Below are 72,089 nucleotides of genomic sequence, written 5' to 3'. Positions count from 1 at the left end.
TTAAAATAAAACTATTGGCCACATAAACAGACATTCAGATACAACAGACAAAATGAACTGATAAAGAAAACAAAAATTACCTCGAAACTTGAAAAAAAATCAGAAAACCTTGTCTTGGATTTGAATAGATCTTTCGTGGGGTTGAACGGACTTTAATCGAAGTGTTCTCAACTGAGAACACTTCGATTAAGGTCCATTAGACCCTAATCAACTCGGCTCAAACGGACACAGACCGGTCATGAGGATTCCTAGGGTTCCTAGAGGCAGATTTGGTTTTTGGGTTTCCTTGGTCAGATTCGGACCAAACCAAGCATGGTTTGGTCACGAGGGAGGTCCGGGGACTGTCTGGTATAAATCTAGGGCAGATAGGTATAGATCGAGTTCTGCTCGAATCTTCAAATGAAGATTCGAGCAACTAGGATCTGATTCGAGGGAAAAGGATAACAGATCTATGCTTAGGGTAATGAGGCGGTCCTATGGTGTCAAGGAGGGGGTCACCGGCGTCCATGCCGCCGGGATTAATGGTGAAGGGAAAGGGGGCAGCTAGGGTTTCGTGGGGAAAGGGGATGAGGACGAAGGCGGGGGTCTTGGATAGGGGGCAGGGTATGATATGAGGCTTCTTATACGGGGTGGATGATTGTGTCTTGGCCGTTGGATTGAACGCGATCAACGGCCTGTATCTGAAGGTCTAACTGAAACGATGTCGTTTAGCTTACTAGGGGTCATGGTTGGTTCGGGTAAGACAGGTCGGATCTGTTCGCGGGTACAGGGTGTGTGATCTTGGCCGTTGATCATTCTGAGATCAATGGCCCAGATCAAGCACGACCCAAACGATGTCATTTGAGATATTCCTGGGGCTGAACTAGACTGGACCGGATAATTTTAGTTTGGTCTTGTCTTATTGGACTGGCCCAATCCGAAATCGCTTTTTCTCTTTAATCCCCTAATTAAATTAAACAACCCTAATAAAACCTTAAACAAACAATTAATCACACAATTAAAAAAAACATCACTTTATATTTTTACACACGACACATATATTTTGCTTTTGATGAAAAATACAAAAAGAAAAGGGAAGATCACAAATAAATACCGAAAATGCCACATAAAAATCCGAAAAATTGTGCAGAAAGACCAAACTACTATTATTTTGTTTCTTTTGGAGTGATTGTCGCGAAAAACAAAAATCACGTGCTCATAGCTGCCCCTCTTTGTTCGGAAACACGAAGAGTTTTCGTGCAAAGATAAAGTGAGCGGATATGAGCGATTTTTGCCTATGGACTACTCCGTGTGAAGCACATTTTTTTTTTTGAAAAATCTGACCGAATCTTTGCTTCAAAGATTTCCTACATATCCTGGGCCAAACAGGAATCAGGTCAATGTAGTTCGGGAAATTTTGGCAGCTGGGACTACCATGGGATTGCAATGCTTGCTGTTACTGCTGTTGCTGTTGTCACCGTTGCTTTACTGACCGCCTTATTACAACCAAAGAAAAATTGAAACTGAACTGAATACTTATATGCATGTCAACTGCTAGTTACAAGATTCCTATCTATGATTCTTTTGTGACTTGATCTTGGGTCTTAGCTGATTTTGCTTGGAGACTTCGATCCGAATCTTGATGCTTGCGAGTTGGAGTTGCTTGTTTATCTCTAGGATACTGAGTGAGACGTGATTGGCAGAATTCGGAACCTTGATCAAGTCCTGGAGCGATCCGCCTTCCATTTTCTCCGGTATCTCGGGACATCTTCTTCTTTTTCCCCCTTTTTATTCTGAGTTGAGACTCATCTCGTGGGTCGTCTCGATCCATGCGCCTCGAGGTTAGACCTGCAAGGAAAAACAAACGAACGAAATTTCTGCCCCAGTTTCACTAGGAAAAATTTCGTGAGTTAGTTGCCAGGAAGTTCATAGAATTGATGAAGGAATTGGAAAATTTCAGTTTCCAAAATGCCAATTCCGGGATTGGATCCACGGTACGACCACAAGATATGAATGCTCAGCTTAGGGTTGGAGGGATGGAAATAGTTCAGTTAGGGTTGGAGCCCTAATGCCGACTAGCTGGGGAGAAGTTCAGTTTAGGGTTTAAAATCCTAATCCTGATTAAAAGGGGAAAGTTCAGTTTAGGGTTTAAAACCCTAATCCTGATTAAAAGGGAAAAGTTCAGTTTAGGGTTTAAAACCCTAATGCTGACTAAAGGGAAAAAGTTCAGTTTAGGGTTTAAAACCCTAATGCTGACTAAAGGGAAAAGTTCAGTTTAGGGTTTAAAACCCTAATACTGACTAAAGGAAAAAGTTCAGTTTAGGGTTTAAAACCCTAATGCTGACTAAACGGAAAAAGTTCAGTTTAGGGTTTAAAACCCTAATGCTGACTAAAGGAAAGAGTTTAGTTTAGGGTTTAAAACCCTAATGCTGACTAAAGGAAAAAGTTCAGTTTAGGGTTTAAAACCCTAATGCTGACTAAAGGAAAAGAGTTCAGTTTAGGGTTTAAAACCCTAATGCTGACTAAAAGAAAAAGTTCACTTTAGGGTTTAAAACCCTAATACTAACTGAATGGGAAAAAGTTCAGTTTAGGGTTTAAAACCCTAATGCTGACCGAATGGGAAAAGTTCAGTTTAGGGTTTAAAACCCTAATGATGACTTAAGGAAAAGAGTTCAGTTTAGGGTTTAAAACCCTAATACTGACTGGCTGGAAAAGTTCAGTTTAGGGTGTAAAACCCTAATGCTGACTAAATGAAAAAGTTCAGTTTAGGGTTGGGGCCCCAATGCTGACTTAAGGAAAAAAGTTCAGTTTAGGGTTTAAACCCCTAATGCTGACTAAAGGAAAATTCAGTTTAGGGTTTAAAACCCTAATGCCTACTGAATGAAAAAGTTTAGTTTAGGGTTTAAAACCCTAATGCTGACTAAAGGAAAAGTTCAGTTTAGGGTTTAAAACCCTAATGCTGACTGAATGGGAAAAGTTCAGTTTAAGGTTTAAAACCCTAATGCTGACTTAAGGAAAAGAGTTCAGTTTAGGGTTTAAAACCCTGATACTGACTGGCTGGAAAAGTTCAGTTTAGGGTTTAAAACCCTAAGGCTGACCAAATGGGAAAAATTCAGTTTAGGGTTTAAAACCCTAATGCTGACTAAAGGAAAAAGTTCAGTTTAGGGTTTAAAACCCTAATGCTGACTAAAGGAAAAGAGTTCAGTTTAGGGTTTAAAACCCTAATGCTGACTAAAGGAAAAAGTTCAGTTTAGGGTTTAAAACCCTAATACTAACTGAATGGGAAAAAGTTCAGTTTAGGGTTTAAAACCCTAATGCTGACCGAATGGGAAAAGTTCAGTTTAGGGTTTAAAACCCTAATGCTGACTTAAGGAAAAGAGTTCAGTTTAGGGTTTAAAACCCTAATACTGACTGGCTGGAAAAGTTCAGTTTAGGGTTTAAAACCCTAATGCTGACTAAAGAAAAAGAGTTCAGTTTAGGGTTTAAAACCCTAATGCTGACTTAATAGAAAAGTTCAGTTTAGGGTTTAAAACCCTAATGCTGACTAAAGAAAAAGAGTTCAGTTTAGGGTTTAAAACCCTAATGCTGACTTAAGGAAAAGAGTTCAATTTAGGGTTTAAAACCCTAATACTGACTGGCTGGAAAAGTTCAGTTTAGGGTTTAAAACCCTAATACTGACTGGCTGGAAAAAAACCCTAATGCTGACTTAAGGAAAAGAGTTCAGTTTAGGGTTTAAAACCCTAATACTGACTGGCTGGAAAAGTTCAGTTTAGGGTTTAAAACCCTAATGCTGACTTAAGGAAAAGAGTTCAGTTTAGGGTTTAAAACCCTGATACTGACTTAAGGAAAAGAGTTCAGTTTAGGGTTTAAAACCCTAATACTGACTGGCTGGAAAAGTTCAGTTTAGGGTTTAAAACCCTAATGCTGACTGAATGGAAAAAGTTCAGTTTAGGGTTTAAAACCTTAATGCTGACTAAAGGAAAAAGTTCAGTTTAGGGTTTAAAACCCTAATGCTGACTGAATGAAAAAGTTCAGTTTAGAGTTTAAAACCCTAATACTGACTAAATGAGAAAAAGTTCAGTTTAGGGTTTAAAACCCTAATGCTGACTGAATGGAAAAAGTTCAGTTTAAGGTTTAAAACCCTAATGCTGACTGAATGGAAAAAAGTTCAGTTTAGGGTTTAAAACCCTCATGCTGACTTAAGGAAAAAGTTCAGTTTAGGGTTTAAAACCCTAATACTGACTAAATGAGAAAAAGTTCAGTTTAGGGTTTAAAATCCCTAATTTGACTTACTGGGGACAAAGTTCGAGGATACTAACTGACCTCTTTTTTTTTTGAATTTTCTTGTTTTAGTAGAAGATAAAAGGGAGTCTCGTGGAAACTTACCTTTCGAGTGAATTCCTTATTGCCAAAATATTTATTGTACCCATGTACCTTCTTCTTTGGGTGACACCTGCTTCTTGCCCGGTTGTCTTGGATTATACTTGTTTCAACTTTTCAGACAAAAACAATTGTTAGTTCGGAAATGGCGGTTGGTTCGGTGACCTTGATCGTTCTAGTTGCTTTGTTGCGTCCTTATTTCTGTTGCGAAGTCCTGCCATTGATTGGATTCAAATGGCGAAACCCTTTAGACTGCTCAGGCTTGTATTTCCAGATTCTGTGATGATTTGCCTCGTGAGGCTCTTTTTTTTTGCGTCCCGTTTTGCTTGGAGATTCTCAACGGGGATTTTATTGGAGGTATTCTGGGGGGATTTGTACAAAGGGAAGCTCTGTGGGGGAATATTTACAAAGTGGATTCTTTGTGTGGATTTTGTACAACGGGGACATGCTGGGGATTTGTTTCAGAGCGGACTTTCCAGGATTTGTTAGGGTAAGCTCGCTGGGGAATTTTTACAAAGGGACTCGCTGGGGATTTGCTGGGGAAATCCTTTTTTTTATTAGTATTAACAAAGGGAAGACCTTGTGGGGATCTGTACAGGAGAGAAAATCTGTGTGGATTTCGCTGGGGCAGACTCTTTGGGGAATATTTACGCAGTGGATTCTTTGTGCGGATTTATACAAAAGGGAAGCCTTGTGGGGATTTGTACGAGGCAGACTTGCTGGGGAAATTTCTCTCTTTCCTCTTTACTTCGAATGCAGTCAAACATCATGATTCATCAGGTTTGGACAAACGTACCAACGAAACGAGGTGTTTTCCTTCATGAAACGGAATTCCGTGAAACCAAACCTGCCACCTGTCCTTTCCGGTATATCTGGAACTTGGGGTTAAACATGAAAGGGATTCGAAGAAAAACAAAGAAAGGAGAAAGCAAATTTCAGAAAAGGAGTGTCCCTTTCGGGACGAGAAAGACTTATCTGAGGAAGACAATGCTGGCTTTAAATGGACATGACATGCTCTTTGGACTGGACGCCTGACCTTCAATGAACTTGCGTTTCCCTGAACCAAAACGGATCTGTGATTCCAAACCGGCGGAACTTTGCCGAGACCTCCTTGGGTGGAGTCATTCTTTCGGCCAACAGCGCCCTTTGCGGGTTTTCGCTGGCTGACCTCTCTCATTTCTCTTCCTGTCATCGCTTGATAGCACTTTTTGCGAGTTTTTACTAAACAAACTCTCTCATTTTGGTTTCTCTACTCCCGTCGCCTCGCGGTGCCCGAAGGTTTTCACCGACGAGACTCTCTCATTTTATTTCTCTCAATTCAGGGTGTGTCGGTCTCCATTCGTGACGCTTTTGGCTTCCTGTTACCTTTGGTAATTGATCTGAAAGGCTTGTGCTTGGCAAAGTAGATGATACTACGACTTCTAAGCCGCTTGACGTGCCCCGGTTTCAATTTTAGGGTAAATGGGATTTTATTGTTGGTGTGACTGAACCTCAGGGAGAGGCTGCCTACGTATCCTTTCGGAATCAAGTCAAACGTAGTTCAGGCCTCAATCAATGTTTTGTTTTGTTTGTTTTTGTTTATTTTTTTTTAATGTAACTGGCTCAAGGCTTGTAGAGAGAGTTGATAGTGGGAATAAAACCTTTAGCATTTCAAATGTGTCAAGACCGCCGGGGTGTCATTCAGACGTAGTATCTCTTGACTGCATCTGCATTTACTGCTGTTTCGGGGTCATTTCCTTCGATATCACCTAGATACAATGCTCCTCTCGGCAATATCTTCCTTATGATGTATGGGCCTTTCCAATTTGGAGCGAATTTCCCTTTTGCTTCCTGGTGATGTGGCAGAATACGCATCAGTACCAACTGACCTACTTCAAAATTCCTGGGTCGGACTTTCTTGTTGTAAGCACGGGCCATTCTTCGTTGGTACAACTGTCCATGACAAACCGCGGCCATTCGCTTTTCATCGATCAAAGTCAATTGCTCTAATCGAGTCTTGACCCACTCGCTGTCTTCGATTTCTGCTTCGACAATGGTTCGAAGCGAAGGAATTTCTACTTCCGCTGGTATCACAGCCTCGGTCCCATAAACCAAAAGATAAGGAGTTGCTCCTACTGACGTGCGTACCGTAGTGCGATACCCCAACAATGCAAATGGTAACTGCTCATGCCACTGTCGGGAACTCTGGATCATTTTCCTCAAAATCTTCTTGATGTTTTTGTTTGCCGCTTCTACAGCGCCATTGGCCTTTGGCCGATAAGGAGTAGAATTCCTATGCGTTATTTTGAATTGCTCGCATACATCTCCCATAAAGTGACTGTTCAGGTTTGCTGCATTATCTGTGATGATAGTCGCAGGAATACCGAAACGACAGATAAGATTTGAGTGTACAAAATCCACTACAGCTTTTTTAGTGACCGACTTGAGAGTGACAGCCTCTACCCATTTCGTGAAGTAGTCGATGGCAACTAGTATAAATGTGTGTCCATTTGAAGCCTTTGGCTCGATTGGTCCAATGACGTCCATGCCCCAGGCGACAAATGGCCAAGGTGCAGACATAGGATGTAATTCCGTAGGAGGTGCATGAATCAAATCACCGTGCACCTGACACTAGTGACACTTCCGAACAAAACTAAAGCAGTCCTTTTCCATGGTTATCCAATAATAACCTGCTCGAAGGATTTTCTTTGCCAAGATGTACCCGTTCATGTGGAGTCCGCACACTCCTGCGTGTACTTCGTGCATGATCTTTCTTTCCTCCTCGGCATCGACACATCTTAGTAGGTTGAGGTTCGGGGTCCTTTTGTACAACAATTCACCGCTTAGAAAGAAACCACTTGCATGCCGCCTAATGGTTCTCTTTTGATCTCCAGTAGCATGCTCGGGGTATTCTTGCGTCTTCAGGAACCTCTTGATGTCATGGTACCCAGGCTGCGTATTTGATCCCGCCTCGATTACGTTGCAGTAACCGTGTCTTTCCCTAATTTGGATTTCCAAAGGATCGACGTGGGCGTTGCCCGGGTAGGGTAGCATTGAAGCCAGAGTAGCAAGTGCATCCGCCAGTTCATTGTGACACCTCGGGATATACTTGAACTCTATTGATTTAAAACGCTTGCCGAGGTCCTCCACGTGCTGTCGGTAAGGGATAAGTTTGACATCCCGAGTTTCCCATTCACCTTGGGCTTGCCGGATAATCAGGTCAGAATCTCCCATAATCAGTAAGTCTTCGACATCCTGATCGATCGCCATATGCATGCCCATAATGCAGGCTTCATACTCAGCTGTATTGTTTGTGCAAAAGAAACGCAGCCTAGCTGTGGCAGGATAATGCTGACCAGAAGGCGAAATCAGAATTGCCCCGATCCCTACACCTTTGGCATTCACGGCTCCATCAAAGAACATCTTCCAAACATGAGCGTCCTCCGAGACCACTTCTACGGTGTTTACTTCTTCATCTGGAAAGTAGGTACTCAATGGCTGGTATTCCTCATCGACCGGATTTTCGGCCAAGTGATCTGCTAGCGCCTGGGCTTTCATTGCCGTGCGAGTAACATAGACTATGTCGAATTCAGTAAGCAAGATTTGCCACTTAGCCAGTCTTCCAGTAGGCATTGGTTTCTGAAATATATACTTCAAAGGATCCAACCTGCTTATGAGGAAGGTAGTGTGAGTTTGAAGATAATGTCTCAGCTTTTGAGCAACCCATGTCAGAGCGCAACATGTTCTTTCCAGCAGAGTGTACTTGGCCTCATAGCCGGTGAATTTCTTACTCAAGTAGTAGATCGCTAGTTCTTTCTTTCCGGTTATGTCATGTTGCCCGAGGACGCAACCGAAAGAGTTTTCCAAGACTGTCAGATACAAGAACAGCGGTCTCCCTGGCTCTGGAGGGACCAAAACTGGGGGATTCGAAAGGTATTCTTTGACTTTATCAAAGGCTTCTTGACACTCAGTTGTCCATTTGATCGCTGCATCTTTCCTTAACAGCTTGAATATGGGATCACACGTGCTTGTCAGCTAGGCAATAAATCGACTGATGTAGTTCAACCTCTCCTGCTTACGATGAAGCCCAAAAGTTTGCCCGACGGAACTCCGAAAGCACATTTGGCTGGGTTCAGCTTCAAGTCATACTTCCTTAGTCTCTCGAAGAACTTCCTCAAGTCTTGGATGTGATTATCCTGCGTCCTGGACTTGACTATCACGTCGTCCACATACACCTCTATTTCCTGATGCATCATGTCATGAAAAATGGCAGTCATGGCCCTCATGTAAGTAGCCCCAGCATTCTTCAGACCAAATGGCATGACCCGATAACAGTAGGTGCCCCAAGGCGTGGTGAAGGCAGTTTTCTCGGCGTCTTCTTCATCCATCAATACCTGATGATACCCAGCGTAACAATCTACGAAAGACTGTATCTCGTGTTTGGCGCAATTATCAATGAGGATGTGGATGTTGGGCAGTGGGAAATTATCTTTGGGACTTGCTCTATTCAAATCTCGGTAATCTACACATACCCGAGTTTTCCCGTCCTTTTTCGGTACTGGAACCACATTTTCCAACCATGTTGTATACTGGACTACCTGAATCACTCCCGTTTTCAGTTGTTTGGTGATCTCCTCTTTAATCTTGTCACTGACCTCAGTTTTGAACTTTCGTTGCTTTTGTTGAACTGGAGGACAATCAGGATGAATGGGCAATTTATGAACCACTAGATCAACACCTAGTCCCGGCATGTCATCATATGACCAAGCAAACACGTCTTTAAATTCAAAAAGAAGTTGAATTATCGCATCTCGCATTTTCTTGTCCGTGTGAATGCTTATTTTGGTCTCCCGGATTTCTTCAGGAGTTCCTAAATTAACCAGTTCTGTGTCATTCAGATTTGGCTTAGGTTTATTCTCAAAATGTTCCAACTCTCGGTTTATTTCCCTAAAAGCTTCTTCTTCATCATATTTTGGTTCTGGGGTTCATTAATTCACAGTTAAATAGCTCGTTGTGATCTGGGCGTGAAGTCCGCAAGCATGTCATATTTAAAGCCGCATTATTATAACTGAAAGGAAAGATAAAAGGAAAAATAACAAAAATTAGAACAAAAGAAAAAATGGGAAATCAATGACGATTTTTTTTCATTTTCTTTGGGAAGTTGGAAGACAACAATGTTTACAACTTAGGAATTCAAAACAACAAATGAAAGGAAGAAAACGTTCAAGTTATGTCCTGGAGATAACTTGTGACACAGGAAAGGTGGCAGGACAGGTCTACCCGGACTTCCGTCTAGTCGGGAATGGTGTGGCCTCCCAGTTTCGAAGTTTGGCGTTCGGCCCCACATACAATATCTCAGCAGTGCTCGTGCCTTCACCTGGTTGAACCATGTGAGTCTCGTAGAGCATTTCTCTTATTGCCCCACATATCTCCTCGATTTCCTCAGCCGTGAAGACCTCATCGTCTTCTTCTTCTGTGTACCTTGGCCTGATGAAGGTTTCATATAAATCCGGCAATGGTCGAGGTAACTTCCAACCCTCATTTTTCCTTTTCTTTGCCCACTCTTCATCTCCTGGAGTGGGTTTGAAGCCTAGTCCAAAAGGTTTCTTGGTGGTTGGCAAGGTAATGGGTTGTGTTATTCCCTGCAGGGTTCGTCCAAGCCCTTTCCCTGACCTAAATCCGTGTCGGATCATCTCTTTGGCCACCATAACCGAGGCGTTAGACAAGAAAGGCTGGGGGCAAGGTATTCCCTCTTCATGCTGTTCTGCTAGTACAATCTCGAAAGCTTGATAGACCGTATGTTCGCTCCCTTCTCTTGGTTCAAGATATGGGATGGATGGGTCCCGATAAATAGCATGCTCGTCTTCTCCATGGACCACGATCTCTCAGTCTTCGTACTCAAACTTCACCATCTGGTGAAGAGTGGAAGGCACAACTCCTGCCGCATGGATCCAAGGTCTGCCGAGGAGAAAATTGTAGGATGTATCCATGTCGAGCACCTGGAAGGTTACTTCAAACTCGACTGGTCCTATGACCAACAACAGGTCTATTTCCCCCATGGTATCTCTCTTGATGCCGTCGAAAGCCCTTACGCAGACATTATTGGGTCGGATTCTTCCGGTCCCAATTTCCATTCTTTGTAGCGTGGAGAGCGGGCAAATGTCGACACCTGAACCTCCGTCCAACATCACCCTCTTGACATAGTAGTCTTCGCATTTAACTATTAGATGCAGGGCTTTGTTGTGAGCTGCTCCTTCTGGAGGTAAGTCATTCTTGCTGAAAGAGATTTGGTTAACGGCGAAGAACCTTTCTGTCATCCGTTCCAGTTGTTCAACTGAGGTTTCAACTGGTACGTATGATTCATTCAGGGTTTTCAGTAAGATCTTTTGATGCTCGGCCGACCTCATCAATAGCGATAGCATGGACATTTGCTCGGGGCATTGGCGTAGTTGGTCTACCACTTCGTAGTCTGTCATTTTCATTTGTTGGAAGAAAACTTCTGCTTCTTCAACGCTTACAGGCTTCTTTGGTGGGAAGCGTCTCCGTGTGGCGTTGTTCAGCTCTTGGGTGTTTGAATACCTTCCAATGAGAGTACCTTCTAGAATTTCCCCCGTGACTTCTTTACCTTTGTACGTTACCAACGTCCTCTGATAGTTCCACGGTACTGTGGACGGGTTTGTCATCGGCTTTTGTGGCACACGTCCGATAACCACTGACTCATTCAGCCGAGGTGGTTGAATCATCCCCCGGACCACATAGGCCCCTTTTTGTACGTACATAGGTTTTGCCTTTTTGACCTCGAAGTTCTGCGGCTCCTCTGCTCGACCTCGTGGGATGTAAAGAACTCCACCCTTTACCGGTACCGCTTTCTTCTCCACCTTCTTTTCGGGCTCGCACTTTACAGCTTTGGCCTTTTCCCCTTTTTCTGGTTTCTGGGCTGTTTCAGGCCTTTTTCCTGCGTCGACAATGGCGATTATAGCTTTCAAAGCAGGGTCAAATTCTTTGTCTTCGCAAATCATCCCGATCAACGGCCCGTTATTATGAGCAGGTAATGGATTGTTAGTCACATTTGGGACCTCCTCGTCCCTTAGCACTATTTTCCCTTGCTCTATTAAATTCTTGACCACTCTTTTCAACGACCAACAGTCATTTATATCGTGCCCCTCGGCCCCTGAATGATAGGCGCATCTGACTCCAGCTTTGTAAGAAGGTGACGTCGGGTTTTGCCTTGTTTGAGGGACTGGTTGCAGGAAGCCCAGCTGGACTAGCTTCGGGAACAAAGTAGAGTATGGTTCACCGATGGGCGTGAAAGTCCGCCTTCTAGGTGGCTCATGAGGGCAGAAGTTATTCTTCGGAGGTTGTGGGTTATAGTGGTTGCGGTAAGGGGGCTGATTTCTGGGAGGTGGAGCTTGGCCTCGGTTGGCTTGTTGCGGCGGATGGACATAAGGCTGGGCATTCATGACCATATAGGGTTGATGAGCACATGCCAAATTTGAGTGGGGGTAGTAGTGTTGTGGGGTTCTTTCCGGGAAACGGGGTCGGGGATTACAATATTCCCTTGTTCCTGAAGCTGCCATGGCCGTTTCTTCCTTTTTCTTCCCTCTTGCCATTCCTCCGGACCCGCTTTGGACGGCTTGGGAAGTCGCCCTTATGGCTGCTTGACTCAAAATCCTACCCGTTTTCAGACCATTCTCCACCATCTCTCCAATCTTAATCGCTTCTGCGAACGGCTTTCCCATGGCTGACATCATGTTTTGGAAATAGTCAGACTCTTGAGCCTGGAGAAAGGTAGTGACCATTTCCACTTCATCCATGGGAGGCTTCACCCTTGACGCCTGCTCGCGCCACTTAATAGCATACTCTCTGAAGCTTTCTGAAGGTTTCTTCTTCAAGTTCGATAGAGAATTTCGGTCTGGTGCGATGTCGATGTTATACTGGAATTGTCTCACAAAATCTCTAGCGAGATCATCCCAAACATGCCATCGGGACATGTCCTGGTCCATGTACCATTCCGAGGCTATTCCTACCAGACTTTCCCCGAAATATGCCATTAGCAATTACTCTTTTCCACCGGCTCCCCTTAATTGGTTGCAATATTTCTTGAGGTGAGCAATGGGGTCACCGTGACCATCGTACTTCTCAAACTTTGGGGTCTTGAAGCCCACTGGTAGGTTCACGTGAGGGAACATGCATATGTTGGTGTAAGAGATGCTTTTCTGTCCGCTCAAACCTTGCATGTTCTTCAAACTTTGTTCAAGGCTTCTCATTCTTCTGGTCATCTCATTTTGTTCCGCAATTCTGGGGTTCTAATCCTGCCCAGGTGCAAGCTCGCACTGAGGCTGCGGAGGATTAGTGCTGGTGGCGAACCTAGTTGGTTCCATTGAGAAAGATGGGGCTTGGAATGTAAACGAGGACGAGTCAAAAGTCGGCTTGTATGCAGCAGGTTGTGCCGTGATCGGGCAAGGTGGTGCCGTAAAGATATTGGTGTTTACATCCGTTGTTGACACTCGAGGATGAGACTCAGAGGGCGATCTAGCAGAGAAGGCTGAAATGGCTGGGTATCCGAATGGAGTAGCAGGATAACTTATGGGGACATTAGAAGTCCCGCTTGTCCTGGAGAATAACTCAGGGAATCCAGGGACGATGCTTGGTGGCTCTTTTCCATTATTCCAGTCATCAAGCATTTCCATCATGCGAAGCCGCAAGATTCTATTTTCTTCCGCAGTTGCGGATTCGGGCGTGAGGATAGCCGAGATAGAACTTTCCTCGGAAACAGGGATTGTTGGCAACGAAATCTCTGAAGACATTTCTACACTTCCTTTTGACCTTGTGAAGTAAGTGTGAGCACTGCTTCCGGACTTAACAACAGGTAGTTGAACACTCCTCTTTGACCTCGTGAAGTATGAGTGCGAGGCCAGACTTTCACCAAACCAACCGTCTTTCCCAAAAACCTGGAGGAACTCAACGACAAACGAGCGGTTAATTCGAAACAAATAACAGATAGGCAATCTCACGTTGGGCATGATGCACCTATACAGTTAAGTGGATTCCTATATGTTTGCGACAAAAGCATGCGTCATTCCAGCATTCTTTTTAGGCTTTTTATTATTTTCCCTTTTTTCAGTTTTTCTCTTTGGTTAAGCCGTGACCGGATCCGATGAGGATTGCCTACGTATCACGATGTCACGTGAATCAGCTCATTACGTAGTTCAAAAACACAAATGAGCGTAAAAGAAACAACCTTTTATTGTTGAAACGGTCTATTACAAACTACATTTTGCATAAGAAAGAGCAAACTTTGAAAATAAACCTAGACTCAAATAGACTAAAACAAACTGATGGGAAAAACAGGTAGAATATGCTTGACTTATGAGTACATTATGGTTTTGAACATTGGTGCCCGCGGGGAATCATTCGGCCTCGCCGCAGTCCTAGGTGTGAGATCCCTCTCAAGCTGCTCCAGCTCATGCATGGTCTGCTTGACATAACTCATCACTGCCGAGAGGACGATAACGCTGGTCATGTTCTCACATCGTAGACATCGTCTGGTGATGGCATGGGCAATGGCCTTGATCCTATCTCTAGTTTCCTTCTTCTCTATGAGTAGGCGTTTTATCTGATCGCTACACATCTTGAATACCTGAGCATCCTGTATATGCTGATTCTTCAGTCGCCGTACTTCTAACTTCATCTAGGCCAACAAGTCGTACCAGTATCTGCTCTTAATTTGGAAATCCTTGGCCTGATTAGCTGCTTTGATCTCAAGTGTAGCCATCTCTCTCTTCATTTTAACAACAGTTTTCTCGTGGTCGCCTTTCAATTGATTCAAGTATCGGCGATGCTTATCTGCTCTTGCATCCCACTATGCCCTGAGCTCTGCTATGACGTTTTTAGATTTCTCTAAACCCTCTTGCCATTCCCTGACTTCACTTTTTAGCCTTTTTATCAACTGCTCGTCTGATCGACGCCTTGGCTGTTTATCCGCATCCATCCTTATCTGTTTGATCTGGGCTCTGAGCATTTCGTTTTCCTGAATTAACCTGTTCCGCTTTCCCAGATCGGTAGCAACTTGCACGTTGTGCTCATATTTCAAGCTTTCCACTTGTTGCTTTAACCTGCTGATTTCGACACAATAGCCTCTTTTTTTTGCTAACCAATCCCACTGCATTTGCGACGATTCGGCGAAATTCAGGATGTGGGGTCTCTTAGCCGGCCTTTCATGCTCAAGTTCCCTTCTATACCAGGCAAGGTAACCTGGTGCCGTCTCACCTTTGGCTCGATCCCGCACGCAAGTATCTGATTTCAAATATTGACACTCACTCCAGATTTGGCGAATTTTCGCTTCTGGAAACTGTCCGTCAGGACTTATCTCAATTGTTTGAGCGCTAAGATCTTCCTCATGCGGTACTGTCTGGCATCTTCCGAGCTGTCTCAAAACTCGGCAGGGCGCATAAGGTTGAATGCTCTTAAGCCCCATTAGTAAGAAATGAGTTCTAGTTGTTGGCATATATATGACTTCGTCAACAGGCAACCATCCCAGTGTCTACTGTATTTGGCTGGCAGTAAGAGCTTGAAAGAATGAGGTCCATGCCATAACTCCTTTGGGCAGACTGATCTCCTTGGTTCTCATGTAAAATTCTTCTACGCAATTTTTCTCTGAGGAACCATGGCTCAAGAGCTCGGAACGATGGCAAAGGTGTTCAGTCATCCACATTTGTAGCAGCAAATTACAACCTTCGAAGAAATTCCCCCCGGCTTTGCAGGTTGTGAGAGCTCGAAAGATATCAGATACTATCATAGGCGCGAGAGCGCTATTGTTTTGAGTGAGCAAAGTACTGACTACCCCAGATATTTTCAGATCAATATTCCCGTCTTTCCTCGGAAATATCAGAAGGCCCAAAAACATCATCATGAAAGCTACCCGTCTGTGCTTGTCCCACTTCTGACGAATACCTTTGCTACACAGTTTGTTGATCGGATTGTTGAATCCTCCTTCGTGACCGTACCTGTCATATATGAAGCATGGAGTACAAAAACCGGCAGCCAGATCTGGTTGTGGACCGTCCTGGGTATCTTTAGTGAATCTAAGAACCGATGCACTGTGACGACCCTTGGGGCGACTAGGTATCTATGCTTTAATGGTAGTTCAGCATTTCCGATGTACCCAGCCATTTCTTCTAGAGTCGGGGTGAGTTCAAAATCGGAGAAATGAAAAACATTATGCGCCGGGTCCCAGTAGGTGACCAAAGCTCTTATGATATTCCCTCGAGGCAGGATATCCATTAGACCCGTGAGACCCTTCAGATATTCCTTGACCTCGGCTTGCCCCTCAGCACCTAAATCATTCCACCATAGCCGTAACTTGACAGGGATTTTGGTCATTATTGAAAAATGTTCATTTTGCATTGTGCTCATCCTGCACATTTATTAAGGTGATTTTAACAAAAATAAATTGACTCAAAATATTTTACAAGGAGGATCAAGTTTTCGAACACGGCCTTTCAGCACTTCGGGGATGAAGATTTTAAGGCTGTGTGGGTCAATTGGACGAAAATCCTAAACATGACCCAAAAGGTGGCTGTTTATGCAAAATCAGCCTTCCGGCGTCCCTTTGGGAACATTCGGCTATTTATGATAAAACAGTACCACCTGACTTATTTTGACACATTATATTTTTTTTTTTAGTTTTGGCTATCTTAGTAAAAGCGGGGTTGAACCCGATGGGGGTTGCCTATGTATCTCACATCCGGTGAGAATCAAACCGGCGTAGTTCGGTATATCGTGAATAGAGAAAATCAATTAAACCCAGAAAAGCAAGAATATGTTTTTTTTTTCTTATTTTCTTTTGAAAAGAGATAAAGACTAAAGCAAATATTTTTTTTAAGGAAATATTTGGACTATTAGTCTGAATTTATAAAAGAGGTACCACGAAAGAAACAACATTTTTTTTCTGAATTATGAATTTTCCATTTTTTTTTAATTTTAAATAAATATCTTTTTTGATTTTGAAAGTGATTAAAAAGAAAAATTTTATATGTTTTTTTTTTAATAAATCAAACTAGAAGACAAATTTTGTTTTTATTCTTTTTTTTAGAAAAATTCCGGCGAGGTTTTGACACTACTTGGACATTGGTTTTATTTTTCCAAAATAAGTAATTATCTCCCTACGCTGCTATTTTTCCCCTTTTTAGAAACCGGTCAGCATGCGGAACTGAAGCAAATAAATGCGCAAAACAAATAGGATGCAGTAGGATGGTCTTTTCATTTCAGGTTGTCTGTCCTAGACAGACCCAACCCCTGTGTTGAGTCCCCTAAGTCAAATGCAACATGATGCAAATAAGCGTTCCTACAAGGGATCCGGCATGAAGTTTCGTTATACTAGGTTTACAACCTGGGTATTTGTTCTAGACTGTGTACCCGAGCGGACAACTCGAGTCGAGAAGGGGGCTACGTACCGGAGACCCGCGAGATCGTCCGGCTTTGTAACTTGTCCGACCTCTTTCTTATTTCAGGTATCGACACTAACAGAATAGGGAGTCTCGACCAGCGAGCTTCTCCCCGGAGGTAAGAAGAGAAGGGTTTCGGCACAATTTATATATAGTTCAGATAATATCAAAGCGGTAAAAGACAACATTTAGCACGTTATGCGAAAACATGTAATAAAGATCAGATAATAAAGCCAAATATAACAATTATTCTAAGCTCGAATTCTTGAACCCTGAACCAGTGGTTCTAGGTTCATTTCCCCAGCAGAGTCGCCAGAGCTGTCACACCTCCTTTTTGCGCGCCCCGCCCCGAAGGGTGAAAATGCGCGAGGGAGTTTTTCCAATTTAAGTGACAATATTCGAAATGGGATTATTTATTTAATTCAGAGTCGCCACTTGGGAAAGGTTTGGCTTTTGGTGTCCCAAGTCACCGGTTTATCTTGAATCCCAAATCGAGGAAATTTTCGACTTTTCCAAATGAAGTCTGCGAACCAGAAATTCTAAGTAAGGAATTCTGTTGACCCGAGGGAAGGTGTTAGGCACCCTCGAATCCCGTGGTTCTAACACGGTCTCTTAAATTGTTATAATGGCTAAATATCTGATTTAAATACATGTTATGACTTACGTGCTTTTATTAAGTTTAAAAACCGCTTTTATTATTGTCATTTATTTTTATAGAATTGCAACGTCGTGAAAATGCATCTCAAACCACGTCACAATCAATGCACCCGTGGTCGTCGACCCATTTTGACTCCGTTGAGATTTGGATTTGGGTCACATCAATGTGCACCCGAATTTAAGAATGTAATTTAATTAAACCGTGCCTAAAGAGTCTAACGCGTTATTGTCTTCGGAAAAGGCGGGGAAATTCACTAGACAGCCCATCCCAAATTCTAAATCTTTGTTATGATTAATTATTGAGGGCCCCGCAATTTGCACTTTATTCGGCGAGGCTCATCTCGTTATTTTGGAAGGGATATCCTAAAGTGACTACATTTCTATTATGTTCGTTTCTAAAAAATGAAAGAAAGAAAAATGTATGCTGATTAAATGGCATGCTTAGCTGATCCTGACTTCTTATTAATTATCTGATTACAAGGTGAAGAACGCTGTATCTCATGGAACATACTTTTAATTTGATAAAAGGAAATACATACGAGATTGATGAAATGCTACGCTTACTCCGAACACTCCTTAAGCTGAATCTAAATTAAACTCATTTAAACAGGATTAATAGGACTCCTTGTTAAAGGATGTTACCTATGGTATTCAAAACTCATCTTAAACATGCCTAATGAAATTGCAACTCTAGAGTCTAAAAAACTGTATTGTATTTTTGGCGAGATTAAAAGGAACCGTCCACCCTATATATTCACAACATGCTAAAAAACGAGTTTGAATTAACAATCATACTAATGGTTGCATATTCCATGAATTATGGTTACATCCTATATACCATTAAACGAATCGCATATTTAGATCGACATAAGCTTCAATCAAATACAAACTTACTAATGTACTTCCCTATTGAACTACAAATTAAAATTTATACAACTTAATAACAAAGGCTGTAAGTAAAGCAAACAGATGATTATAACTTCTCCAGATCTTTCAATTCATGCTTTTCATTGTTTACAATCAACTGCACCAATAGGAGACTCGAAATGTGTACCTGGAATGCTGAAAATGCAAAGGAGAAGAGGAGGAAGATAGGAAAATCAGCAGCAGCAGAAACAGAATAGCAGCAGCAAGAACAAAACAGCAAGCAGCAAAACAGGCTCGAGTGCAAAAATGCAACTATAGCTGATGGAAAAATAGCCAAATGACAGAAGCAAGCAGCGCAGTAGAAACAAAACTCCAGAACAAACCAAGTCCAGGAGAAACAAACAATTCCAACCAACCAATATACTTAGTTGAGACTTGGAAGAAATCAGAATTGATTGAATAGGTTGAAATCAAGTGAAATCCAAACAAACAAAAAGAAGAAACAGTTTCTGATTGTTATCTATATGTTTTCCCTCCCTTGTGTATGCCTTACTTCTCTTATCTCTCTATGTATCTTTTCTGGAAAAAAAATCCAGCCCCAATTTCCAGTCTCGAAATCTGTCTGAGTTGCTCAAAAATCCCGTCCCCCTTTTAATGGAAGTTCTGCTTCCTTTTATATCCTAAACTCAAACTATTCACAGCCTGTTAAACCCTCAACCACCTTCCCCCCCCCATGTGGTCTGTTTTTTTTTTTCACTCAGCTACTTAAAATAAGACCCTTCCCATGACATTCCCTGACAGATATATCTTTGAATGGGCTTATTATTTCTAAATTAAAATAGGATATGGGCAGCCTGACTATGCCCTGACAGCACATGCTGTCCCATTTGCTCTAATTATTAAAGAAACACAGTGCACATGCTGCCCAAGTATGCACATGCCATCAATTTTAAACCAAAATCTGAACTACAACTATAAACTAAGCCCTGTAATGTTTCGGAATCAATTTGAACAACCACAAACAACTATACTTAGTTCCTAGTTGCATTCAAACAAAGCTTCAGCAGAAAAGCCAACAATATGAATAAAATTGTTACCATTTAGCAGCTGAAACTAATCGACGACGTATGTCGACTCGACTATACTAATTGTAACACATACAATCGTAGCCAAAGATCAGAAATCCAACAGTATCAAACAAGGGGTTCAGATTGCAATGTCAAAACACAGACGACCTTGGGGACTGATTAATCGAGCAATTTCAAATTCGATCGACTATACAGTTTACACGCAAACACATTATCAGTAAACGAAAGAAAGGCTTGATCAGAACAGAGGTGGACGAAAACAGTTGATAAAATTTTAAAGACACAAATTAAACAAAAACTCTTGGCCACATAAACAGACATTCAGATACAACAGACAAAATGAACTGATAAAGAAAACAAAAATTACCTCGAAACTTGAAAAAAAATCAGAAAACCTTGTCTTGGATTTGAATAGATCTTTCTTGGGGTTGAACGGACTTTAATCGAAGTGTTCTCAACTGAGAACACTTCGATTAAGGTCCATTAGACCCTAATCAACTCGGCTCAAACGGACACAGACCGGTCATGAGGATTCCTAGGGTTCCTAGAGGCAGATTTGGTTTTTGGGTTTCCTTGGTCAGATTCGGACCAAACCAAGCATGGTTTGGTCACGAGGGAGGTCCAGGGACTGTCTGGTATAAATCTAGGGCAGATCGGTATAGATCGAGTTCTGCTCAAATCTTCAAATGAAGATTCAAGCAACTAGGATCTGATTCGAGGGAAAAGGATAACAGATCTATGCTCAGGGTAATGAAGCGGTCCTATGGTGTCAAGGAGGGGGTCACCGGCGTCCATGCCGCCGGGATTAATGGTGAAGGGAAAGGGGGCGGCTAGGGTTTCGTGGGGAAAGGGGATGAGGACGAAGGCGGGGGTCTTGGATAGGGGGGGCAGGGTATGATATGAGGCTTCTTATACGGGGTGGATGATTGTGTCTTGGCCGTTGGATTGAACGCGATCAACGGCCTGGATCTGAAGGTCTAACTGAAACGATGTCGTTTAGCTTACTAGGGGTCAAGGTTGGTTCGGGTAAGACGGGTCGGATCTGTTCGTGGGTACGGGGTGTGTGATCTTGGCCGTTGATCATTCTGAGATCAACGACCCAGATCAAGCACGACCCAAACGACGTCGTTTGAGATATTTCTGGGGCTGAACTAGACTGGACCGGATAATTTTAGTTTGGGCTTGTCTTATTGGACTGGCCCAATCCGAAATCCCTTTTTCTCTTTAATCCCCTAATTAAATTAAACAACCCTAATAAAACCTTAAACAAACAATTAATCACACAATTGAAAAAAAACATCACTTTATATTTTTACACACGACACATATATTTTGCTTTTGATGAAAAATACAAAAAGAAAAGGGAAGATCACAAATAAATACCGAAAATGCCATATAAAAATCCGAAAAATTGTGCAGCAAGACCAAACTACTAATATTTTGTTTCTTTTGGAGTGATTGTCGCGAAAAACAAAAATCACGTGCTCACAGGTACTTTTTGAAATCTCTTGTAATCATGGTCATTTCATCATCCTCCAGATCTGAACCTTCAACTATTCTGAGAGCCAGACTTCTTTCCTTCTTGGGTGCATCCATTTTCATGGTTTGCCTTCTCAGTTCATAGGCAGTGAGGTTTCCAATCAGTTCATCCAACTTGAGGGTAGCAATATTCTTTGATTCCTGAATAGTAGTGATTTTGCTTTCCCAAGAGACTAGCAGAACCCTTGTCAAAATCTTCTCAACTTTGTTTTCTTCAAGAATAACCCTTCCAAGAGACTTAAGTTCATTTGTCAGTGTGGTGAACCTTGTATATATCTCCTGGATGGTTTCTCCTTCCTTCATGGTGAAATTCTCATACTGAGAATACAACAACGTTCCTCTGGACCTCTTTACTTGAGGTGTTCCTTCATGGGCCACTTGCAAAGTGTCCCAGATTTCCTTAGCAGTAGTACAACTTTGAATTCTACTGTAATCGTCTGGACCCAGTCCACACACAAGCCATTTCTTGGCCTTGGAATTCTTCTCCCATTTCTTCAAATCTTTAGTAGTGCAGTCAGCTCTTGTCTTTGGCACATCCACTCCTTCAACATTCTTCTTTGTGGTTGCTAGAGGACCATTAGTGACTATGTCCCAGATTTCATAGTCTTCTCCTATGATGTGATCTCTCATCCTGTTCTTCCACTAAGAATAGTATTTGTCACACCTCCTTTTTCGCCCGCGCCGCCACAAAGGGGCGCAAAAGGGAGTTTTTTCCAATTAAAGGACAATTGAAACGAGATTTATTTATTTATTTAAGAGTCGCCACTTGGGAGATTTATGGTGTCCCAAGTCACCGGATGAATCCCGAATCGAGGAAAAGAATGAATCTGTTTAACAGTCTGCGCACTAGAAATCCGGATAAGGAATTTTGTTAACCCGGGAGAAGGTGTTAGGCATTCCCGAGTTCCGTGGTTCTAGCACGGTCGCTCAACTGTCATATTCGGCTTGATTATATGATTTTATACAATTATGAACTTATGTACAAACTTTAAACTCTTTACCGCTTTTATTATTATTATTATTATTTAACAGAGAATTACAACATTGTGAAAAACGTATCTCGAACCACGTCACATCAATGTACCCATGGTTATTGACACATTTCAACTCCGTTGAGATTTGGATTTGGGTCACATAAATGTGCACCCGAATTTAAGAGTATAACATTATTAAAGACGCGCCTAAAGCGACTAGCGTATCATTATTTTGGGTAGGGCCGTGAAATTGACTAAACGGCCCGTCCCTAAGTCTAAGTATTTTAAAACAAATAATTATTGAGGGCCCCGCAATTTTGTATTTATTTTGGCGAAGCACGCCTCATTTATTTTAAGGATATCCTAAAGTGACTACATTTCTATTAAATTCGTCTCTAAAATAAAAGAGAAAAAAATCCTAATTAATTACATACTTTAACTAAATTTAGCTACATGTTCACGATTAACCTAATGTTGACAATATTAAAACCTTCATAGCTAGTGAACTAATCAGTTTTGCCAAGCCGATTTACTAAAGACACCAACTTATGTTTCCTCTTATTCCAATTATTAAACAGTTTGATAGTAATGAGCATGCTTAAATATATACTACCTAATAATCAAGCTAAAGCAAAGTATTATTTAATACATCACTACAAGATGCCCAGTTATGCAAAGCGACAGAAATTTACAGAATAATAATACATGAAATAGCCTAAATACAATTTGTAAAAGAAACAAAGAAAAAGCTAAATTAAAACTTCAAAGTTCCATTCTTCATATGTATTCATGCTTTCACATTTCAGCTTACAATATGCCAAAGTTACAGTTGTGTACCTGGTATTGTCAATACAAGAAGAAGAAGGTCAGCAAAGTAGTATATAACACAGCAACATACAGCAGCAGAAAGCCCAACACAGTAGCTTCAACACCTCAATCCAGAAATCCCAGCAACACGGAGAAAACTAGTAAAAATGGAGAAGAAAAATAGTCCGGAAATCTCTCTTTGTTTTTTCTTTCTAGCTTTGAACTCTCTATGGTGTTCTTCCACTCTCAATATTTCAGAAAATTTGGTTCTATCTTTTTTTACTCTCTCCAAAATGAATTCTGTCCCAGTATATCCAGTGTATCCAGAGTGTATATTGAGTGTATACCTCTCTATCCGCCCCCTCTTTTTTTTCTCCTCTCTATCTAGTTTTTTTTCTTTTTGGAACCCCCTTATTCCTAAATTTTCTCTTCTATTTATAGAAAAATTTTCGAAATTTTCAGATTTGTTTTATTTTTTTTATTTTTAATTAAAAGAAATCTCACTTACAAATTGCTTTTATTTTTTTAGAAAAAGAAATCCCACCTTTATTTACTTTTATTTTTAAAATTCCAACTTTAATTATTTTTATTTTATTTAAAATCCCACTTTTTATTTTTTTAAAAGAGAATCTCACTTTATTTAACTTTTCTTTAAAAAAAACAAACCACTATCTTTTCTTTTTCTTTTAAAAATGCTACTTTCAATTACTTTAAATTTTTTAAATTTTCAGATACCTTTATATTTATTTTTTAATTCCAACCTTCTTTTACTTTTTAATTTTTTTAAAAATTTTCACTAAACTTTTTATTTTTTTAAATTTTCTACATTCTTTTACTTTTTTTTTAAAAAAGAATTCCACTTATTTTTACTTTTATTTTTTTTATTCACTACTTCCCTTTTTCTTATTTTTTAAATCATTCCCGAAATTATTATTTTTTTTTTAAAAAAAAATAAATAAATATTTTCGGATTTTTTATATAAAAAATATTAATAGTGATAATTTACCTTTTAATTTTTTTTGGTATTTTTATCCTATAATAAAAAGTGTAATAAAGCTAAAATAATAGTAGGTTAAAACCCCCTAAAATATTTACATAAAAGAAGTGATAAAAAATTAAAGGTTGTCAAAAATTAGGTGTTTACAGTATTGACCATTAAAAATTGGAGGCCTAGCAGTGGATTGCCCTTCTCAGTTCCCAGGTGGTGCACTCATTTTGATATTTTCCTAAGGTGTTAGCCTCTTCAAGGATAACGCGCTCTGATACCAATTGATGTTTTAAGCATCAATACCACACAAGAGGGGGGCGATTTGCGTGGTACCCAATTTTCGCAGATCTTCTAGGTGTTCTAACTACTACTGTTTGCAGAATAATAAGTACATAAAATAAAGAACACAGAGATTTTTACGTGAAAAACACCTGGCTCAAAAGGTGAAAAAACCACGACCTACTACTCAGTAGGAATTTCCCAAACTTCCACTAAAATCACCGAGCCAAAACAACATTTACAAAATCTCTTTGTAAACCTAAGGATTAAATCTAATCCCGTTGTGGCACACAACATCCACTGTTGCGATAACTTCAAGTTAGCTATAACTTGAACACTCTAGGTACCTAATACAATTGCTTCTATGAAAGCTGATAGGTACAACTTTAAACCACCTACTACAATTGAACTAGAATAAAATATAGACACAATGAAACTGATTCTTCTATCTTGTTCAAGTAGCTTCAGGAGTGCACACTCAAATCATACATAAATTGCTTGCAAAATCGCCTTGCTCTTTTGCTCTCAGTTTAGTTTAACTTCTGCGTATGTGCATTGCCTATAAAAGAGAACAATCACTGATAGGTTAGTAATCAAAGTTTGATTAGGACTCAATTGCTGATCTTCTACCGTAGAAGAGTTCATGAAGATCTCAAACTCTAACACTATCTTTTATCCGGATTCTGTTCTCTTCATATAAGGAGACTTTCTCCCCTTATATAATATGCAACCTTTTCGATCAGATTAGGAGATATTGCTGGTTGATCAGTAGGACTTATTTCCTTCACGTGCATCTCACATGTATAGGTTGATCATGACTGTGCTTCACAAGATGGACCTGGTACTGAGTTCATTTGTCATTCTTCAAAACTTTAACTGTTCTTGGGCCAACACCAGTGCAAAACCATTAAAATATGCTAAGGGAACAAGGCCCACTCGAAAGAAATTAAATGACAACACAAATCCCGAAATTGACCAAACCCGACCCCCGGGCCCATGTATCGGATTCCAATAAAAATTACATCAATAGACTCTTTATCACTCTCCGAGTTCATTCATATCAAAATCACCAAAATTCAACCACAAATGATCCCTCAAATCCCTAATTTTAGGTCTCCAATAACAAGCCCTAGTTCTTCAATATTATGCTTAAATTCCATGATTAATTAGGTGGAAAACACATTAGGATTGAGTATAAAGTCGATAAATCTTACCTCCTTGTGTTCCCCCTTGATTCCCTCTTCAATCCCCTTCAAAAAGTTTTAAAATCGCCCAAAAATGGAGGAACTTATGCTCAAAATCGCGGAAATGAGCTTTTAAAACATTCTGCCCAGACATTTCAATCCTTCTTCGCGAATGCGGTCAACCCCTCGCGTTCGCAAATCACAAACTTAGGTTGACCAGAATTTTCTTTTATGCGAACACGATCACCCCTCGCGAACGCGATGCCTCAGCACTCAACCCTTGGCGGACGCGACATCAACCTCGCGAACGCGATGACCAACAAGCTCAACACTTCGCGATCGCGGGACCTCCTTCGCGAACGCGAAGGCCAACTTCACAGCCTCCAAGCCTAACCCTTCGCGAACACGTGGGGCCACTTGGGAACGCGAAGTCCAATTGTCTACAACACCCAACAACAGATTTCTGCAATTTTTTTCAACATGGAATAGTCCATTTAACCACCCGAAACTCACCCGAGGCCCTTGGGACCTCAACCAAACATGACAACATACCCCATAACATCATTCAAACTTGTTCCAACCTTCGGAACACTCAAAACAACATTAAAACACCAAATTCGCATCAGATTCAAGCCTAAGAATTCCAAAATCTTCTAAATTCCGCTTTTGATCAAAAATTCTATCAAACCACGTCCAAATGACCTGGAATTTTGCACACACATCCCAAATAACAAAATGGACCTACTGCAACTTTCGGAATTCCATTCCGACCTCTATATCAAAATCTCACCCATCAACCGAAAAATGCCAAAATTCCAATTTCGCCAATTCAAGCCTGAAGCTACTTCGTACCTCCAAACACATTCCGATCACGCTCCTAAGTCCTAAATCACCTCACGAAGCTATCCGAACCATTGGAACTCACATATGAGCCCTTTAACACATAAGTTAACATATGGTTGACTTTTCCAACTTAAGCTCACTCAAAAGAGACTAAGTGTCTCAAACCTTACCAAAACTTCTCCGAACCCGAGCCAACCAACCCGATAGCACATAATACAGCTGAACAAGGCAATAATAAGCAGAAATAGGGAAAACAGAGTGGTAACTCATGAAATGATTGGCCGGGTCGTTACAGTATTCGACAGACTTAAGATCATCATCTATACTTAGCTCTATGATAGATGTCGTCGACGAACATTTTATATCGGTTCCAGTATTTTTTCATAAAGATATAACATAGAGATCTCTTCATTCATATTTTCAGGTACATGATCCTCTCTTGAGATTTTATGAAGTGTTATGTCATGTGATCTTCTAGATCACTTGTCTCCTTTATTATGATCATTTTCTCATCTCCTTTATCAAGAATTTTATTTGAAACCGAGCTATACGCTTCAAGCATACCATAGACTTTGTCCTTCTAGAACTTAATAGGAGCATTTGCAATGAGAATATAGTTACTTTCTTTAGGTCAGCAAATGTGTCTGGCATGCTTTGCAATATATAGCAAATGAATTATCCTTTTATGAACTTCAAGTTCATATTATTTTATTCGAGGATCTAGATATACACATGATAATTCATTCCACGTAACTTTTTCTCGACTGTTTATCATGTCTCTCCCTCATGTTAGAAAAACTAACTTGTTTCCTCAACTTTGAGAACCCATCTTTGTGCGTTATGGTGTTAATCAAAATATACACCGCACATCAATAATAATAAGATGGAATTATTTGATTCTTGATCTTGAACCACTTGTGAGGGGAGAAAATAATATACTTTTGTATATAACATATATCAAACTGATATATATATATATATAACTTTGTTCTCATAAGAAATAGTTTAGCTATTAAGTGGAGGCACTCAATAAATCATTTTGCTAAACCAACTGTGATATAAACCAACTTATCAAGATAAACTGTTTTGAATAGAAAATATGAAAATTATGCCCGAAAGTAAATTACTGAGAAAGTTACCTCGCAAACATTGGTCATGTTGCGAGTTAATAATAATCACACATGTAACCATCTCATAGATGCATCTTATGTGGTATACATGACAGGTGAATGAGCCCATGTTCACCTTTGATATTTCCAGCATTCACAGGATTCAATCCCAATTTTTGTTGGTCTATTAATTAATAAGAACAAGCAATGTAAGAGGATTCATAAAGAACGTTGTAGTTCTTTAATATTTATCCATGTGAATTCTCTTTTATTTTTGTACATCATACTTAAATTAACATGGATAAACAAATTATGCCAACTGAAAAAATTATAAATATTGATAAACTTTAGGTTACACCATGACGTGTGCAATTATGAACTCTAAGTTTATTATGGTATGGACTTTTATATCAATAAACTTCTACTTTATTGTGGCATTCTTTTGTTTGTGTAGTACAAATTGGAGAATAAAGCGGGTAACTTTTCACATACATATTATCCTGCTACAAGTTGTAGTAATAGAAGATATTAAATATTTCCTTTATTTATAGTCTCAATACAACCAACCGCTTTCGCGAATACTTTAGAAACTCAATTAAATTTCTTTGAGACTTACTACAACACAATGCCTTATTGATAATCAATTTTATTCCTCTAAAATAGCAATAATTGGCTCTTTCGGAGCTCTCAATTAATTTGCCACTACCACATATTCATCAACATTCATATGGTGAATATCTCTTTTAAAGAGAAAGTTATACCATTATAGTCATGATCAAAATTATATGCAAGATCTGTTTCTTGCATTATTGTTATCCTTTAATAATCATATTAGCAAAATATTTTGGCGTACAATAGGCATTTGACCAATGACCATTCATGCCATAATAATGTCATTATTTTTTTATTTCCTCTCAAACCTCATTCTAGAGGTGAATATGGTATATTCACTACCATAACACGTTCATATTCTTAATGAATATGTGTTCATAAATCACATGTTGTCACACTCACATCATGAATTGACCATAATCATTTATATGTGCTTTACAAAATCTCATGTCAAATCGATAACAAATATTACTTTCATAAAGTGAAGGATTATTTTGAGAATCCTTATTGTTCTCATTACCACAATGATGACGATTATAATTTCATCTATTACCACGTCCACATCCATTGATACATTCATAGTAATAATTTTTTTTCAGACTTATCACATACTGCTATCACATTCTCTTAAGGGAATGAGAATGAAACAAATTCAATGGGACGAGTTTATACTTCTTTGCCCACAATCATACATGAATTTGATCATGGCAAGACAGAGAAATTTTACCACTTCGAGTGGTTATAATTTTTTACTAACTCCATTAGAGTTACAATCAAAATTTATTGTCTTTACTTGTTAAAATCAAATTATAGAATAAAAGAGAAAAATACGGTAAAATACTTACCTTAAATCCAGAATTTAATCATGAAGGAAGTTCATGGAACAATTGACAATCATTATGCTCAATCCCGAAGCTTCTACTCAATTGGTTAGAGTATAACGTGTTATGAAACAATAAAATAAGAAGAAGAGTATTGCAGAGAGAAGTAGAGAGAGAGAGAGAATTCTTATTGCTTTTAGATGAATTACAATGGAATAGAACCCCTTTATTTATAGGGAAAGAGTGACTTAGCCACCAAGTAAAATCCCTAAATCTCTCTAAAATATAGACATTCATCTTAAATAAAACTCTATTTATAACACAATAATAAATTTTCAGATATTATTTTAACTTGTATTTTCATTTTTGTTTTACAATATTACAACAATAGTATTTAATAGAGAAGGGCAATAGTGTCATTCAGCTTTACAAAGACATTTTGGTATTTTAACTTTCACCTGAGATGTTCCCACTTATAATATAGTATATGATATGATGATTAATCTCAACATAAAATTCTGCATAACATAATACATGTTTGGTTGGCGGTACTAAATTAATGAAGAAAATGGAAAAGAAATCACTTTATAAACCAAACAGTCATTCAACTAGATCAAAACCTGTAAGTATTTATGTATGATTATATGCGGAATAGAATGTGGAATAAAAATACTTGTAGATTAAACTGTTTGTCTAAGTATTGATCATTGCATAACAATCTCATCATTGTTACTCACCGGATTAACAATCACTATATTACTAATTCTTACATAAACAATCCATGCGTTACTAACCCTACTGAATTTTCCCTTTATTTTTTTCCAATAAAGGGGCTAATTGGGAAAATGGATAAGGGAGTAATGATGGGATATATTACCAACTTAATTAAAGGGAGAAATAGGCACATAGCCACTTCTTATACCGCTAATATAAGACATTATTTTATTCATAGAAAGTCATATGTCTAAAGGGGAGCTTTGTCAGGTCACGTGATTGAGCCATGAAAATAACCTCTTGCAAAAATGCAGGGCAAGGCTGCATTCGATAGACCCTTGTGATCCGGCCTTCCCCGGACCCCGCACTTAGCGGGAGCTTAATGCACCGGACTGTTTTTTCTTTTTTTATAGAAAGTCATCGGTCTGTCAAACATTCACCAGAACAAAATATTTATCTGAAATCTTCTCTGTATAAGAAGAATAAAGTGTTGCTTTAGACCTTTTATACATAAATATCAAGGATCCAACGAGACAACAAGCTACATAGCATGAAAGGATGAATATCATTTAGGATAGTTTTGTTTCTTTTTTTCTAATGTAAGTAGAGCTTATGAACTATTTTTCACAGGACTCCAAAATATCAATTAGTCCATTCATCTAGATATCTACAGTATTGAGTTACGCGCGCGTGTTCTAATATGTTCAGTTGTCGTCTTAGCTCCCTACATCGTCGGGTGACTCTTCCTCCACCATTAACCTCCAGCTATCTCCCTCTCCTATTTCCCACTGTCTTTTCAACTCGAGAATGGTTTTTGATGCAGCAGCAGCAATGGCCGGGTTGTCATCTTCCGCCAGTCTCTATGGACACATAACAAAGCATTCCATTACCTTTAATATTAACTGATGTCAATAAGAGAAAATGCAGGTTTCCGTACAAGTACCTGCAACGCTCCCATGCCAGCGTTTCCTAGAGTCCACATTGACGGTGCAGCTGAGAGAGCATTTGCTAATGCTTTCCTACACCATGAAATTTCCCGAAATTTTTTGAAGTGTCTCCAAGTCACAGATTAGATATAAAATGGCAAAGGCTTCTCAACAATTGCAAATAGAGAAAATGATGGATATTGTGAGACATGTAACAAGCATGACAATTCTAGAGGGCACCGTAAATGTGGCATATTAGAAACAAGGGTGGTAAAACGCCTTCATCTTCGTATCAAGATGATATTAGACAAAAGAAGTTGGAAGTGCAGTTGATTTCAAGGAGCAGAAATACTAATTTGGTGAGCCTCAAGTATTTAAGTATTTGAGGTTTAGGCGCACAGATTACACGGGATAGCGCGAGTAGAATATCACAGGATCTATCATTCATTTCATAGAAATGTCAAAAGAGAGTGAAAAAGCCAACCTCGTATTTACATCAGGAGAACTTGAACACTCAGCAAGCAATGATACACTACTTTTACCATCCATTGCATCAAGATCTATTAGTGTTGCAACCAACAACTCGAGCTGCTCCAATCAGGAAATATACAATAGAAATGAGATATGTAAGAGAGCATAAATACATCAAAGGTCATAACAACTAATTAGTACTCCCACCGTCCCAATTTATGTGGCACTCTTTCCTTTTTGGTCTGTCTCAGAAAGAATGTCACCTTTCTATATTTAGAAACAATTTAGTATCAAAATTTTTAGTTTACCCTTATTAAGATGATTTATGGCCACACAAATGTCTAAGGCTTATAAGTCTTTCTATCTTTCTTAAACTTTGTGCCAAGTCAAACGGGTGCCACATAAATTGGGACGGAGGGATCAATTTAACTTTTTTAAGTTAGGACCTCTTCTGGATCAGTATAGTCAATTCCATCAGCTTCGGAAAGTGCCGATGCTATATCCCAATAAGCTTCCTGCAGGTGGTAACATACAATTATACATATCGGAAAGATTCATTTTAATCATTGGAACTTCGAAAGTAAACAAAGGCTCAATACCTGGATAGCAGTGATGCGATCAGCAGAAACTTCCCCAGGAAGAAACTCTAGAGTTTTCCCATTCTTCTCAAGTGTAATATGCCTTGTTTTCTCTGAATCTACTGAACTTCTTTTCCTGAACAGAGCAAAGATCAAGTAGGAAGATGAAATGAAGTTTTTATTCAGATAGATTATTTTCTATCGGTTATTTCTGCAAGGAAATAACTAGATGAACTTACAATTTGTACATTTTGCCCACCATCCTATCATGAATGTTCTTGACAAACTAAAAGACCACAAAACACAAGAAACCATGAAAAAAAGAAGAAATATAGATAAACGAGTGCAGTCATTGATAAAAGCAGAGGAAGTAAATAAATATATCGTCATATAACACATCATATGAAAGACTGAATCCATTTTTTGCAATAACAGTACCTCCAAAGCCATCAGAGAGTCTTCCATTGCGCGTTGTTTTGCCACAAAATCAGCACGTCTTAAATCAGCCTGATTTTTGGGAAAAACAGCTACTTTTAGATTACTTACATTAGCCACCAAATAAATTTTGATGAAGCTATCTATGTGAAAAGCAACGTAAAGTTATAGCAAAGGCAGTGATGCCGCCAACAAGCTACTATCTGCTCTCAATGTTCAGATTCAGTAACAGAAACCAAATCTGCAGGTTGATGAAGATTTTAACTTCTGAATTATCAATGAAAATGCTAAACACAATGCATGACCAATCCATTAATAAACTTATTGAACAGAAGGTGACTTTACAAGGTTGCAGCATTTTACGGTGCACATGTTGTGCTAGTCATTAAACATCACTTCCACACCCAGTTAGGTCCTTTGAGTGCAAAGGGAAGACGCCAGCAAAAACTACAAGCCACCACCAGTAGATAATATCTGACTCATTATGGATATTTTATACTGCTAATCTCTATTAGGCGAAATAAAAGCTGCTATAAATTAGATCTTTGATTACATGTGTCGCTTCTACACATTAGATCTTTGAACGCTATAACCTTTTAGATCTTCGAAGATACTACCCTTTTAAACAAGATCTCCCTCTGGTTTATCAATTTTATGATTGACTTTTTCGCTTTAAATGATGCCTTTTTGAGGATCAAAAAGCTCAAAGAACTGAAGATATTTTAGCAAGGATGATATGTCAAAGAAAAAGTTTTCAACTTCCTTATTTTCCCGAGTACAATAACATTTAGCTAAGACATTTTCCATAAGAAACTAAGAGAAGATGTTCAAAGATATTCGAGAGTAAGACAGGAGAAAATTGTGCAACTTGGAACACTGCATCAAAATTCTAGATAAAGCTAATAAAAATGATAAAAAAGAGCACCTCCAAGGCACCATCACTCCAGTGTCGATCGGCAGCTTTCTTCAGTCCCGATTGAGCTTTGTTTTTAAGAATCTATTAAGCACAATTAATAAGCATTCGCGATGACATATCTTATGGTAGATAAGCATATGAACAAACTCTCTTACTGTGGCAACATGATGGATTCTTTCGGCTCTTTTCTTGACATCATGATCAACTTTCTCAGTATCTTCCCGTGCCCGAGCTATTTAAAGAAACAAAAAGGTAACCAATCAGACTCTGACGAGTGTATCACCAACATCAAACAACAAAAGTTATTATCCAACTGCTATTATCCCTATCTCCTTCACGAATACAACTATACAATATTTCTCTGTATGTGCATTCTATAAGAAGCATTCATCAAACTACTGAACTTTGGTTCCTAGCAGGAGACCTTTTCCAATTGCAAATAGCCAGTTGAATATGATTCTTTCATCATGTGTCAAAGCTTGAGAACCGAGTGAAGAATTTACCATCAAGCTTAAGAAATTCTGAACCAAGAAATGCAACATCTTGGCGCGCACGGGCATCCATTCTCATTATTTCCCTGTTAGAAGAAAATAAATTGAGAAGGTATTTTACACGAAGCTAATGTTCATATTTCATTTCATAAAGTAGTTTTCGAAGATGAGTATAGAGCCATTTGTCAATAACCAGAAATTATGATAATGGAAATTTTAACTGCAAATGGCTTTCGGCCGATGAGTAGAACAACTTGAGGTAGAAAACATCGAACAGACACTTCCCAAATGGTTCATAATCACTAATTATCTCTCAATTTTCCATTGTTAAATAAATTGTAATCTCTCAAAAATTTGCTAGAGAACATTCAGATTGATTCTACAGTGAAGTCAACAGTATCAAAATCTCATTTTCAACAGCGAGCCAGTCCTCCTTCTACCTAAGTGGAGGCTCATAAATTATATCCTCATTTGACGCCAATTCAAAACTAAAGAAGTCTTCTCACAATTCACAAAACCAAAAGTAAAAGCTAGACAAACTCCCAAAATACCAGCAAATGACAGAATGCTTTTCTTTATCAATAACAACTGAGGCGAAAAAGCCGGTGAAGACAATAATCAAGTTTTTGGACCCTTTGAGGCTTTCTGGGTGTACAAGGTACTCCCTCATTTCCATTAAACGTGACACTATTTCCTTATTGGTTTGTTCCAAAAAGAATGATACCTTTCTATATTTGGGAACAATTTCACTTAAACTTCCCATTTTACCCTTTATGGAATGCTTTTATAGCCGCAGAAACCTCATGACATGTTTAATACCACAAGTTCCAAAAGTCTTTCTTTCTTAAACTCTACGGTCCCATCAAAGTGGATGTCGAGGATTAGGGTTGTAGGTTGACCGGTAGTAGTGTGTTCCTCCTAGGCTTCCCGGATCCCGCGCATAGCGGGAGCTTAGTGCACCGGGCTGTCCTTTTATTCACAGTTCTTTATTATTACATGTTGTGGCATTCACACCCGTTACCATATTACATTGTTGTTACTATTTCTTGCTACTTGATTGCTTGATTTCCACTGTTCCTTGAGCCTAGGGTCTATCGTAAACAACCTCTCTATCTCTATAAGGTAGGGGTAAGGTCTATGTATACACTACCCTCCCCAGACCCCATTTATGGGATTAAACTGGGTTTGTTGTTGTTGCGGTCGCATCAAAAATTGTAGCATAAATTGAAACGGAGGGACTAATTATATTAAACTGATGCAAGACTTGAATAAATGATGCACAAACATGTGGCACATAGTATATACCGAGAAAGCAGCACGATATCATTCTTAGCCCTTTCATTCACAAATTTGGCATCGTTGTAAGCAAATTTACAAGCTTCAGCAATCGCCTGACTTGAAGGAATAACTTTCCCAACTGTGATTGCATGATCATCTTCTTGTACACTGCAAAATATATATCAACACAAGAAACCCAAGAAGCAACATCACAATAGTGTTTGAAAGGAAAGATTTGGAGGGAAAGGTGGGAGAGGAAAGAAGTAGTGAATCGATTGTGTCCAAAATACACATCATTGATCCTTCGTAGGTGTTTTGAATGCCCCTATTCTTTTACAGCCAGTCTAATAATGGAACAAAGAAAGAAGTTCTAGCTTGTACCGACTACAGTACCCTTTTCTATTTTTTGGTAACCAGTGTTAGTATCCTGTCCAATTCTCTATCTAAATCCATCTTGTGCAATAGCTCAAATCAGGCAAAGAACTATATGACCGAGTTCTGTATTAAGAATGATCTCATGTTTTAGCAGCAAAAGATGATTGGTATTATAGTAAGCTACAAGTAACAACATCCTCCTCAAAAATAAGGAAATGCCTCCGCATGAAGCCAACATCAAGTTTCTTAATGAATGTTCAGACTTTGAATAAGTAATAATAATCATACTGTTGCACAGCTGAAATTTCATTTGTAAGCAGTTCTTTTCATATTTTTGCTGGTATGTATTGATTGACCATTTGTTGTTGAACTATGCTTACCTAGATATGTTGGAATAATCACCACTGTTTCTGGAAAAATCTTTTGTCTCAGTATCATGTGTTTCTGTTGAACGACATAACACAGGAGATCCCCTGAAGATGACACGGTTGCTTAGTTTTCCACACACCTCCCAGAACCCCTTATTAGAAAACTTTAGTCTTGGCAAAGGGGAATATCCTTTGTGTTTGCTAAGTTCAATCCCTTGACTGTGGGTGTGAACCTTTGGGTGTTGAGGTGATTTGGCGGAATAATAAATGATCCCATTTGAAGTAGCCATGGTTATCTACAATATCATGCAAGCCGAAAGCAAAATTTCTGGCTTTTCCAGAGAGGCGAAGAAATATTCAACAAAGCATTAACCAAAAACCTGAAAGCAAACAAATTTTAAGCAGATAAGATTTTTTGTTTAGACTATAGATAAATGTCTAGTATCAAAATGGTTACTAACGTAAATAAAGACAAAGGTTACTCTACGATGTCCTCGTTGGTAGAGTGTACCACAAAAAAAATAATTAAATTACAACATTTTAAGTAATTTTGCATTTTATATTGTGGTTTGAAGTGAAATGCATTCAAAATATGGTGCAATAACTTCGTGTGAATTTTTCCATATATTGAAGTAGTAGCTTAAGGAAGGTATTAATGCACTCTCCCCATATCAAATTGTAAACAATCTACTAAATAATGAATTATCACACCATCATGATGAGTTACATTTGACGGTAGTGCACCAAGCAATATCTATTTCTTCTTTGTCTTACAAATCAAAATCAAATGACCAACAATGTCCTTCTTACTCAGACTCGAGTCCATATTCTATAGAATGATAGAATGTAAGCTTTCCCCCAAGTTATGCTTCAACTAGGCGACTGCTCTTGTTGATACAAATTAAAAGCTCTTTTTACTATACTATAGCAAAATACTTGGATTTTTATACAATAGATTTGGATGCTAGATTAGTCAAATAGTTTTCAATTGTAAATGGCAATCAGGATCACCAAAAAAGCAACTATGAATGCATAATAACTAGTAACTCCAAAGCACCCTAGCCTTCACAAATCAGTACTAAAGATTTGACCACAATTATCTTATGTCCCGTCAAATCTCCTTTTCTTACCCAAAGACTCAATCAAGGCTAAGAAATCTTTATTTCCTTTGTAAGAAACCATTTAGGTACTGATTAGTACCCCTCTAAGCCAATCTATAAGATTTCTCGGGATTTTGAAAAATGTTTGACACGTCATTTTCATCCAACTTTTACAACTTTTAAGAATTCAAATTCATTAGTGTTCATCAAACTAACCTCCTATAAACCATTACTTTTATATTTCCTTGAGCTATCACTAATGTAATACACATAAGTCAAAATAATGTGTTAAACGCCATCTTCAATCAAATACCATCATATTGAATGAATTCCACCAGTCATCTATAGAAGTCCATGAAAAAGGCAATTATCTATGTTCCTTATTTCATTACTCTTTTTCTAGCAACAGTTTCTCAAACTCTTTTCTTAATTAGCTACACTTTGACTGCCTATTTGCTTTAAACTAAGCCACATTCAAAGCAGAAATCTTTGCAGTATCAGTAACCAAGAAGTACCATTGATGAACAGAATGTGGGGATAATAAAGCTAAAATCTTGGAGTTTAATAGACACCCGAATGGAAACCAATCAAAATAAAGCTAAGCAAGCAGAAAAAATCCTCAGTTTTAGCAACAAAGAGGTAGAACTTATGAACGATAGTAAGGGGATAATAATAAAGTTGAAATCTTGGTCTGTGCTGGTAGGAGGTACCAGGTACCACGTGGATTTAATCGAGGTGTGCGCAAGCTAGCCCGAACCACAGTTACAAAAAAAAAAAAGAAGAAGCTAAAACCTTGGAATTTGATAGACACCCACATGAAACCAATCAAAATAAAGCTAAGCATAGAAAAACCTCAGTTTCAGCAACAAAGAGGTACCACTAATGAAAAAAATGAGGTGATAATAATAAAGCTGAAATCTTGGAATTTGATAGACATCCACATGAAACCAATCAAAATAAAGCTAAGCAAGCAGAGAAAAACTTCAGTTTCAGCAACAAAGAGGTACCACTAATGAAAAAAATGAGGTGATAATAATAAAGCTGCAATCTTGGAATTTGATGAACACCCCACATGAAAAAATAAGCAAAGCTACTAGAAAAACTTAAAATCTTGGAACAAGAAAGATAGATATGAGGGAATTAAGTCAATAACAGTAAAGGAAAAAAGACTTACCTTTGCTACAGAGTACAGAGAGAGTAGGAGGGGAAAGGGAGTGGGGTTGGAGGAAATGGATTTAACTAAAGGGAAAGAGGGGTCCTTACTGAAATTGGATGTAGTGATTGGTGAAGAAAAGAGTAGACATGCAATACTGGAGAATTTGTAGCCACAACCATAGCATATGGCCCCTCATTTGCCAACACTACCCAACAAAAGAATATTAACTACTGGGGTATGGACTTGAATAAGACACACACTTGTGCTAATAGAGGTTTATTCATATCAAACTAGGAGTAGCAAACGGGCCTGTCCGGGCGGATATGGTTCGCGTTGAAAACGGGTAATAAAAACAGATCAATTATCCGACCCAATCAATATTTAATAGAGATAAAAACGGGTTAACCATCGGATAAAATGGGTAACTATATTATCCATGAATTCTTGCATATGATCACTTCTGGGAGAATTCTTAGTCTCCCTAACTTGAGGAACCCTCAATTTGAGGCTTTATAAATGTAAAAGTTAGACACATTGGTTATCCATTGATTACTCATTGGTTATTCATTTTCTAAATGGATAATATGGTTCTTATCCATGGATAATATGGTTCTTATCCATATTTGACCCATTTTTAAAAAGTTCATTATCTAATCCATTTTTAGTGGATAATATGGGTGGTTAACTGTTTTCTTTTAACCATTTTGCTACCCCTATATCAAACTATTAAAGAGAGGAGTAGCACGTGACTAACACGTGAGTATAATTAGGAAGTTAGTTATAACTAATTATGGTGATTGGGTGTTAGAGAATTAGTGGAAGCAGAAAAATTGGTTAGCCTAGCTGGTAGTTGTAGTGTATATATATACTAGCCACATGCATTGTATTCAGTATGATTTGAGAAAATAATTTCAGCTCAATTTGCTCTCCAATGGAGCGTCTGTTCTAAAACCTTCTGGTTCATTTATCTTCTCTCCTTTCAATCGAGCTAAGCTCAAATCTTTATCATGGTACCAGAACATTGTTGACATCCAATTTTGTCCCTCCTTTCTTTCAAACTATCTCTTTGAGCTTCTAATATCATTAATAATGTAAGAATATTTATTTTACTATTTTTATCCCAAAATAAATCTAATTAGTACCGTTATTTTTGCTATTTTTATTATTGTTGTCACCATTATTAGATAGTAAAATTATTGTTGTTGTTGTTATTATTATTATTATTATTATTATTATTATTACTACGATTTTATCTCTCAAATAGTTCCATTCAAAGCTGGATCCTTAACATGTATACTTATAAAGCAGAAGATTTGCTTCATTTAGAACTATCGTATACTTATATTTCATTTAGAACATGTTAGGGATCCAACTTTGAATGTAATAATAATCCTTAACATGTAGACTTATAGAGCAGAAGATTTTATCTCTCAAATAATAATAAGTATTAGCCCAATACTTATAGTTTTACTTTTTTAAATGAAGCAAATCTTCTGCTATGAAGTAAAATATTTCCTCTTCTTTTATTGTATAACGTAAATTATCACTTTAATTTCTCATTTTTAAATAATGTCTTCTAAAATTTTAATATTGAAAATATTCCCTTTTGAGCCCGTTTTCAATCTTCCCGCCCTATTTTCCATCTCACCGACCCACCCCCTACACCCCACCCACTCCTACCCTAATGGGACATCTGGTCTATAACTTAAGAAAGTAAACCCTTCTGGCTACACCCGATGAATAGGTCAAAATATTCTTTTTTTGTTCTTATTTTGCAATCAAAGAGTATTTAGCTAGTGCAATTAGGAGATAAATATATTAAAGAATTAAATAAAAGGGAGGAGGTTTGGAAAATTTGCAATATGTCCCGTTTGGCTTTTATATGGTCAAAATAACACGAGCTAGTAAGTTTTCGGACTAATAATTGAAAAATAGTCAGTGTTTGCAAAGTCATTGAAAAATAACCACTATTTTGTGGCAATACAGAAAGTTCTAGACTTCCAGCATAATATACTGGAGATTGAAACACATGTGTATGGACTTCCATCATATTATGTTGGAATTTCAGCACACGGAAAGTTGCAGCATAATATACTGGAGATTGGAGCACTTGTATATGAACTTCCATCATATTATGTTGGAATTCCAGCACACACAAAGTTCCAACATAATATACTGAAAGTTCCAGCATAATATACTAAAAGTTCCACATGTGTATGGATTTCCAGCAAATTATGTTGAAATTCCAGCATATTATGAAATTCCAACATGTTATGCTCGAAATTTACATGTAAAAAATTCGAACTCTAGCATATTATGCTGGAATATTTTCGGATTTTGAACATTGCCATAAAAAAGGGCTAAATTTAATTATTTTTGAAATTACGGCTAATTTTGAATTACCACCGGTAAATTTGTTTTATGTTTCTCACTTTTATACGGTCAAATGACCCACTAAAAAATTGTCCCAATTAAAGTAGCACATATATGGACCGAAAGCAAACTCCCAACGCGCCACCCTCTTCGCCACCGTTGCCGCCGCCGCTGCACCAGGACGACGCCGACGAAGATGATGAGACTGTGAAGCAGCTCAACCAATGCTCTTCTCTATACTTATCTTTACAGGTTCTTTAAATATTTTAAGATTTTCGCTTTTAGGAAATAATAGTATTAAATTCTAAAACTCTAAACCCTGAAATGGAACTGATCAAAGGATTTATATTTGCAGGATTGTCTGATAAATACTGACAGGAATTGGAAGTCTTGTCAAAAGGGTATCTTCTGTTGTTTCCCTCTCTATTTTGCTTGAAATTTTGTTCTTTCCATTTGTGTCAAACGGGTATTTTCTTTAAGTTTTTGGTTGATGAATACGAGTTTTAGTATTTAGAAAGAGAGAAAAAATGCACTATTTAAATTGGAATGCAAAATTTAGGAATCTTTTAGTGGTTTGCGTTTGCTCTCTTTGTTGTTATTTATAGCTTCTGCTTTAGGGGATCAAACTGAGATTAGTTTTGAATAGATTATCTTAAAGAACATGATGAAAACGAGTAACAAGGGTCACAATAATTTCTACTCAAAATGGCTTAAATGGAGCGACATGAATAATGAGGATTCATATAGCATATGTGCAGTAGTAGTTGTGGTTGTATTATGAAACCTACGTATTTTAGTACGCACTGGCGGAACCAGGAAGGGGATTCAAAAAATGCTAGAATACAACATTTACCCCTTGTCAAGGGGATTCAATAATGTATAGATATACAAAAAAATTATTTTACCATTCTTTCTGAAAACCGCGTCTGGACCAGCTTGTGCCTATCGTCTCCCACCAGCATATGTACCACGTAACTCTTGTCCATCAAATTTTGTGTCAAATGGAAAGAAATCACCTAGTTTGAACTTGAGACCTCATGGTTATCAACCTACTTTATTGACTACTAGTGTACACCCTTAGGTGTTATTTTTACCCTCTTTATGCAACATAATACTATTTAAACGAAAGGGATGCAATTGAACCCCCTTCCTAATAGGTAGCTCTACCACTGCTAGTCTATGTTATTTGGACTCTTCAAAGGGTGTGTGTCGGATCCTTCAAAAGTACTATATTTTTGGAAGATCCGGCACAGGTGCGGCGACATCTTTGGAGAGTTCAACATAGCTGTTACTGTTAGTACAGTATCCAAGTTAAGTGGAATATTAAAAATAGTTCAAGTGGCGGATTGGAACATAGTTTACCGGGATCTCTACTCAGAATCACATGTGCATGTTTATATCCGGCTTGTGATTCAGTATGACAGAAGTGCACACTTTTGTGTTCAGGTGTGTCTGTATATATGTGTGTACTGAGATTCCCTTGTTTAAAATATCAATTTGATTAACACGGTCAGGGAAATTTAAAAAATGCGTGCTGAATTGTTTTTGCTTTCTAATTTTTTAGAAAACTGGTTGGTTGCAGAAGTTCAGGCTCTCAAGGCATGTAATGAAAGAAGACAGATGGACAAGAGGAGTTGAGAAATCATTTTGATTTTCGGTGGTTAAGGCGTTTTCTGAAGTTGGAGGCTTACAATTCTTTTTCTGCTGATTTCCCTCCCCCCCCCCCCCACCCCCAACAAATGGGGGCTAAGAAAAATCCACAGCGATGACTAATTCTTGTTTACTATTGATAAACATTGAGATGAATATGACTTTAAAGTATACGTCCATTCTCTTTTTGTGTTGGATGTTCATTACACTGTTAGGTTCGGGTTCTGGAGACTGGAATAGTTGAAAATGTGTCAATTATATGATGGAATTAATAAACATTGAGATGAGTATGACTTTAAACTATTAAGGTATGTTTATTTTCTTTTTGTATTCTATGTTTACTACACTTTTAGATTTGGTTTCTGGAGACCGTAATAATTGAAAATGTTGCCATTTTGCTAGTTTTTTTCTGAATGGAAATAGATAATCTATTATGAGAAAGAATGTGGTCGGGAAGAGAAGTTACAGACACAAATTTATACCAAGCATAGTAGATAAGTAACTTTACTTATACTTTTATTAAAAATGTTAAAGTTCATTAGTAGATATAATCTTCTAAAAGGAAGACTTTCTAATTGATAATACAAAAGTACGTGTTTTTATGCTTTTTGAAAATGAATAAAAGCAACCATTGACTTCGTCCTTGGTCCTTCTTCCCTTGTACTCTCACTATCCAAATGGTTTGCTCCTTTACTTTCTCAACAAGCAATTGAATGACCATTACATAAATGAATCTAACTAAAAGTTAACCTTGAAATAGTTTTAAGGCATTTATGAATTCCAGTTTCCCTTTATTTGATTGAACAACTCAAAATTCAGTTTTTTTTCTTCTTATATCTTTCAAATTGATCAAGACTCTAGTTTATGGCTGCTTCTCTATAGTACCAGTTATTGTTTCATTGAATTTGCTTGACCAATAGGATGATGCTTCAACTTTGATCGTTATGGATTAGTACGTGGATCTAATTTTTACAGCGGCTATACAGTCTTTCCTTAAATTTGCTGAGGTATGTTCTTTTAACAGCGACATTTATCATGTGTTTGTGTTCTAGAGTAGAAAAGACTTGTGTTTGCTGATGATTTTTGAAATGGTTATGTTGATTTTGAATTTGTTAGGAAAGCAGATAGTAGCATCTCAATAATCATTTACTTGGTACTAAGAAACTAGAAGGTATAGGAACAGAACTCAGGCATGATTAACTTATCAATGACCTTAATATGTACAGTTTACATTTTGGAAGTAAAAAAGTAGTAACAAGGATACATGAAAGACTCGACAAAATAAAACCAAACATTTCTCCAGTAGGGGTTTACACAGAGGACTACAACCACTACGAGCACCACATTTGCATATGCCACAAGAAAAGAGATATAGAACGACTCCATATCTAGAAAACCAGTATCATCTTCACAGCAATTTGGTTTAGGAGGGGATATCGGTATCTCTGTACTCTCCATACAATTGATATGTAATGGAGGACCGCAAAGAAAAGGATTTCCCTCATAACTGCTTTCATTAAAAGTTGCAAACTGCGCTGAACGCTGTGGAGTCCTACCTGTTAAATTGTTATGTGCCACACTAAACACTGCTAGAGTTGTCAACTCTGAAAGTTGTGCAGGAATCCTTCCAGTCAAGTGGTTGTAGGACAGATCCAGACTCTCGATATTCTGGAGCTTCGAGAATTCTGATAGTATTGTTCCAGTTATGTGGTTATGTGACAAGTTTAGTGCCCGAATCTCAGTAAGATTACTGAGTTCCTTAGGTATTTCACCACTGAACTGATTGCAAGAAAGATCAATTCCAGACATATAATCAACAATGCTACCTTCATAGGAATAGGTATTATATTTGGTCGTAAACTCTGCTCCAACCCATGCATAGTTATCTAGAAAGAAAATTATCGACGATAACTTGATTGAGGATTCTACATCTATCAAGGCATCTTCTCCGAACGTCTGGAATCCTGGATATCCAGATGATGTACTGTATGGATATAGTTCTATTAATCCCTTCTATTTGCATTAAGCTTCCCAAGCAATGAGGTATCGTTCCTGAGAGATTATTGTGAGAAAGATCCAAAATTCTTAAGTTACTAGCATGACATAACTGTGTTGGAATGGTGTCTTGAAGACGATTTCCTTTCAAGAGTAAGGTGGTTATCTCAAGAGTACTGCCCAGCCATTTTGGAATGGAACCACTGAAGTTGTTATCACTAAGATCCAGGACTTTTAGATCTGAGTTCGAGAACATGTTGAATTCCCCGTGTAACTTATTTTTGCTCAAGTACACACGTTTTAAGCTGAGAGAAGCATTGAAACATGACGGGATCACGCCAACAATGTTGTTGTCAGAGAGATCTAATACCTCAAGTCCTTCAAGTCTGCAATAATCAGGTGGAATATGGCCTTTTAGCTGGTTTCGGGACAACGCGAGGGAGGTTAAGGAGGGGATGTTACCAAGCCACGCTAGTACATTTCCTGACAAGTTATTGTAACTCAAATCCAATGTAATCAAAGGAGCAGTGGATAACTTCTGTGGAATTGGGCCTGAGAAGTTGTTCCTGTCCAAGTATAAATAATACAAATTGTTGATGTTCGCTGAAATTGGAAATATCTCCCCTTTCAACATGTTATTCGACAATCTCAGAAAATTTAACTTGGATCCTTTATGAGCCAATCCAATTGGTAGGTCTCCTATTAACTTATTGTATGACAAATCCAAGACTGCAAGATCTTTCATGTCACCAAAACTTGAAGGTAACAAGCCTTCAAGCATATTGTTGGACATCGTTGATATCACAAGATTCGGGAGAATATACCCAATGTTAGGAGGAAGTTGTCCTTGAATCTTGTTGTTGGAGATATCGAAAGATTTTAGATTAGGAAGGAGTGGCAATTCAAGAATTCCAGTGAATGCATTTCCATCCAATAAAACTTCTGCAAGTCTAGGATTGTTTTCTAACAACCAATTTGGAAAGTTTCCACCAATGTTGCATTTTGAGAGACGAAGAAGCCTTAAATGACGTTGATAATGAAGGAAACTTGGCATTTGAGAGCAGTTGTTTAAAGACAAGACTTCCAATTGAAACTTTGGTATCCAGCTTTTGGAAGAAGTTTGTACAATTACTGAGTTGTAGTCAGCAGTGACGAACTTAAGTTTTGAATGGTTAGCAAATGATTCGAATGAAATTGGTATTTCAAAGTTGTTGTTTGCTAACAGGAGATATTCAAGGGACAAGAGACTTGAAAGTGGAGATGAAGCAATGTTTCCAGTAAACTGATTTATGGTCAGATCAAATACCCGAAGAAATGTCAAGTTTCCCAGACATGTAGGGAGTTTTCCAGTGAAGCTGTTTCCGCTTAGACTTAGTTCTTCCAGATATTTTAGATCACACCAGCCTATAAAGATGAACAAGTATATTAGTTGTGTAAAAGATAATGTGGTGAATGCTGTATCTGAAATTACCTTGACGAGGTAGGGTTCCGTTGAGGTTGCAGTTAGCTACTGATAATACTTTAAGAGATGACATTACACCACTGCTCCTGAGAAAGTTCTCATCCAATGTGTTTCCATCTAACAGTAAGTACTCTAAATTTCTTAAAGCTCCCAACTCTTACATGCCAAAGAAACATAGAAGAATCGTCAACATGTAGTTATAGGTGTTAAATTGTATACTTGAAAGTGTAAATGCATGAGTTGAATTGGTAATAGCGACTTGCAAATGAACCCTAAAATGGTGAAACAAAATATATTTAACCAAGATGTAGATAATAAGAAACTTCAGGAATTATGTTTACCTTCATTTGGTATAAAACTCCGGAATTTGTTGTACCTTATATCGAGCTTCTTCAACGCCATTCTAGATGTATTTAGCTCTGTCCAGGAATTTATAGTTATAATATGTTATGAAGCTACCAAGAAAAAAGAAGGGAAAGGGAAACTATACAAGTTTACTTACCTAAAGCAGAGAGAACATTTTCATCATCTAGATTGTTATTGCTCAAATCTAGGATTTCCAGCTTGTCTAAACCTGACAATCTCTCAGAACCTATAATGTTAAGGAAATGGATTAGTTAGAATATTCTTGTTCTTCTGAGGAGACCAATAGTTCAAAGGGAAAAACAGAGGGAAAACCATATGTTGGAACCTGATACAATTTTGTTGTGTGTAAACCATATGTCGGAACCTGATCCAATATTGTTGTATGAAAGGTTCAATGACTTGAGAGATGAAAGTTGACTGAGAGATTGAAAGATGCTGCGATTGAACTGATTCCCGGACAAATCAAGTCTTTCTAGTTTCCTCAGTTGTCTCAGTTTTTCGAAACCTGTAATCAAAATTATCAAGAAACTTGTAAAACAGACATGCTAAATTACATGTCAGAGACAAGTTTTCAACAGTCAAATAGACTATACTTTAAACTTAACATTCTTAAACCAGTATATAGTTAACATTTGGAAGTTGTAGTTCAAATTATTGTGATCATACTAATAAGTCCTATGTGGATAGGCAGGACCATTTTGTAGATATGTATTACTCCCTCTGTTTCATTTTATATGATATTCTGTTCTTGTTAGTCTGTTTAAAAGAGAATGACACCTTTTTTATATTTGAAATCTCTTGAACTTTAAATTCTCATTTTACTCGTAATGACATGCTCTTATAACCATGGAATTGTTAAAGCATGTTTAAGGTCGCAAGTTTTAAGAAAACTTTGTGCCTAGTATATAACCGGAACAACCTCCTTGCCTTTTAAATATAGGGCAGGGGTAAGGTCTGCGTACACACTACCCTCCTCGGACCCCACTTGTGGGAATACACTGGGTTTGTTTTTGTTGTTTGTTGTATATAGAGAGAACAAACCTTCATTTTTCGCCCAACCGGCAATTGCATGTCCAGGGAGGAGCAGAGCTTTGAGATTTTTGAAGGGAATAAATAAAGATGCATTGAAAAGCCAGTTCCTCAACATATCATCAGTATTTGTACCATTAGTCCTAAGTTGTTCTTCTTGACTAATTTTCTTGACAGTAATGGCCAACTCAGTGACTCTTCTGGTGGTGTTGCTGCAAACAATTCCCTCCCATTGACAACAATCTGAGGTTTCGTTCGCAACCCACGATGACAAATAACTATGATCTGTGTAGTTTATATTTGCCTTGAGTTGCAAGAGAGCAGTTCTTTCTTCTTTCCAACAACAATAACAGCACCACCATCCATTTGCTATGAGCAAAATCAACAACCACCAATATACTATCTTGCTAGTCATATTCTACTTCTTTACCTACTTGTATTTTCTCAAGGTCACTCAAACCAATCTCTAGTTACATAGACCGAACGAAAACTATAGGGGGCTGTATTGATGAGATCCAACGGTGAACAGCTGCACAAAAGAAAAACTGCCTAGAAGTCCGAGGAACTTCAGTACTGTACTTTACCCCCCAAACCAGCAGCCTTCGTGCCAAGCAAGATCGCCCTTGTCCATTCCGCCTCCTTTGCTTTGTTCCAATCGAGTCTAAGGCAAAGTGGTTCGTATGCCTACTTTACCTACTTGACGACTGAATATTGACAAGACTATAAGATATATCCAGACTATATATAAGAGGAGGTTGATGATTCAAGAATCAATATATCCTTACATAAAAGAGAAAAAAGAAAAAAAGAAGAAGGAAAGAACAACAACTTTCTTTGCACAAACACTATCTTCTTAGGTCCACTACAGATTCCTAGTGCAAACTGAAAATCATACCTTTCTCTTGAAGAAAAATTTAGTGCACTAATTGATGCAGACAACAACAACAACCCATTCAATTCCAACTAATGGCAACCCATTAAATTCTAACTAATGGGGTCTGGGGAGGGTAGCGTGTACGCAGATCTTACCCCTACCCCGAAGGAGTAGAGAGGCTGTTTCCGAAAGACATTCGGCTCAAGAAAATAATTGACGCAGACACTTGAGTGGATTTTTGTGCAACAACTTTTCTTGTTATCTCCCTTTCAGATTTTTTATTTTTTCAATGTGTCGTTGTTGTCTTTCTGTGCCTATTGTTTGCTCTAATTTAATATTACTTCATTTGTTCTTTTCTCTAATTTGCATCAAAATATTGCTTGCAATTTGATTGACTTAAGGTAAACTTGGAAAAAAAAAATAGACGAGTTTGACTATCACCATCAATGACTTAAGACCCTTTCTCATGAGGAAAGATTTCAGCGCGTCACTTCTGGGGAAGTTTCATTCAATACTTTGATAATTATTGTGCTAAACAAGTCAACAAAATTTGATTCCTTAGCTGCCTTCTTCTTCCTTCTTTTTTATGTTTGATTTTATTATTCTTCCTTCTTTTTATTTTGTTTATAATTTATTTGTGCCAATGTCAAAGAATTTCAGCTACTTTAGGAGCTGGTAAGTCCTTAGCACTCATTTCAGTGGGACAATATACAGGAAATGGCTCATTCAGCAGTGTGCATTTTTTCCAAACCATTAATTGCATCTAAGAATTTTTGGCAATTTGTTAATATATCTTTATTTTTGAAAAGAATTTAGAACAGACGGGCTGGGTAATGAAGTAAAGACGAGTAATGCTATTTATATTGATATATTGTAGTCATACTTGACATGCAGTTCTCTTCAACGAGGGTCTATCGGAAACAGTCTCTCTGTCCTCCTAGGGTAGAGGTAAGGCTGCGTACATCTTACCCTCCCCGGACCAAACCCCACTTGTGGGAAATTCAGCTTGTCGATTTTTGCCTTCCATTATCTTTCATTAGAAGGTTCAGATCCAAATTTCTGAGTAAGATGGAACCATACATTAAATGTAAAGAACTGAATGTACAGTTTCAGCATATCAGTTTTATGGTCCTTTACAAGCGTTATTTTGGTAATAAAACACATGAAATCTTTGTGAAGTTATTTTCTTCTATTCAAATTGTAACTCGTAACATGACAAAACTCGTGATAATTTTGTTGTTCCTTCTGTACTTGTAAATAATGATTCTGGAAATTAGAACGTTAGCTTATAAACGTAAATATAAATAAAACAGAAATTAATTCGAGCCCACTGAATTCACAGTGTTTCCTTAAGGAATTTAATCTCCTCCTAGTACCCAAGGTTATGGATTATTTCCTCCCAGGATAGAACGAATTACACACTGGTGTAGCGGTACTTCAAACCCCAGTGTTTCAGCGAACACAAAGTTCGGCAGCAAATCACACTTATGGATGCTTTGTTTGTAGTTAAAAACAATGCAGAATAAGGAGGACAACTCAGAAGTCGAATGGAAATTCTGAGAGGAAGGAATGCAAAGTATAGCCAATGTTGAATTCTTACTGAAGAGAATATCAGATTGCAATTCGTTTTTCCAGTGTATACGCAGTGTATACAGAGTGTATATCCAGTGTATACAGAGTGTATATCCAGTGTATACAGAGTGTATATCCAGTGTATACAGAGTGTTTTGAGTGTTTTTTTCCGATGTGTTCTTCTTTCTCTCCAACTTATGCTCTATTTATAGCAGTTATTTGAGAGAAATCCGCCCCCTCCATGGTGCAACAAGCACTAGGCTATCATGGAGGAAGCACTTACATGGTGGAATGTACACTTGCTTGGTGGGAGGAGCACTTGCACCATTGTGGGAGGTGCACTAGGCTGCTTATTGCTTAGTGTTGCAACACAATACACGGATTGGAAAACATCCGTTACAAACACGAATTATATCACGTTAATATTCACTATTAACAAATAAATTTGGTCCAAAAAAATAATCAATCGATCGATCATTTGACCAAATCCGAATCCGAATCCAAATCCAAATCCCATTTCCCATTCACTCTAATTTTAAGACTATTTCATCTTAAACAAAAACTCAACAATCCCCCACATGAATGGGTAATGGCTATATCACGGAAGTATGCATGAAAAACTTGTGTGATTTGCAAGCAAGGATTAATTGCATCTGGATAAGTAGGTTTCCCTTTGAACTTTCCGTAGTGAACTTATGTCGGATATACTCGGTCAATCGGTAGATTTGATATCTTTGAACCGTCGAACTTTAGTGTATACCTAGACAACCATAAGTCACACAATCAATCCTTTAACCGTCTTTGGTTCTCATTGTTGTGTTCGTTTCAGCCATGAACACTGCCTGGTTTCATAAGTGCGTAGAGAATTGGCCTTGCAAAATTCTCTTTGAAACGGCTAACACTTCACACTTACATAGGTGATTCCTAAACGTGTCATCCCGTAGATACACTATTTGATATACCCTGTATCAAATTTAAAAATCATTAAAAAGCCTTAATGTTTTATCCTTGGTACTGAACATTGTCTCATCACGAGAATGGACTAAAATTTTTTTTGTTGACAATGTTAAACAGTCATTAATGACTTTGTTTGATCTCTTTGAACCTAGATCTTGGGATCTCCAGTCTTCTAGGTAGAGTTACCGCCACAATGACTTGTTCTCGGCCATAGTCTCATTCCCCTCGATGATTTCTCAACTACCTCTCTAGTTAGGCCTTTTGTAAGTAGATCCGACACATTATCACTTGACTTTACATAGTCAATCGTGATAATTCCTCTAGAGAGAAGTTGCCTAACGGTTTTATGTCTTCGTCGTATATGACGAGATTTACCGTTATACATAACGCTCCCAGCCCTTTCAATTGCCGCTTGGCTATCACAGTGTATGCATATTGGTGCCAACGGTTTGGGCCAAAATGGAATGTCTTCCAAGAAATTCCGGAGCCATTCAGCTTCTTCACCGACTTTATCTAAGGCTATGAACTCAGCCTTCGTTGTAGAGCGGGCAATACATGTTTGTTTGGACGACTTCCAAGATACCGCTCCTCCACCAGTAGTGAATACATATCCACTTGTGGACATCGAATCTGTTGAACCGGTGATCCAATTTGCATCACAATATCCTTCAATCACCGCAGGATATTTACTGTAGTGCAAATCAAAGTTTTGAGTATGTTCTAAATATCCCAAAACTCGTTTCATTGCCATCCAGTGAGATTGGCCTGGATTGCTCGTGTATCGACTTAGTTTACTTATAGCACAATCTATATCTGGTCGTGTACAATTCATGATGTACATTAAGCATCCCAACATACGAGCATAATCCAATTGTGATATGCTTTGGCCTTTGTTCTTTGCTAGTGCAAGATTCACGTCAATTGGAGTCTTTGCAATTTTAAACCCTAAGTGCTTGAATTTTCCAAGTACTGTCTTAATATAATGAGATTGTGACAATGCCAGACCTTGAGGAATCTTAATCCCCAGAATTAAATCAGCAACTTCCAAGTCCTTCATATCAAACTTGCTAGTTAGCATACGCTTAGTCGCATTTATGTTGGCAATGTCATTACTCATTATCAGCATATCATCCACATATAAGCAAACAATGACTATGTGATTTGGAACATTTTTAATGTACACACATTTATCACATTCATTTATCTTAAAACCATTTGACAACATTGTTTGGTCAAATTTCGCATTCCATTGTTTGGGTGCTTGTTTTAGTCCGTAAAGGGAATTAACAAGTCTACATACCTTATTTTCTTTACCTGGAACCACAAACCCTTCAGGTTGTTCCATATAAATTTCTTCCTCCAACTCTCCATTTAAGAAGGCCATTTTAACATCCATTTGATGAATTTCAAGACCATACACTGCAGCTAATGCTACTAACATCCGTATGGACGTAATCCTTGTAACTGGGGAGTATGCATCAAAGTAATCAAGACCTTCTCGTTGTCTATACCCTTTGACAACAAGTATTGCCTTAAATTTATTAATAGTGCCATCATCTTTCATTTTTCTCTTAAAAATCCATTTAGAACCCAAAGGTTTATTTCCAGGAGAAGATCAACCAATTCCCATGTATGGTTGTTCAATATGGATTCTATTTCACTATTGATTGCCTCTTTCCAGAACAATGATTCCGAAGAAGACATAACTTCTTTAAATGTTCGAGGCTCATTTTCCAATAAGAAAGTCACAAAATCTGGTCCAAACGAAGTAGACGTTCTTTGACGTTTACTACGTCTTGGATCCCCCTGATTAAATGTACTTTCTTTTGTTTCTTCCCGAGGTCGTTTAGATCCTTCACCAATCGACTCGCATTCATTTTTATACGGATATATATATTCAAAGAACTCAGCATTATCTGATTCTATAACCGTATTATTATGAATGTCGGGATTTTCTGATTTATGAACCAGAAATCGATATGCTTTACTATTAGTCGCATATCCTATGAAAACACAATCAACTGTTTTCGGTCCTATTTTTACCCTTTTGGGTTTAGGAACTTGCACTTTTGCCAAACACCCCCACACTTTAAAATAATTCAAGCTGGGCTTCATTCCTTTCCATTTTTCATATGGAATAGATTGTGTTTTGCTATGGGGTACTCGATTTAGTATTCGGCTGGCCGTAAGAACGGCTCCCCCCCACAAGTTCTGTGGCAAACCAGAACTTATCAACAATGTGTTCATCATCTCCTTTAATGAACGATTCTTTCTTTCCGCAATCCCATTAGATTGGGGCGTATAAGGGGTTGTTGTTTGATGAATAATTCCATATTCTAAACATATTTGTTCAAAAGGAGATTCATATTCACCACCCCTATCACTTCTTATCATTTTGATTTTCTTGTTAAGTTGCGTTTCAACTTCATTTTTGTATTGCTTGAATGCGTCTATTGCTTCATCTTTACTATTAAGTAAGTAAACATAGCAATATCGAGTACTATCGTCAATAAAAGTTATGAGATACTTCTTTCCACCGTGAGATGGTATTGACTTCATGTCACAAATATCTGTGTGAATTAAGTCTAAAGGATTTGAATTCCTTTCAACCGACTTATAAGGATGTTTAACATACTTAGATTCCACACATATTTGACATTTTGATTTTTCGCATTCAAACTTAGGCAATACTTCCAAGTTTATCATTTTTCGCAAGGTTTTATAATTGACATGACCCAAACGTACATGCCATAAATCATTTGACTCAAGTAAGTAAGAAGAAGCTGAAGTTTTATTATTAGTTTCAACAACTATTACATTCAGCTTGAAAAGGCCCTCAGCAAGGTAACCTTTTCCTACAAACATTTCATTCTTACTAATCACTATCTTGTCAGATACAAAAACGCACTTAAAACCGTGCTTAATAAGAAGTCCAGCAGAGACTAAATTCTTCCTAATCTCAGGAACATGAAGGACGTTGTTCAAAGTTACCACTTTACCAGAAGTCATTTTCAGAAATATCTTCCCACATCCTTCAATCTTGTACTTTTTTTTTCAAGCGCAGTCCACAGTTCTTTAGACGTCTCCACGCCACTGTATACATTATATAGATTATCCTCCAGTCCGCTAAGAATATAATTCCTGCACAAGAAGTCAGAATGCTTCCACGCCTCAATCACGAGAAAGCTTTCATTCTCTGAGTTTCATCTGAAAGATCAGGAACATCTTCCTTGATGAACTTCTGTAGACATAACGTAGTCAAGTAGAAGAACATCTTTTGCTGCCAGCGCTTGAAATCCATCCCGGAAAATTTTCCGGGTTTCTCTGCCGGTGCCAACGCCGGAGTTCGACTTGTCGATGCGTTGGCAGTCATCATCGGAACAGCTTGATTTCCGTCATTCGCCATTTTTACTGTAAAAATGACACAAACAAACTTTTAATAAATGTTTAAAACTGGAGTGAAAAATCACGTAGATTTTAATCTCCAACAAAACGCCACGAAGGTTTTACTCTCCAAATGGGAGTACACAAAACCACAAAGGTTTTAAGTTTCCAGAATAATAAGAATAACACAAATACAGAAATTAAAATTATTAAATTCCTTAAGCTTGTTGTTATTTTGCCTGTATTTGTAAATAATGATTCTGGAAATTAGAACGTTAGCTTATAAACGTAAATATAAATAAAACAGAAATTAATTCGAGCCCACTGAATTCACAGTGTTTCCTTAAGGAATTTAATCCCCTCATAGTACCCAAGGTTATAGATTATTTCCTCCCAAGATAGAACGAATTACACACTGGTGTAGCGGTACTTCAAACCCCAGCGTTTCAGCGAACACAAAATTCGACAGCAAATCACACTTATGGATGCTTTGTTTGTAGTTAAAAACAATGCAGAATAAGGAAGACAACTCAGAAGTCGAATGGAAATTCTGAGAGGAAGGAATGCAAAGTATATCCAATGTTGAATTCTTACTGAAGAGAATATCAGATTGCAATTCGTTTTTCCAGTGTATACGCAGTGGTGTATATCCAGTGTATACAGAGTGTATATTAAGTGTATACAGAGTGTTTCGAGTGTTTTTTTCCGATGTGTTCTTCTTTCTCTCCAACTTATGCTCTATTTATAGCAGTTATTTGAGAGAAATCCGCCCCCTCCATGGTACAACAAGCACTAGGCTATCATGGAGGAAGCACTTACATGGTGGAATGTACACTTGCTTGGTGGGAGGAGCACTTGCACCATTGTGGGAGGTGCACTAGGCTGCTTATTGCTTAATATTGCAACGCAGTACACGGATTGGAAAACATCCGTTACAAACACGGATTATATCACGTTAATATTCACTATTAACAAATAAATTTGGTCCAAAAAATTAATCAATCGATCGATCATTTGACCAAATCCGAATCCAAATCCAAATCCAAATCCCATTTCCCATTCATTCTAATTTTAAGACTATTTCATCTTAAACAAAAACTCAACAGTTACTTCTTTTAGCTGTGTAATCGCGGCTGATTTTTTGTAGGTTTTCTCAGGCATAAATGGACCAGTAGAAGTCTCGCAAGATGCAAATGAAAGAGGAGAAATGGAGAGTATTTCTAAGGCTACTTTTGTGGTGAGACAAAATCATTATAATTCATGTCTAAGTGGATCAAAATACAAGCAACACCAACAGTTAAATTACAATACTTGTATGTTAAATTAACCCCTTTTGTGAGGCAATGATTTAGTCACCTCTTTCAAGTATGCCGTTACAAACTAATGCAAAAGAAAGGTGGAAATATTTGCAGCACATTTTGAAAACCATTGTACATATCAATACTCTTCTACCTATTGAAAACATAAATTTGGTTAAGCAAGCAAGCCATCCTCTACTTGCAAATTGCATCAGAAGAGAACATATAAAAAGAAGAAAAGTAAAACGAGTTTTTGGTTTCCCACCCGGTGTCCGGTACCCGCGTGCCAGATAGGGCCCTATTCGGGGGTGGGGGGTGGGGGGAGGGAGGATTGAATAACATGGTGCATGCGGAACCTAACAATCGAAAGTTTGGTGGACGATAAATCAGACGACAAAAGAAAAATATACTAAAGTAAGCATAATAGTTTATAATTGTTTGGTCAATTGATTTACATATGATAAAACTAATATAAAAGAAGAAAAACTATCGAGAGAAAAATCTCTCTCTAAACAAAACTCTTTAATGAGTATATTGTGGATATTTTTTTGTGCTCTTGTGAGAAGAAGAGATCCTTAATTTATAAATGTGCAAAACTTGTCTTCCAAGAAAAGGATAAGACATATTAAGGAGATTTAATCCTTTTAGGAATCTTTTTCCATTCCTTCAAGAACGAGGGTCATAATAGATTAGAAATTTAGGGCAAAATCCTAACAATTTCCCCTTGGCCTGAATTTTCTTGACAAAGTTGATTCACCTTCTTCACATAATCTTCATCACTGCTGTTTGTCATGATTAAAAATCGGTATAGGTTGAAAATCTTGGTATTGGTTAAAAGAAGCCCAAGTATGGGTTAAAAAGAGCCCACGTGTTAAGAATAAACATGGGGTAAAAGAAACTCATGCATTAAAAAGAAGCGTGAGTTAAAACTGGCATTGGAACTCATGCGTTGCAAGTAGGCATGACTTAAAACTATCGTTAGTTAAAAGAAATATGGGTTAGAAAGATTTTTTATTCCAATAAAGTTGCAGCAACAGACGTTTTGAATACAATTGTGATTGTAAATTTATCTCCACATGTAGCATCATATTTGGTGGATTCATAATGCCTTAACTTTATGTTTTGATGATCTAACAAACTTACTGTCAAAGATTCAAATAAGAAACCTGACACACTTGGTACACATCACAAATCAACAGATTCCAGCTAACATAAACTGCTACAACTTCAGAAGATAGAGAACCAACACAGGGACCTGATACCCCTGTGTTTCCCTGACAACAGTACGAGGTCAACTCTTTACAGCTGGAAAGTGACTGCCTGCACTGTATACAGAAACAATGCAGCACAGTTTTGAAGTCACTGCTCATTTGTCCTACTAAGTGATTACATCATTCAAGTGATGTCATCAATGTTGTATTAACATCAACATTACAACAAAACATCATTTGAACTCTTGAGAATTCAATTCAAGCATTCAAGCACTCAACCGGATCTCCATCTAGCATTCAAATTCTCAAGTGCATCAAGAACAAAGTTTAACACTACTACAGAACAGTTCCTAGAGGTAGTATTTTGTATGTTCTTAGTTGAGTTATAACTTTGTTATTGTTCTTCATTGTAACTCTTACTTTGCTTATCTAGAAGCGTTACTTAGGAACCCTTTGTAAAACCATAAACCCTTAGTGTTTGTAGTTAGTTATGAGTTGAAGTCTTTATAATATGTGTATTGCAAAGTGGCTTGTAATAGGTGTATTACAAGTTAGCTACGAATTAAGAGTTTAATTCCTTGATTGCATAGGTTGTAATCTAAAAGTTGCTCTTAGTGAAGTTGAAAGCCTACCAGTGTAGGTCGTAGTTTTTTATCCCCTTGAGCAGGGATTTTTCCACGTAAAAACTCCCTGTCTTCTTTATTTACTGTTTCATTAGCATTCTTAGTAGAAACTCATAGAGGACCTAGTCACTCTATAGTTTGGTGGACTCATATATTTTATCAATTAGTATCAGAGCGGGTTCTTTCTATAAGGCTAACACCTAGAAAGGATTCATAGTTTCTCCACCAAATTTTGAAGAAGGCCAGTCGATAACCATGCCACCCAGGTTCAATGGACAATATTATGGGTGGTGGAAAACAAGAATGCACGATTTTATTATGATAGAGGATTCTGAATTATGGGATGTCATATGTGATGATCCTTTTGTCCCAACAAAGAAGGTAGGAGACCCTCCCGAGTCGAGACCAAAAACCAGGAAAGAATACAACAATGCAGATACGAAGGCTGTGAAGAAAAACTTTCGTGCCAAGAAGATCTTGGTGTGTGGGATAGGACCTCATGAATACAACATGATTTCAGCCTGTCAATCCGCAAAGGAGATTTGGGAAGCTTTACAAATAACACACGAGGGAATTGTGGCATTGGTTAAAGTGGCCAAAATATGGGTTAGAAAGAATTTTTATTCCAATAAAGATGCAGCAGCAGGCGTTTTGAATACAATTGTGATTGTAAATTTATCTCCACATGTAGCATCATATTCAAACTTTTTTTTGGTTGAATAAATCTTCATTATCGTCTTGATCTAAACACGCATTGAATCTGTCTTCAACCTCGTTCAACCGTTAACTATGAACCATTGGCTCTGATACCACTTGTTGGGATCGAAATAACATGGTGCATGCAAAAACTAACAATACAAAGCTTGATGGACGATAAATCAAACGACAAAAGAAAAATATACTAAACTAAGCATAATAGTTTATAATTGTTTGGTCAATTGATCTACATATGATTAAACTAATATAAAAGAAGAAAAACTATCGAGAGAAAAATCTCCCCCTAAATAAAACTCTTTAATGACTACATTGTGGATATTTTTTTGTGCTCTTGTGAGAGGCAGAGATCTTTAATTTATAGATGTGCAAAACTTGTTTTTCAAGAAAAGGATAAGATATATTAAGGAGATTTAATCCTTTTAGGAGTCTTTTTCCATTCCTTCAAGAAAGAAAGTCCTAATAGATTAGAAATTTAGGGCAAAATCCTAACAAGGGGAGGGGAATAGAGCTCCCTACTAAAATATTTTCCATACACAGGGCTCAAATTCAAAATCTCTGGTAAAGGAAGGGAGCAACCCATTCACTGCACCACATTCTTTGATGGTTAAAGTAAAACGAGTTACTTTTTGAGTACTTACTATAGCTCTCCATGTCAAAACTAATAAAGCAGGTCGATATAAAACCCTATTGAGAGCACACTAGTTAATTTTTTCACTAACGTTTGATAAATTGCTTTTACATTACACAAGGAAAAACAATAAAACTTTCACTAGTATTATTAATAAACTTGAAGGTACCAAGAACAACTCACATACACGATTTACATAATGAAATACTACGTAATTAAAGTGACCTTAATATGCAAGGTCATGTACATTTGGAAGCAAAAAGATCGTAACATGAATACATAAACGACTCAACATAATAAAACCAAACATATCTCCAATAGGGGTTTATCCAGAGGACTACAACCATTACAAGAACCAAATTTGCATATGCCACTAAGAAAAGAAACATAGAACGACTCCATATCTAGAAAACCAGTATCATCTTCACAACAATCTGGCACACGAGATGATATCGGTATCTCTTTGGTCTCCATGCAATTGATATGCAATGGAGGATCGCAAAGAAAAGGATTTCCCTCATAACTGCTTTCAGTAAAAGTTGCAAATTGAGATGTACGTTGTGAAGTCCTACCTGTTAAATTATTGTGTGCCACGCTAAAAATTGCTAGAGTCGTCAACTCTACAAGTTGAGAGGGAATCCTCCCAGTCAAGTTGTTGTATGATAGATCCAAACTCTCAATATTCTGGAGATTTGAGAATTCTGATGGTATTACTCCAGTTATGTGGTTATGTGAAAAGTTTAGTGCCCGAATTTCAGTAAGATTACAGAGTTCCTTAGGTATTTCACCACTTAACTGGTTGTAAGAAAGATCAATCCCAAACATATAATCAACAATGCTACCTTCATAGGAATATGTATTATATTTGGTTGTAAACTCTGCCCCAACCCATGCATAGTTATCTTGATAGGAAACTGTCGATCACTCCATTGAATCTTCTACATATATCATGGTATCTCTACCCCACGTCTGGAGTCTTGGATAACTAAATATTGGACCGTAGGGATATGCTTCACTGATCCCTTCTATTTGCATTATGTTCCCAAAGCAATGTGGAATAGGTCCCAAGAGATTATTATGAGAAAGATCCATAATTCTCAATTCACTCGCATAGCACAACTCTGTGGGAATGGTGCCTTGAAAATGGTTTCCTTTCAAGAGTAAGGTGGTTATTTCAATACTGCCTAACCATTTTGGAATTGAACCGGTGAAGTTGTTATCTTTAAGATCCAATACCTTTAAATTTGAGCTATTTGAGAACACATCGAATTGCCCTCGTAAATTGTTTTTGCTCAAATAGACACGTTTAAGGTTTTGGGAAGCACTGAAACATGATGGAATCACACCAACAAGGTTGTTTCTTGAGAGATCTAAAACCTCAAGCTTTTCAAGTCTACAATAATCTGCTGGAATAGGACCCTTTAGATGGTTTCTAGATAACGCGAGGGAGGTTAATGAGGGGATGTAACCAATCCAAGAAGGTAGATTTCCAGACAAACTGTTGTTACTTAAATCCAGTGAACTCAAGGGAGCAGAGGACAACTTTTGTGGAATTGAGCCTGAGAAGTTGTTTCCGTCCAAGTACAAGTACTGAAGATTATTGATGTTGGTTGACCCTTGGAATATTTCGCCTTCCAACATGTTATTCGACAGTCTCAGAAAGAATAATCCATTACGAGCCAATTCAATTGGTAATTCTCCTGATAACTTATTGTCTGACAAATCCAAGAAAAGTAGGTTCTTCATGTCGCTAAAATTTGAAGGCAACATGCATTCAAGCATATTGTTGGACATTTTTAACCTTAAGATATTCGGGAAAATGGAACCAATGTTGGGAGGAAGTTGTCCCTGAATCTTGTTCCTTGAGATATCAAAAAATTTCATTTTAGGAAGGACAACTCATGAAAAGATCCAGTAAATGCATTTCCATCCAAATAAACTTCTTCAAGTCTAGGATTATTCTTCAACAACCAATTTGGAAAGTTTCCACCAATGTTGCAATCAGATAGACTAAGTTGACGCAACTGATGTTGATAATGAAGGAAATTTGGTATTACAGAGCAGTTGTTAGTCAAAGACAAGGCTTCCAGTTGAAACTTTGGGATCCAATTTCTAGTAGAAGTTTGTACAACTAATGAATTGCCGTCAGGAATGACATACTTGAGCTTTGAATGGTTAGCAAATGACTCGAATGAAATTGGGATTTCAAAGTTGTTGTTTCTTAGCAAAAGATATTCAAGGGACAAGAGATTTGAAAGTGGAGATGAGGCAATATTTCCAGTAAACTGATTTTGAGTGAGATCAATTACCCGGAGAAATGTTAAGTTTCCAAGACATGGAGGAAGATTTCCATGGAAGTTGTTGAAGCTGAGACTTAGTTCTTCAAGATATTTTAGATTGCAAAAACCTTTAAGAAAAACAAATAGCTAACTGTTACTACATGTCTATATTGCAGCCTTTGCAGCAAATATAGGAAACGTGCAAACCAAACTGCTAGGTAACTTCAAACAAAAAGGGTAATTGAGAAAAACTAAAATGAAGTAAACTATGTTATGTTGACTCAGACAAACGTATGCTCTTAATTGAGAATAATCCTTGCCAGGCTAGCACTTCAATTGAAAATATATTACTCATTCTAACTTTCAACCACTAAAACTCTTTTTTCTAAAACATTTAACAAAGTTTCAAACCGTGGAATTAGCCACTAATGCTTGCATCAGGGTAAACTACCTACATCATACTCTCTTGGTGCGGCGTTAATGCGAGATGCTTTGTGCACCGGGCTACCCTTTATTTAACAAAGTTCCAAATCTCCCTCAAAACTCTAGAACGAACTGATCACGAAATTTCAAATATCTTTTGGAAACCCTAATGAGGAGACTCTCAATTATGTTTTTGCTCAAAGTGAGACTGCAAGCAGAGTATGGGAACTAGAAGTGTTGGCTCATTGATTTGCATACAAGTGATAAAATGTGAAAGATTCTTATAATCATATAAAGAAATAATTGCAGTTGGTTGTTTAAGATTACCTTGAATAGGCAGGGTTCCAGTCAGGCCGCAGTTAGCTACTGATAATACTTTAAGGGACGGCATTACACCACTGCTCTGTAGAAAGTTTTTGTCCAACGTATTCCCATCCAAAAGTAAATACTTTATATTTCTCAGAATTCCCAACTCTTGCATGTAAAAGAAACACAAAAGAATCATCAACACATAGTTCATTATAGGTTTGCAAAGTTATGCTTGTAATTAGTGTTACTGATGACAATAAATATGTCAAAATCACAGCATGCATATTTTAAATGTTGTCTAAAAAATGGGACGACTAAATGCTTTGCAAAACTTTGGTATTTGTAAGTATTTCTAGCAAACTTTACTTTTAGCTACTATAAGACTATAATTTTCTAAGTTGTCGGACTCTCAAGAAATGTCACCAGGTGCATATCGGATCCTCCAAAAGTACACTATTTTTGGAGGATCTAATAAGGGTGTGGCCGCATTTTGGAGACTCCGCGCAACATAGATAAAATTTTAGGATTTGAAATCTGAAAATGGTATTAAAATACTATGGATTTCAAACATTTTTAATTCAAATGGAGCCCTTGTAAGTGGGTTTTTTTGCGGTTTTCAATTCTTTTGATTTTTGAGCTTGATATTTTGATTGAGTACATAATAAGCTATATCTACATCGCATACACATAATTACAACACGATCATCTGAAAATAACAAACTCAAGGAACAAAATGTACCTTCATTTGGCATAAAGCTCTGAAAACTGTTGTACCTTATATCGAGCTTCTTCAAAGTTGTACTAAATGTATTTAGCTGTGGCCAAGTATTTATAAACTGTTATCAGGAAACTTTCGCAAAAATAGCAACGGTAAAATGGAAAAGGATCAAATTTACCCATTTACTGTACGAAGTATCTTAATTTAACAATCCTTTATGTTTGAAGTCATTCATACCTTTGACATTAGCAAATTGTATTATTTTGCCTTGACTTCAACAGAGATCTAGCATGGACTGAGTGAATTTTTTCACGTATCAAAATACTTCAAGAAAAATGTTCATATTTACCCAAAGTAGAATGGTAAGGGCAATTCACCAAATCCACATTGGATCTCCGTTAAAGTGAAGGACAAATATGAGACAATTTGCTAAGGGCAAGAGTTGAATAGCCCCAAAGTATAACGAAGAGTTAAATTTAAGATATTTCATAGCGTACAAAAAGTGATTTTGACCGTTTTCCCAAAGTAAAAGGGTAAATAAAGGTCTATGAAGAGAGAAATTGTTGCGGAAGCCAAATGTATATAGTGTGAATAAGTCACAACTACTATACCAAAAATTATGACAGCCACCAAATAATAAATAAGACAATAAAGCAACAATAAAGGGAACACCAGAATTTACGAGGTTCGGCTAATTTTGCCTACTCCTCGGACACAACCAATATTTTATTCCACTCCAAAAATACAAGTGAAATAATACTAAAAAAAAAAAGATACAAATGCCTTAAACAGATGAGAAGACAAATGAGAAGTGTGTTTAAATCCTAAACATTAGGCCTTCTTTTATAGGGGGAAAATCCCCCCAAAACTTAAGAGCCCACCGATGTGGGACAAAAATTTGCCAAATTCAACAAATCTCTACCTTGGCAAAATTCCACATCTTCAATTTTCTCTCAATAACAAATTTTGATTGTGTCTTCATCTTCAATCTTCAGTTTTCAACAATGTTGATCAAATCCAAACAATGTTGAAACTTGACCGCAGTCACCACCTTTGTCAGCATATCAGCAGGATTCTCTGTAGTATGAATTTTCTTCACTGTGACTCCACTTTCTTCTATGATTTCTCGTACGAAATGATACCGAACATCAATGTGCTTCGTCCTTGCATGATACACTTGGTTCTTCGCTAATTGAATAACACTTTGACTATCACAAAAAATTGTGATACCTTTTTGTTCAACACCAAGCTCCTTTAGCAATCCTTGAAGCCAAATTGCCTCTTTCACAGCCTCTGTAATAGCCATGTACTCTGCCTCTGTTGTAGACAAAGCAACTGTTGACTGCAAAGTAGACTTCCAACTAACTGGTGCCTTTGCAAAAGTAAACACATAATCAGTAGTTGATCTTCGTTTGTCCAGATCACCCGCAAAATCTGAGTCACAATATCCAACTACAGACTGATTGTCTTCCTACTCAAAAACTAACCCGACATCTACAGTATTATGAATATACCGTAGAATCCACTTCACAGCTTGCCAATGCTCCTTCCATGGATTGTGCATATATCTGCTAATAACTCCAACAGCTTGTGAAATGTCAGGCCTTGTGCAAACCATTGCATACATCAAGCTACCAACAACATTTGCGTATGGTACCTTTGACATATACTCTCATTCAGCTTCATCCATTGGCGACATAATAGTACTTAGCTTAAAATAGGAAGCAAGTGGAGTACTAACTGGCTTAGTACTGTCATCTATGCCAAAACGTTGAAGTACTCTCTTCAAATATTCCTTTTGAGATAAACAGAGTTTCTTTGAACGTCTATCTTTAATTATCTCCATGCCAAGAATTTTCTTTGCCTCACCCAAATCTTTCATCTCGAACTCCTTTTTCAGTTGAATCTTCAACTTATCAATTTCTTCCAAATTCTTGGAAGCTATCAAAATATCATCAACATATAGGAGAAGATATACAAAGGAACCATCTTTAAGCTTGTGCAAATACACACAATGATCGTATTTGCTTCTCTTGTACCCTTGCCGCAACATAAACTCGTCAAAACGCTTGTACCATTGTCTAGAAGATTATTTCAATCCGTACAACGATTTTTCAAGTTTGCACACCATATTTTCTTTTCCAGCAACTTTGAATCCTTCTGGCTGAGTCATGTAGATTTCCTCCTCCAAGTTTCCATGTAAAAACGCAGTTTTTACATCCATCTGAACTAGTTCCAAATCCAATTGTGCTACCAAAGCCAACATAATTCTAATGGAGGAATGTTTTACAACTGGAGAAAATACTTCATTGTAATCAATTCCTTCCTTTTGAGCATATCCTTTGGCCATCAATCTTGCTTTGTAGCGAACATCTAATTGGTTAGGAAATCCTTCTTTCTTTGCAAATACCCATTTGCACCCAATTGCTTTCTTTTCCTTCGGGAGATTGGCCAATCTCCATGTATGATTCTGATGAAGGGACTGTATTTCATCATTCATGACAATCCTCCACTTATCTTCTTCTGAACTTTGGACAGCGTCTTTATAAGTGGTAGGAATATCATCAGCTACAATTGAGGTTGCACAAGCAACCGTCTCTATGAGACGAACAAGTTTCGTTATTGTTCTTTTTGGCCTGCTGGTTGCTATTGATTCAAGTTGTTTTTGAGGTTCCTGAGTTGGAATCTCCTCTACTGGCTCACCTTCCAGAGGGTAATCTTCATTTGTTTCCTCCTCTGCTTCTTGTGTAGGAAAAATAAATTTTCCCTCAAACTCCACCTGCTTAGAAGCACCTTTATTTTGTTTGGTGTCTTCTGTTACCTTATTTACCATAGCAGATTCATCAAAGGTAACATCTCTGCTGAATATTAGTTTCTTTGTCATAGGACACCATAAGCGATATCCTTTGACTCCAGAAGTAATTCCCATAAAAATAGCCTTCTTTGCCCTTGGATCCAATTTTGACTCCGTCACATGATAATATGCAGTTGAGCCAAACACGTGCAAAGAGTTATAATCTACAGCAGGTTTTCCATACCATTTTTCAAATGGTGTCTTGCCATCAATAGCAGCAGATGGTAGACGATTAATGAGGTGACATGCATATGTGATTGCCTCAGCCCAAAATTCTTTGCCCAAGCCAGCATTGGACAACATACACCGTACCTTCTCCAGCAAGGTCCGGTTCATACGTTCTGCCACTCCATTTTGTTGTGGTGTATGTCTAACAGTGAAGTGTCGGACGATGCCATCATTTTCACAGACCTTATTGAAATGATCATTTTTGTATTCACCTCCATTGTCTGTGCGAATACACTTGATCCTCTTGCCTGTTTGATTCTCCACCATCGTCTTCCATTTGAGAAAAATTCCCAACACTTCATCTTTGCTCTTCATTGTATACACCCATACTCTTCGGGAAAAATCATCAACAAAGGTTACAAAATACTGCTTCCCACCCAATGAAGGTATTTTGGAAGGACCCCAAACATCAGAGTGTACATAATCCAAAATGCCTTTAGTATTGTGGATCGTTGTACCAAATTTAGCCCTTGTCTGTTTCCCTTTAACACAATGCTCACAAAATTCCAAGTTGCAAGCCTTTACTCCTTTTAACAATCCTTGATCTGATAGAGTTTTCAAGGATTTTCCTCCAGCATGTCCCAAGTGCATGTGTCATAGCTTGGTTGCTTCTGCCTCTTTGTCGTCATTGGATGTCACTGTCGCTGTCCCAATAACTGTACTGCTACGATAGAGGTACATATTATTATTCTTCTGATTAGCCTTCATTACCACTAGTGCACCGGAGCATACTCTCATCACTCCATTTTCTGCAATGATTTTGAACCCTTTTGATTCCAGGGCTCCCACAGAGATGAGATTCTTCTTCAAATCCGGTACATATCGAACATCTATTAATGTTTTGATCATTCCATCATGGTTCCTTAATCGTATTGAACCAATGCCATATGAGGTAAGAGGGCTGTTATCCGCTGTGTGGATGACTCCATATTCTCCTTCTTGAAATTCCACAAACCAGTCCCTGTTGGGACACATATGATGGCTACAAGCCGAGTCCATCAACCATATGTCTGATGATGTTGATGACTCTGTTGTAACTAATGAGAAGTCTGAATCATCACAATCAGCTACATTTGAATCCATAATGGCCTTTCCATTATTATATTTGGCCTTATTCTTCAACTTCGGACAGTCTTTCTTCCAGTGCCCTTTTTCTCGACAAAAGGCACATTCATCTTTGCTGGGTCTGGATCTTGACTCGGATCTTCCCTTCTTTGAATATCTCGAAAAGGTGCGGGAACTAATTAAACAATTCCAAACTTGGAGGGTAATGCAGATCCCAAGAGATAAGAATGTGGAGGCAGATGCTTTAGCTAATCTCACATCTGCAGCTGACGTAGCAAACGACGCAAATGCTTCAGTCATACATTTATTTCATTCCGTTCTCGAACCTGATAAGAATGTGGTAAATTTTAATCATCTAACATGGGATTGGAGAAACGAAATTATTACTTTTCTACAGCACGGAACCGTGCCTATTGACAAAGGGATGGCTCACGCACTTCGCAAAAAAGCCGCTCGATATTGTTTTTATCAAGGAAATCTTTATCGAAAGATGTTCGGTGGACCACTAGCACGGTGTCTCGGACCCTCTCAAACAGAATATGTAATGAGGGAAGTGCACAAAGGACATTGTGGAAATCACGCAGGGGGAAGGTCGCTGGTAAGAACATTGATTCGAGCAGGATATTATTGGCCTAAGATGGAAGAAGAGGCAAATATTTTCATGTCCAAATGTGATAAATGTCAAAGATACGACAATAATATGCACATACCAGCTGAGTTACTACACCCTGTTATAGCCCCATGGCCCTTTATGAAATGGGGAATGAATATCGTAGGTTTACTTCCACAAGCAAAAGGTCAGGTAAAGTTTCTACTTGTACTCACAAATTATTTCACTAAATGGGTAAAAACAGGAGCATTTAAACAGGTATGAGAGAAGGAAGTTAAAGACTTCATATGGCGAAATATAATATGCCTTTTTAGAGCACCAAAGGAGATCGTGTGTGACAATGGACCGCAATTCATAGGAGCTCAAATCACAGAATTCTTCACAGTTGGCAGATTAAAAGGATAACGTCTACGCCATACCATCCAGTAAGTAATGGACAAGCGGAATCTACTAACAAAGTCATTATCAACAACTTGAAGAAGAGGTTACAGGATTCAAAAGGTAATTGGCCTGAGGTATTACCTAGAGTATTATGGGCTTATCGTATAACGACAAAAACAAGCACTGGAGAAACACCATTTTCAATGGTTTATGGTGCGGAAGCCTTAATTCCAGTTGAAATAGGTAAACCAAGCACATGGTACGTTCGGGAAATAGAGGAATCTAATGATGAAGAGATGCGGGTCAACCTTGATTTGCTTGAAGGAAGAAGAGAAGATGCATTGATAAGAATGACAGCACAAAAGAAAGTAATTGAACAATATTACAATAGGAAAGCACGCCTCAGATTTTTCAAAATTGGGGACTTCGTGCTTAAAAAGGTGTTCCAATCTGCAAAGGCTGCTAATTCAGGAAAGCTAAGTCCAACGGGGGAAGGACCATACAAAGTTCGTGACATTGCAGGTAGGAGCATACGAGTTGGAGACAATGGACGGCAAAGTTTTACCCTCACATTGGAATGCCGTCCATTTAAAGAGGTATTACTTCTGAGAAAGTACCCACTGTCAGGTATCGCCATGTTAAAATTTTTTCCTTTGAATTATTAAGGTTTTACTAACGATTTTAGATGCTAGGCAAAAACCCTAACTCGTGCCAAAGGATGAGTCACGACCTGCAAGGCAAAATGGAGTGTTCTAAAATTCCTAGCCCAGGGTTACAATTAATCTGATGGAAATACACACGAGTTAGGCAGTCTTCATCTATAATCACACTTCCGAGTCCTGTATCTTTTTCTGTTTCAGGAAAAGGACCAAATAGAAAGAAATAAACAAGTGCTCGAGGCTTCATACTTCAACGCTCAAACACTTGGGGGACTACATATTATACACAGATATGTGTAGATAAACAGATACGAATATCGAACAAACGTCTGCCACAAAGTGACAAGTGTTGAGAAAAAGTTACGAAGTCTTCAGCATTCATCATCATGTTCAACAAACACAAGACATTCATCATAATGTTTTTCCCATGAGAACAACAGAGTCATCTCTCAAACTCATAAACGAAGTCACCTCTCAAATCCTTCTTAATATTAAAGATAGGGTCTTGGCTATGTACTAAAACAGGTTATGAAGAAAAACCTTGTTTATTTTATATTATGTAAAAATCTGTTACAAGAAAAACAGTTATGAGAAAGTCATAGATGGATTTTAATACATGTAATAGTAAAAAAAAAACTTGTTAAAGTTCATGAATAAAACTTGTCAAAGTTGTTTCATACAAAACATGTGTATTCCTATTTCTTTCATCGTATTATAACACCATTGTGAAGTTGAGATGTCTTCTTCATTAAGTGTCGATAAAATAAAAAGGGCCCTCTTTTATAAACCTCATGTTAATAAGTCATGAGAAGAATCATAAAGCATTTTCAAAGGATAAAAATGCTAAACTATTCTATAAGTCCTAAATAAGTAAGGAAAAGGCAAGAATAGAACACATTGAAGTACTACCAAAACTTCTTAATATAATTAAAAAGACTAAGTAGAAACTTAGTCAATAAAAGTTTATACAAGTGCCCCATTATGATAACTGGGGACTTTCACCAAAAAATCCCTTAAAAACTAAGGGATAAAATCATCATCCAATTGAAGGGGTTAGCACATCAGAAGTTGCAATATTAATTTCACTTTCAGCCACATGCACGGTGGCAACTTCTAAAGAAGCAGCAACAGGAATGGTTTCAGCTGAGCTTGAAATGTTAGGATCAATGAGGGAAGCAAGAGTCACGGAAGCTTCAACTTCTACAGACTGAGTCATAGAAGTTTCACCCTCTGAAGCTGGAATTACAACATTTTCAACTTCAACTGCCATAACAACGACTTCTTCATTTAAAGGTTCTTCAGCTACGAGAGCTTCAATTGATGGAGAGGGAAAGTCAACTGGTTGTTGGGTTCTCTCAATTGTCTCTAAAACTTTGGCCAACTCTGAGTTTAAATCAAAGTTTTCTTGACTGGCCTCCATTAAAGCATCACGACGAGAGTTTAAAAAAGCCCAACTCACCTCTATATTAAAATTCTCCTCAAGAAGTTCATACTTCCTTTCCCACATAGCAAGATCATTCTTTAACACTTGATTTTCAGCTAAAGAGGATTCAAAGTATGCTTCAAGGGAGGCATGAGAACTCTCTAAGGTACGTACCTTATCAGAAGAGATTTTTAAATCAGCTTGAGCTTGAGTCAAGCTTTGCACTAACTCCCCTGCATACTCTTCTTTCTTGGCCAAGAGTACCTTAAGTTCTCTGATCTCTTCACTATAATTTGATAGTTGTTCTGAAAATGAACACTCAAGGCGCTCCTTATCTTTCTCAAATTGGCTTGAAGAAGCCTTGGCAACTGCTAGCTCAGAAGTCAGACCTCGCTTTTGTTGCTCCAGGAGATTTCTACTCTCTAGCAATTCTTCTATAGTTCCCTGAGCATTCTCAAACTGCTCTTTTCAATTGACTGCTTCTAGCTGTGCTCCCCTGGCTATTTCCTCTGCCTCATGGATAGACTTTTCAGACTCACGGGCTTTCTTTTCCAGAAGGGAAATTCTTCCCATCAATTCTGTACCAATGAGGTTAGCCTGCAGTGACAATTCATAGAAATAAGAATTTTTTTTTTAAAAAAACTTGTTAGTAAGTAAAGGAAGAATACCTTCAAAGTAGAATGAACAATGTCATTCATCAAAGTTAAGCAGCTATCGCTGTCCATCTTCTTCTTCTCAATATCTCCAATCAAAGGCCTAAGCCAGTCATCTACTCCACCAGACTTCCTTAAAAGGCTATTGTTAGCAGGAACTTCAAGCGTAATGCTCTTCATAGCCAAGCTCCTGCTACTAGAACCCTCATCTGCATATTGAACAAAGGAAGGGGGAGCTATAGAAGGAAGAGTGGTAGAAGAAGTGAAAATAACAGGAGTCATAGGACTCGAAGCAGGTAAGGGAGCAGAAGTAGGTAAAGAAGCAGGAAAAGAAGGAATGGGAACAGAGGAAGAAAGAGGAACTTTATCTAAAACTGGGCCTAGTTCTCCACTTTCAAAACCACCAACGAAGAGACGATGAATAGATTCGTTGTGTCCCTCAGAGTGGTTTCATCTTCAGAGGGAATGTGAACAGGTTCAGTAAGAGAGGCACAGACAGGGGTAACTTCAACTTCATTCTCGGAAACTATGTGTATCCTGGCTCTTGGTCTAGCTATCAAAGAGGTGTATTCGTCTCATCGTCCTCAGAATCTTCTTCTACAATTTTCCTCTTTGACAGCCTAGCTTGTGTTCTCTCCACAGAAAGAGAAGTACCAGAAGAGGCTCGAAGGGCAGTAGCCACTTCGGTTGTCATTCCTCGAATAGCAAATCCTGACAAAAAGAAGGATTTAAAAAAAGAAGAAGTTAGAAAAGATAAAGAACTTGTCATACAAAAAATGATAAAGAGATGCATACCGTGAGTCTTCACTTTCTAACCATGTAAATTGGAAATGGATTTCCACGTTCTCGCCTCCATAGGCACGGTTTTCATGATTAAATCTACCCAACCACGGAAATTAGGAACGGGTTCCACATCTCCCATGGTTGCTATAAAAAAGCAAAAAATGATGAAATTAGAAAAGAAGTTTAAATTCTTAAGAGGTAAGAACAGTAAGTAAAAAAAAACTTACGAGCAAAGTTCCACTTCTCAGGGAAGGGGATATTTGTTTCACCCACCAAATCAGCTGTGCGTACCGCAACATAACGAGTGTACCACCCGCGATCTTGTCATCTTCAGGGCTTACTAAGACCCTTTTACTTCTTGCAGTTAGAGTAAAAACTCCATTGCGAAATAACTTGGGGTGGTAAAGATGAATAAGGTGGGGAAAGAAAAAATCAACACCGGCTTTAACAGATAAATACCTCAAACAAGCCACTGTTCTCCATACAAGGGGACCAATTTGTCCCAAACAAATTTTGAAAAAACGACAGAAATCAAGTATGACTGGGTCAATAGCAGGAATAAATCCCAAAGTGAAGGGATAAGTATAAACAAAAGAAAATCCAATCCTAAAAGAAGATATTCTTTGATTTGGATTAGGGATTACTATACGAAAATCACTTCTCCAGTTGCAATCTTTTCGAACAATAGAAACCAAAGATTCAGTGATTAAAGAAGAAAAAGTGTCAGCTTTCTCTAAATCGACAACTTGCTCACGAAGAGATTCCTATCATTCTCAAAAGATAGGTCGTTGGGTACTATTTCCTCAACTAAAGGCTCTTGAAGAGGCTCAGGAAGTTCTTTACCTTTAGAGGAAGATTTCTTAGTGATAGAACCTCTGGAAAAAGTACCGGAGCTAGAAGAAGTCATGACAGAACCAGAGGCACCACCACGAACGGATCCTAGGCTACGAATCCTGCCTCCTCTTCCTCTTCTATGTCTTACAGGGGCATTGGGGAAGCTATCAAGAAATGGAATTCTTTCAGGGTTAGAATTCGGAGATGTCATTGTAGAGAAAAGGATGAACTCAAGGAAAAAGGAGTAGTAAAGGATATGTTAAGGGTTTATGAAGAAAAGGACAAAGGGAAAAAGGATATATATGTATATAATAGCAACCGTCAATCAAAGAAGTGTAATGATGGAAAGCCTATAATAAAGGCAATTATCGCTTCGTGAATATAAGGGATGAATAAACCTTGGAAAAATGCTGCAGAATTACAAAACCAATCGGAAGGTGACACGTGTGCAGAGCATTAAATAGAAAATACAACCGGGGCGTCAGTACTGTTATAGCATTGATTACAGCAAAAAATTCCCTTTTTTGTGAAGGTCCACTTCCCAAATATTTAATGGATAAATAAATGGAAAGTGGGGGGACTATCTGTATTGGGAAAAAATTGAGTCTGAATATTGAAGATGACGTGTCATGACACGTGGACTGGTCAAAGGTCAAAACGCAATAAATAGTCAAGAGGCACGGGCGACAACAGATAAGGGGAAAAGAAAGCAACATAGGTGTGGACCGTTACTAAAATAGGTACGAGTCTCGTACCTATTCGAGTCGTTTAAAGATCAAAGATCAGAAGAAGTTGAAGACACGAATCTGATGATGTAAAAGAGTCTAAATACAGCATTAAATGTCAAATACGTTAGAGAATCTGAATTAAATAGAAATGATTGTGTAACATTTCTTTTAAATATCATTTATTGCTCATAATTGCCTCATTAAGACAAAGACATTATATCTTCTCCTAGAATCAGTTATAAAAGGAGAAAGACTCAACATCTGTAAGGACACGAAATACTATTGAGATCTTACTGAAATACAAAACTATTTATTGTTTTACCATCATTCTCAAAAATATTTTATTTTCGTCTCCTGATTATCAGTAACCCGAATTTCTTTCTAGCTTTGACCAAAGACTCAGATTTTTGGTTAAACAAATAGTTGGGGAAAGAGTGACCTTTGTTTAAGGTTATCCCCTCAAATTATTTTTTTTGGGAACAAACTCAACAAAAATTTTAGAAAAACTAATTAGTATGATTAACTCACTACGAGAAATTAGCTAATTTTTGACCGTTGGAAACCGGAGTCTGGTCTTGCTTTAAGAATTCTTTTTAACTAACTTTAATGTCGAATTATCTTAATCGATTCAAACTCAAATATG

The 72,089-nt window shown here is 37.9% G+C and overlaps 1 protein-coding gene and 2 pseudogenes across 3 annotated transcripts; all 3 read right to left on the bottom strand.

Moving 5' to 3' along the window:
• Positions 1-29,727: 29,727 nt before the first annotated feature.
• Positions 29,728-37,474, bottom strand: LOC107802045 (uncharacterized). Of its 3 annotated transcripts, none has more exon segments than NM_001325710.1 (13): positions 29,728-30,126; positions 30,210-30,285; positions 30,677-30,780; positions 31,110-31,178; positions 31,263-31,377; positions 31,481-31,527; positions 31,680-31,748; positions 32,602-32,673; positions 32,748-32,824; positions 33,096-33,169; positions 34,389-34,529; positions 35,117-35,484; positions 37,379-37,474. In NM_001325710.1, coding segments are annotated over 12 exon segments (1,266 nt in total). In that variant the 5' UTR covers positions 35,395-35,484; positions 37,379-37,474; the 3' UTR covers positions 29,728-29,982.
• A 5,081-nt stretch (positions 37,475-42,555) lies between these two features.
• On the bottom strand, positions 42,556-46,932 carry LOC107802046 (cuscuta receptor 1-like; annotated as a pseudogene).
• A 10,769-nt stretch (positions 46,933-57,701) lies between these two features.
• Positions 57,702-60,133, bottom strand: LOC107818494 (cuscuta receptor 1-like; annotated as a pseudogene).
• Positions 60,134-72,089: the final 11,956 nt, after the last annotated feature.

This window comes from Nicotiana tabacum, chromosome 13, assembly GCF_000715075.1.
Source record: "Nicotiana tabacum cultivar K326 chromosome 13, ASM71507v2, whole genome shotgun sequence".
In the NCBI taxonomy this organism is placed as follows: domain Eukaryota; kingdom Viridiplantae; phylum Streptophyta; class Magnoliopsida; order Solanales; family Solanaceae; genus Nicotiana; species Nicotiana tabacum.
This window is presented reverse-complemented; position numbering and strand designations above follow the sequence as displayed.

What these genes read in the sequence shown, in the direction of transcription:
- LOC107802045 (XM_075227630.1), bottom strand. Translation starts at nt 35,394, where the DNA reads ATGGCTACTTCAAATGGGATCATTTATTATTCCGCCAAATCACCTCAA. An exon ending in GATATCGTGCTGCTTTCTCG is followed by an intron (nt 33,170 to 34,388) that starts GTATATACTATG and finishes TTCTTCTAACAG; the next exon opens with GGAAATAATGAGAATGGATG. An exon ending in GTGGGCAAAATGTACAAATT is followed by an intron (nt 31,378 to 31,480) that starts GTAAGTTCATCT and finishes TGCTCTGTTCAG; the next exon opens with GAAAAGAAGTTCAGTAGATT.